At 40.2% G+C, this 72,089-nt stretch overlaps 1 protein-coding gene across 8 annotated transcripts; it reads right to left on the minus strand.

Annotated features, from left to right (window-relative positions):
* Positions 1–4,582: 4,582 nt before the first annotated feature.
* On the minus strand, positions 4,583–53,093 carry MED30 (mediator complex subunit 30). 8 transcript variants are annotated; one of them, XM_066177134.1, is made up of 6 exons: positions 52,939–53,093; positions 52,205–52,410; positions 51,205–51,363; positions 48,045–48,155; positions 18,787–18,846; positions 4,583–4,847 (listed from the first exon to the last, which is right to left on the minus strand). In XM_066177134.1, exons 2-5 carry the CDS (start codon positions 52,376–52,378, stop codon positions 18,820–18,822), a joined length of 471 nt encoding a protein of 156 aa, XP_066033231.1. In that variant the 5' UTR covers positions 52,379–52,410; positions 52,939–53,093; the 3' UTR covers positions 4,583–4,847; positions 18,787–18,819. The 8 variants fall into 8 exon arrangements, with proteins under 8 accessions (XP_066033231.1, XP_066033197.1, XP_066033188.1 ...); XM_066177100.1 differs by lacking the exons at positions 4,583–4,847; positions 18,787–18,846 and adding an exon at positions 33,735–36,983 and having other exon boundaries at positions 52,970–53,093; XM_066177091.1 differs by lacking the exons at positions 4,583–4,847; positions 18,787–18,846 and adding an exon at positions 33,735–36,983 and having other exon boundaries at positions 52,959–53,093.
* Positions 53,094–72,089: the final 18,996 nt, after the last annotated feature.

Here is a 72,089-nt window from a genome sequence, read left to right on the forward strand (position 1 = left end):
CCATCCACACCAGTGTGGCAGGCCTCAGCTGTCATTCTAGTTCTCAGAGATCAAAATCCAAAGCAGTTCAATCCAACTTGTGTCATTCTGTGGCTGTAACAGAGTGCAGTTGGTGGTGCCACTGCAGGTGCTTTTGGTACCTCTTTCTCTGCAACTGACCCTGTGAAAGTGATGGGTCCCTGGAAACTCAGAGCCCCATATAGCAACTTCATGTGGCAGGGTACTCAAAAGCATCGCAAAAGACGGTATACGGCTTTTTGCCATAATTATCTCTTTCATAGCACCCAAACCAGACCATGCCTGTATGCCCACAACACATTTTCCCTGCCCTTTCTGTAACTATAGGTGTCTACTGTCTGTCATTACTGAAAAGTCCAGACACCTCTCAGTCCATTATGTAATGTCACTGATGTGGGGAAACAGAGTGAATGCCATTTCATGAGGAGGGATTAAAGTCCAGCATGAAGAAAACTGAAAAAAGAGAGACTCACACTAATTTCCAACCAAATGTCCAACTTCATTTCTTACTCTGTTGATGATCTTTTGTTGGTGATTAATGAAAGATGCTGAAATGATCAATAGCTGGATAAAATGACAAATGGTCAGACCAAAGGCTTATGCAGTTTGGTACTCTTGTGTGTGTATGGAAGAGTGAAAATGTTTGTATATTGAAGGGTAAGAACAAGATAAACATATGTGATACTGGGAGCAGCTTTCAATCATTTTCAGCTCAGAGGCCTTCTGTACCAGAAATGATTGTTACTTCCTCTCTCATTAATGTGTTGGGTTTTCTGTAAAACCATGCAACGAAATTTCATGCACAAACCCCTTTGGCAAAGAACAATCCCTTATCGGCTGATCTCCTTTACTCACCTCTTTGGCAGCTCCTTCAAAGGCCTATCATAGATTTCTAAGGCAGGATTTATCCTTATAATAGCTGCAACGACTTCCAAAAATGCATCATATGTATTCAGGCGTCCCCTGTTCCTATTTTTACTACAATTCCTAATTTGTCTGTTAGTTGTGTCAGTTTTAGACATCAATATCTTCCTTGATCTCCTGTATAGAAAGGGACATTGCAGTTTTTCAGATCTAAAGGGTGAAGTTAAGGTGTCACAGCAGACTATTCAAGAAATTCAGATTTTTAATTTGCAAAGGTTCATCTTGATACTATTTGAATACCTTGCACTGATGTCTTAAGTGATTGTGATTAGTATCTATCATGTGATGGTTACTCTTCACCCCTGCATTGAAGTGAACTGTGTTCCCTGGAATGTTTTATTTTGGTACAGCTTTATTAGTTTTGGTTTTGTTTAGCTTTGTTGTCTTGGAAAAATGCACATTATTCGGTATTTATTTTAGAGAAGGCAAGGTCAGAGAGGCAAAATAAATATTCTGTATTTGTTTTTGAGAGACAAGGTTAGGTTGAGGGAGCACATTCCACAGTTGCAGGCTGACCAGTTCTACTTCCATAGATAAGCTTTGCCCTAGTTTTAGAAAGGTTCAGTTGCAGCAGAAGAGCAAAGTTACCCAGTGCAGGTCTTATTGAGGGCTTTAAGCAGTATTTAAGATACTTTGGGCTCAAGATGAGAATTATTTGAATGACTGATCACATTGTGAACTCCATTTTTGTTGTGTTTGAAAAGACAACACAAAACCTGAGGGAAAAACCTGATTTGTCATGGTCATCTCTACTAAATGAAGTGCTGTGTGAATCTCTGGTGTACAACCCGAATGCCTTACACCAGATATATCACAGTAATGATAAAGGAGTAAACAGTTGAAGTCAGTCACAGATAGGCATGAAACACATTCCAGCCATCTGCAGAATCCATGTGGAAGTCCTCATGCAACAAGTTAACATTGACAGGGAATGACTACTGCACCAGCAAAGACCAAGAGGACTATCCCAGGGGAGGTAGGTTTGGTTTCCAAACTTCTTAGTCCTGTGACACACCAGATTCTCTCCTCACATGGACTCTACCTGTGGCTTCAAGTTCACAGAACATGGATAGGGCTGAGAAATTAATGCTGAGAAGTTCAGCAGAAGGAGCTTTCTCATTAGTATTAATCTGTGTTCTGGTGTGTCATGGGACGCCCGAACAACTGCATTCCTGGTGTTAAGGAACTGACTTTATGTTCATGCTAGTGCTCTCTGGGATGCTCTGAGCAGCCACCAAAAGGGCTGTTTCAAAATAGCCTGAAGTCTTTTTGTATTGGAGAGGTTGGGACGGATGGTTTCTAACCCTGCTAGTTCAGGTGCCACTGCTGTGGTCATTTAAAATGCTCTCAGGCTGAAGCTGAGCAACAGAAAGCAGTAAAAACCAACGAAGTACTCACTAGGAATTTGGTATGAAGTAGGGCTGGTGCACTCATAGATTTTTTCAGGCATGCATCCAGTATTAAACTCAGACTCTTAATTTCCTTTAGGCTATGATTTCATGTGTCTCAGTTTATTCATAGGTACGCAAAAAGTTTAAAAGTCTCATACAATCCAGAAACTTCCTAATGGCCCAGACAGCCCCATAAAGCAAGTAAGCACTGGTAAAGTAATAGCAACTATAATAGCTGCAGATTACTTCTTAGAGATTTATGCCCTCCGTTCAGAGCACGGAGACAGGCAGAAGTGGCTGGGTCACGCCTGCTGTGGGATGCACCCAGGGGCAGCCCACATCAGGCCCTTTTGCAGCCTACAGAGCTCCACCAAGGTATTGCTCTTTACTCCCACCTGAGCCGGGGGCTGTGCAGTTTAATACGAGGTGTAAGAGATAAACCAGGTTTTAGTTCCTTCCAGTCACTGGAACAGTGCAGCCACTGTTGTGCTACTGACAGGGTCCCCCCAGGCTCCTTGGCCTGGTTACAGCTTGGGTAGCTGCAATCTGCCTACTTTCAGTCTCCCCAGAGCTCCTGTTGGCAGCATTATTCTTTTTCCACTTCTTGTCCTAATTTAGTTGGGTTATCTTGCTGTGCACTGTTAAATGCTACCACAATCCATATCAGAGGTGGCTACATGTCAGGTTTGGGTGAAGCAATCTCTCATTAGGGGAGCCTTGTCTTCCAGGCTTTGCTCCTGTGAATAATCTAGAGGTGTGTAATTAGGCTTCCAGAGGTCCAGTGGTACTACTGGGTAATGCACTCAGAAGAATAATATCACTCAAGTGGCCTACAGTTTTATGCACATCTACACAAAATCCTTTCAGGAAATGTGAAGTCTTTGTTGAAATTTGCTCTTTCAAACCAATTAGAAAATAAACATAACACTGGGGGGAAAAAAGTGACAAAACTGAAGGGATTTATCTTGTTTGCGCTGAAACCATTAAAAGCTTGAGGCTTTCAATATTCCTGTATACTGAACAATGATGTCCACAGCCTTTCAGCTCAATTTGGGTTCAGTGGAAGCCAGAATTAAAAATGCAGCCCACTGGGCTTGTGTGGAAATGAATTAAAGCCAGTAGAACAAAGATTCCGCTGTTTTTAGGAGTTTTGCACAGATCTACTATTTATAAAGATGCTGATAAAAAACCTGGAGAAAATATTTTTTAAACAAAGGCAAAATATTTGTATGTCTCTTTTACTAGTAGACATCCACTTTTCTTCCCTCCCCAAATATCTGGGCTAAGCAGCTCATTAGTGTTCCATGATGAGAGGTGCCCATCTGAGGGCAAGGCAAAGAAGGTGAATTATCCCTGGGGCTACCTTTTGCTCTACTCTGACTGGGGAGCAGGCTTTTATTCATCAATTGACAGGATGGAGTGCAGGCACCCTGTCTAAGTAAATAATGGGAAAGGCATCTAAATTTCCTGCATGTGATGTAAAATATAACGTTGATCTTTCATTCTTGAGCAACAAGGCACAGCAGATGAGAGTTTCATTCAGCAGGAACTTTATACAATACATATGCAGAGATTTAAAAATTGCGCAACCTTTAGGTATGTTGTACATGCATTTGTTTTCAGATGCAGTCAACGTCTACACTGGCAAGGGATTTTTAGGTTTTGATATATGGCTCTGATGGCCACCTTTGTAGGGAGAAATGCATCCTTAAACACTGCACTGTCAAAGTAATATTCACAAATCGTTCAGCGCCCATCCTGGCAGATAGTAAATGTTTTATACCTTACTGAAAAATAATATTTCTTCTTCTCAAGTATTGCTCATGTGTTCCCTTTGGGCAACTCTCAGAATCACCTTATGGGATTAATAAAAACTAATAGTTCCCTTTATGCTTTTAAAGCTTTCGTCACATGGGCTCCCCAAAGCACTTCCACGGCAAAAATCCTAGTCACTTACTTTGAAAAACAAATACGCACTAAGGGGAGTAGAGGGAAAGTAAAACTTCCTTCCTCTGTTCCAGCGTGAAGATATCACCTCTGCTGTGTGCAGGACTGCCACTAGCACGGATGGTCTCTCTGCAGGGGTGACATGGAAGAACAGCCCTGCGCTAGGAAGATGTTTCAAAACACTGTACAAAGAAAATGAATGATGTTCCTGGGGCAGGCTGCTAGGCTAAGAGAAAAGGCTATGAATAAAGGTGTCATATATCCTTCTGATTTTTAATCCACACTATTTTTATTTCCCATAAACAGATCCATCTTTTTATTGTTGTATTTGCAGCTGGATTGAAATTACTTGGTTTAATGATAATTTTTGCTTTAGGAACAGATGTGCCTTACATTGTTTCAGACAAGACTGACACAGAGCAGGATTGTTGGAGGAGCATTCTGCCTAGCCCACAGGCACCTCTGCCTTCTGTATTTTCAGGTTGCAGGTTGTTGATGCTGGCCCAAGCTTCATTTGCCATGGTTATGGTTGTGAGAAGAAGCAGTATGTCATTATCTCCCTGGAAGCTGGACATTATAAAGGGAAGAATGGAAATTAATAATAATAATAATAATAATAATAATAATAATAATAACATGGCTTTCCAGAAACACTCTGACAACAGTCTAACATTCTGCCCTTGAGCTATTCTTCCAAACAAAATTTCCTGTATGTATTCTTCCCTTTCAAATGTCTAATGGAGTGTTAAGCCAGCAAGACAGCTGGGAAGTTCGAGTTTCTGCCTGCACAATGGCAGCAGTGTCTGTGCTGTCAAAATTAACTCTCCATTTTTTCCTGCTCATGCTGAAAAAGGTCTTTCTAACATTTGAAAAATATACTGTGTGCTCAGAGATCTTATGTTCCTTTGCCGGTTTAGTTCCAGCAAAGCTGATTAAAAAATTCAGTTCTAGTGTCATTCAAATAACCAGTGACACCTCAAACACTGGTATCATGAAGGTCTATTTTAAATACATGATTTCATGGTGTGTGGAAGGATAAGAACAGCAGATCACTGCTTGGCTAATGAGGTGATGGGCACTGCATAAAACCTGAAAAGAAGCATCAGCCCAGCTCCAGATATTTCCAGACTAGATTGACACAATACCTGCTGATACTGGCACTTGTCCAGTAAATCCAGCTCTGGATTGCACTTATCCAAGAAATTTCATCATGGTCTGTGGGATTTTGCAGCTGAAAGGGAGAACAGGATCTTGCCCATTTTTATTACACACCTAATTTCTGTTGAGTGGTGGGTTTTATGATTTATTTTTCAGCCAATGCACAGAACTGCATCAAAACATCAGGCATGTGAAGTGGTACTTTTTGACCTGAGCTGCTAGACAAAGAAGGTTTATACAGATCTGTAATATCCATTCTGACCTCTCTGCCTTTGATGGTAATAGCACATGTTCAGCATGAGCTCAGTTTTAAATATATAAGTGACCCCCTTGGGGATCTGTTCTAAAGAAACTTGGGCTTCTCAATTATGGAAAGAAATGTTTTTCTCTTTAAGGGAGAAAGGGAAGCAGATTAGAAGAAGTAGTCTGCTCCTTGGATGTGGAAGGCACATGTAAATACAAGATGCCATTTATCATTATTTGATATATAGCAAAATACAGTAATTTCACTTAGCAGCAGGTTTTAAGAAGATTAAACATGCTAGGAAAATTGTTTTAGAATAACAGTGTAACAGGATATTGTAAATTATTTTGCAGTAGGCTGTCATGCTATGTCACCATAATTCTTCAATATTTAATTAAAACCCACAGCAAATTAATATTCAGGTCCTGTCAAGAAAACTAATTGGATACAGGGACCAGCTGCTGGAGAAGTTGGGATGTCAGCTTCAGCTGGTAATGTGAATGGTTCACACTGGCTTGTGGGACATGTTTAAAACACTCATAATAGGACCATATAATTATAGAAAAAATAAAGTCTTAGCATTTATCTTTAAGGATAAAATACGATCCAAATATTATAAAATATAAACCAAATCCCATTTAGTTTAGAGACTGGAGGGGTTTTTTTTAAAAGCAATTCTCAGATGATGCTCTGTGATAGGAAGTTTTCTGGAAAAGGTGACAGCCACTAGTGTCCATGGTTTTAGGCACCTCTGCTTTTGCATACCGAATAGACCTTCAGTTTCTTCCTCTATCTCTGAGATTAAACTCTTTCAAGGTAAGGATGGATGCTTCAAATCATTATTCCCCTTTTTAGCATTGTAATCCTTGCACTGGTCTGAGCCACCACTCAATCAGGCTACATAATCATGCTGGAGTGACTATGGGAACTGTAGTACCCATTGGAATGGGGCCAGCCACACTGACCAGGTTTAATGCTAAATAATGAAAGCACTGATATTAAATACATCACAATGAATCACACTCCAATTCAAGGTGATATTTTATAGCTCTGCAGTCTCAGAGCTGTGTATGTTTTTTTAAAAATAAGTTTTAAATTACTAGGGCTCTCTACAGCTCATGTGTACATACATGAGTACAGAGTATTGCAAGATGTCTGTATTTCAGTGTTTATCAGAACCTAGAGGACTGTTTGCAAATTGCTCAGGAATAGGGCAAAAAACCCTATGAAAACTGGCATAAATGGGATTTATAAATATTGTGTTAGTATGGGCTATGTGATTCTTCTACTCTTGCAGTACTATACAATACCCACAATACTCATTTCTGGTTAATTGTTGTGATTTCTTTCCATCATTGATTTATATTGAAGTGCTGAACTCCAATACTTTTGTTGCTGTCTAGCAATTAAGATGAAAGCACTGTCCTGTCTGAGAATGTCATTCATTCATGTAATAGAGAGACCTGACACAGTTTTGCTCTTTTACTCAACAGTTGTTTGCAAAACAATAGAAAGGAACTCTATTTCATTGCCTTAAAAATAAAGAGGGGAAAAAAAAAAAAACAAGGAAAGAAAAAAGGCAGTAAAAATTTAGCTTACAAAGAGATGAGAAATGGGGTTTGCAGGGAGCCAATGTCATGCTGTGGGGAAGCTAATGTAGCAAATTCAGAGTAAATGCAAATGTATTACGTTAGGCAAATTAGAGATGGTTGAATTAATCTTGAGTAAGTGACCAACATTGTGCTGTTTTTGTCTGGGTTCTCAACTTGATGCTCATTTCTGGTTATGCTCTTGTTGCTATTTAAGCAGATTCTTCTATGAGTTAATCCTGGGAGTACCTGAACTCACCAGACACCAAGAATTCTCTTAACATAGCGATGGAATGCCAGTCCCAAGTGGGTCAGTGCTGAACCCCAGCAGGAGTCCTTGCCCTGGGACTTGCTCCCAGCTCCTCTGAGACTGTCAAGGACCTCAACCTAAGCCTTGATGGCCTGAATCTGGCCCCAGGGAGCTCTGCATGCCCTTCTGAGCCTTGTGTTCAGGTTTCAAGGTCCTGGTCTCATGGCCCTCACCCAGTGGCTGGGAGACAAAAACACTCATGCAATGGAAGAGTTCCAGGTAGGCAGAAACCATGTGATTTTCCTGGCTGAGAGCTCTTTATCACCCTCATGTAGAGACTGATGCTGGGTGAGTTGAACACCAAGTGGGTGACACACTCAGTCCTACTTATATCCTTTTTTCTGTCTTGGTAGTGCTTGGCCAGGGTCTCTGTGCAGTGGCACAGCTGCTGTGGAGGCAGGCAGAGCAGTTGTCCTTGTACCTTGTGATGCACAATAAGCATCCATGAGACAGACAATAAGTGTCCTCTGAACTTTTATCCCATACTAAATTCATCGGACGAAAACCAACTTCATTCTAGGCTTTGGTACAATATCAGGTAGTAAACACCTCCTCTTGTAAAGCTTGTTCTGCCATAGAGAGCGGTGTTACTCTGCATTGTATTAGTGTATGTCTTCCACGTGCAATTCCTGCTAATTTAATGAATTATTTAGTTGTGCCATGCTCACAGGCTCATGCCAACACAGTAATGGAATTCTGAACCGGCTACGAGTATAGCCAGATGTTCACAATTTTTCTCCCTCTTTCTGCACAGATTTTATGTAAATTTCAGGAAGAACAGCACTGCCATCACCACCTTCTCCATTAATAAATCCTGTAACAGGCCCCATGCCTGTACAACTCAGCCCACAAGGGACAAGCTGCTTGGTGTGATCCCTAACCCTTGGTGAGTTAAGGATGCTCAGTGGTGGGAAGGTAAAGGGCCAGTGGGGCCATTTCTTCACTCACCTGCTCCTGCTGGTGTAAATCACAAGTAACCACCAACAGCACATCTACACTGAAGTGTTGTCAGGAGAGAACCAGGCTTGGCAAACTCAGGAAGAATTAGATAAGCAAAAAGTTAAAGGGTGATCAGAAGGTGATGACAGAAGCACAGTAGGAAATCCAGAGCTGTAGGGTGTGACAATTTTGCAGAAACTTTTTTCCTTTTTTTTGCTTAGGGACTGTTTTTCCAGTGTTGGCATGATTTTAGTGAGTACCTACAGAGAGAAGAGTTGGCCTCACTCTTTCCCTGTTTTCCACTATTCAGTCCCCTCTTCAGAGGATTTACTTGTGATTTCCACTTGCAGAAGTGAGAAGAGATTCAAGCTGTGCTCATGCAATTATACTAAATGGGGGAGAGAGGCCAGCAGAACTGAATTTGGTGGATTTTGGGGCTGGGGCTATTTTTGCACAGCTGTGCTCCCTGCTCAGCCATTCAAACCACTCCATAGTGAGACAAAGCGGATGCAGCCGTTCTGAAGTCCAAGCAATTTCAGTTCAGGGCTGCTTTTCAACTCATAACATTCATGCTGCAAAAGTATTTAAATATGAGCTTTACTTTTATCAACTTCATTGCAGTAGTTAAGCTTCAGCATGTGCTTAAATGTTTTTCTCAAGCAGGTCCTCCGTTTGATAGCATTTTATATATGACATCAAAGTTAATAAGCATCAGACCCACTACACAAGAGTCTGAGAGTTACCCATTTACAGAGATCTAGAAATGTCATTTATAATTCAAGTCTTTCAAGGGAAGGATAATTGTCCGATTTTGCACCGCTGCATGGAAGAAAACAAAAGTGGGGTTTATGTTTGTGTGCACTGTGCTTTTTGGGTTTATGTCATTTTGCTTTATAAAATGCTTCATGTTTTGGGGCATTGAAATCTGCCTGATGCTCTAAAATGCTTCCTATAAAGCAAAGTCTTGCACCTTGGCACAGCTGTGGGATTTTGTGGAACTGTTATGCTTGTTCCAGACTCCATCTGTGGTCTTGCTCACCCCAAGTGCCCAATAATTACATGCTAACTTCACACTCTGACACAGGGATGATGATGGATGATCTCTGGCCAGAGTGATCCCTGCTCTCTGGTCACTTGAGCTGCCTTGCCAATGAGGCTGCATTTCTGTTTACTCAGTTAATAAGGATCAGCATTACAAAATGCATGGCAGGGATTCAGTATACATTACCAGTTAATAGACATAATTGAGTGGAAGGAAAACTAGTTTCTGATGTCACAAAATGTCTCTTGTGATAAAGCATTTAGAATATAATGGTTAACATTTCATTTAGCACTGACGAAGATTTGTGTACTGGTTAATATGTATTGTTTGTGAAATCATAATGACATAATAATTGCTAGCAGATACATTCCAATCATATTGGGTGAAGACTTCCTCTCCATTTTTCTTGTCTTTCCAGTCTTACTAATTCTCCAAACATGCCATCAGACATCTGGTGCCAGGATTTGAGTATCTGTTTTTCTGTCTCCAGAAAAGACAGAAAAGATAGCCAAATCTTTCTTGTTTCGTTTTGTGGTTTGTTTTCTTTTACACAGAAACCTAAACACTGAGATCAGCGGGAGTTGAAGACTGACTAATATTTCAAATTGGGCAACTTAACTATGCTATAGCACATATGTTTGCAGCATATCAATAGACAAGCACCAGGAAAGGACACAGAGCATGTAGAATAATTTTTAGGCTTGGTAGGACCACTAAAACTTTGAGTTTTTCACGGTACAGACTTTTTTGGCACTTGGTGACACTCCTCTTTGGCGCCATTAAGAATCTTGGCTATGAACTGGGAAAACAGCTAGCAAACACTGTTTACCTGGTTGTTGACCACCCATATTCTTATTTGACAAGTATTCATCAATATGTATTTCATTTTGAAAAAATAAGACTCAACTGAGACAGTATTTTACTTCTTCTTTTTCTCCAGTAAGTCTTCATATCAGTTTCATCTAAAAAGATATGTTTAACTCACAGATATATTTGCTTTTCCAGCACAAAAAACCTTGACAATAAAAAGAAAACAGGAATACATTGGGGGACATAAACAGTAGTTTTCTCTCTATATAGAAATAAATAACATCTAAAAATCTTTTTGGCTCCTACTTTAGTAGACTAAAATCCTAAAAGCTTCTTGTATGTGCTGGCTGACTAAAAATAAAGAGCATTTATCACATTATCGTTCATACAAAAACTGCCTGCACAGGCTATGTAGTCCCCAAGCTGTTGGAAGTAGGAAGGATATTTTATGTCAGTACCAGTTTATGTGGTGGAGTTCCTCCCTTCCTTTTTCTCAGAAATAGGATATTAGACAACACAGGCTTTCAGGCTGATGTGTTACAACCAACATTAGCTTCTTAAGCTTGAAAATGCGAGTTGCTAGTCAAAATACTGGCAATTATTTTAGTACCGGTAGTGGTTTTATAAATATTAATCAGAATAAACAAGAAAGAAGATACCAGAAAATAGAGTAGTTAAACTCGAGGCTTTGTAAGAGGCATGGGCTGTACTTTGCCTCATCCTGCGCAGTGGCAGGTTAGTGCTCTCCATGGACTTGTCTTAGAAGCCAAGCACATGTTGCTGAAAGCACCTCTGTAAGTCTTCCGGCTGCTGACTTACATTAATTTGGTTAAGGAGGGACTGCAGGGGCCTCTGGATCCAAAGAAGAAGGTGATTTGTACTGCCATATAGAAAAATTATCAGGAAGTAGTTTTCTGGTGAGGAAGGATCCAGGGTACGGGCTTAGGAACTCTTTGGAAGCCACCCTTTGTACAGCCCAAGCCAAGAGACCCTGTGAGCTGGACTTTCTGAGGTTACATATGATTTCTTGAGGTACGGCTGGAAGATGTGGGGAGTTCTCGAGGTGATGCTGGCAGGGCTTTGCCTCAGATGGACTGGCAATTGTTCCCAGAGGCATACTGAGAAAGCTGACTTCTCCAAAATCACTTGGACGGAAAGGTGACTGGGAACAGGAACAATTTACAGAAAAGGTGTAAGAGATCCACCACACTCTGCTCTTTGTGCTGGTACTGTGTCCTGCTTCAGGGCAAGGTGGCACCATCACAAACCAGAGCAACAACCAGGTGTGTCCAGCATATTAGCAATAGGTCTCAGACCACAGATGACAGTCAGGTAGAAATAACTTGAAAAGCATCTGGAGGGAGATGCCAGGGGTGGTCGGGACTGCAGCACCACCCTGAAGCATCCAGCATGGCTATCTGTAAGTTGTCCAGCCTTTGCTGACACTACCTGCTTACGAGGAACTTGCAGAGATGTAAGAGATGAAAAGAAGGCCACCAACTGTAAAACCTCTGTTCTTCTAATATTCACATGAATTTTAAAGCATTGGATCTCCATTCATTTGAGAAGACTTCCCTGATTCTCTCTGGTAACTTAGTGCATCATCACTTATCTTAATATTTTTAGTCTGAGTGCAGATGGTTAACACCACAAAAAATAGACAGACATACAATCAGTTTTCTCTGCCTAGAATCCACAAAGGCTTTCTCCTCACTTGACATAGGAAAATTATCCTGTAAGGCCAGCCCATGCTGTCACGGTCAGGCTTGCCATACCTTGGGGAACATTAACCTAAATATACTTCTTGAAATATTTGAGAGTGGCTCAGGGGAAATCTGTCTCAGACAAATTTCCAGACAGGGTTAATGCCTTTATTTTCCTTTGTTCCAACTTGGAAGTTTTGTCAAACCTGGAGACTACTAACAGTTGTGGGATGAGGAAGGTGATCAGGGTGCAAAGCTGAAAAGTAAAAAGAAAAAAAGTAGGATAAAAAACCCAAGAAGTAGGAAGGAAGCTACTGGTTGTGAGATCCAACCCATGCTGTGGTTCATTATTATTACTTGCAACAGCAAATGTTGATGAAGTGCTGCAGAGTGCCAGTAATTAGTAGGCATGGCTCTCCAACTGCTGCAGCATGTGGTCAATGAGTTCCTGCCTCCAAGAGATGTACTGCACTGTAAGAAGAGAGATTTATGTTACTGATAAACATAAAGAGAGACTGAAATACAGCCTATACGCCACATTAGGAATGAGATTTCTCCTACATCTACACATCCGCAGAAATTAGGCTGGAGAGCTCGTGGAAGGTGAGGCTCAGCAACTAGGGTGCAAGTCAGAATATAAATCTTTCTGTTTTCTTCTCTTCAGACTCCCACCAATCTGTTCAGCAGTATCTGGGAAAAAGAAATCAAACCCACGCAACATGGAATGCTGTTGGGTGGCTTAGTGACAATCAGTTATGCATATCCAACAGCATTGGCATTATGGCTGATGCCTTCCACAGTTTCCATGTCTGTGTTGTATAAAATTCTCTTAATTATAATTCTAGTCAAACTCTTTCTGCCACTTGTAGGCTATACATATTTTACAAGCCTGGTAAATAGGGTATGAGTAAAGAAACCCATAAAGTTCAAGAAAGAGGACAGAACACTGTGCTCACTAATGGCAATTAACAGGAGTTGATATGGTGCCAGGTTAAGTGGGAGCAGTGATGGGGCTACAATCACCACTTGGAGGCTTGCATTGTGTGCCACTTGGTGTGGTGTGTAGGGACAGGGGCCTAAATTCCCCTTTGGTCTTGGGTAGATCCTAATCCTCCTTCAGTGCTGAATGTGGCTTTGCACTGCAGACCTATCCTTTGGCAAGTTGTTTTTCCAGTATAGCATACAGCTCAGCCTCAGGTTTCCAGCCTCTGAACTGCTGAATGAAGTCCTTTAGAACTTCATGAGGATGAAGAACATCTTGGGTGGCAAAGTCTAAGTTCTTCTAGTCATATACTGCTATGTCAAACACTTTCTTGGCAATCTTTCATTAAGCTAGATCTTAACATGAGTTTGTCATTTACTCCCACTTGTGCTAAAATGCAGATCTAGGAATTAGCTCCTCTGTTCACTAGGTAGCTTCTTTCAACTTCTGTTCTAATTTTAGAAGATTAACTTACAACTGTGAGCTTTCAGGCTGTCAATATTCTCTACATTTAAACAGTTCTGCCTTGCTCACACTTGCCCCTGATACTTTTATAGATAATGACCATATTCTCTCCCAGCCTTCACTTTGATAAGCTAAGAAAGTCAAACTTTTCTAGTGTCCCCTCAAAAAATAAATGTTAAAATTCCAGAACATCATATGAGGCCTGCTCTACCCCATTCCAGGTTGAATTCTTCTTTGTTACCACATGGGAGGAGAACTGAGTATGGGACTCCAGGTGCAGTCTTAATAAAGTCTTTCTCTGCTTAAGGCACTAAATGTGCCTTGCGCATGCAGGAGCTACCTTGCTTGTACACTCTTTGGGGAGGATGTGGGAGTACATGAATGTAATTGTCCTCCAGCTTCCAAATCCATAAATGGTTCCACATTCGCCTCTAGTTCTGCTCTTAGGAGGGGCACCTCTTTTTTCTCCTATAGAAAGAACCAGAATCTGCATTAAGAACAGACGGACAAATATTTTAATAAAATACATTCTGCTGGTTTTTTGACACTGGGAAGGAGCAGCTTATAGATCAGAGAGCTTTTTACATATTTGTCTAGGTTTGGCTTCCTATGAGCCCATGCTTCTCCAAGCACGCGCTGCACATGTGTGCATCTATGGATGTGTATGTGTTACTAATAAGTTTTCAACTCCTTGACTAATTTCAAACATATTTGACAATCTCAGTGGTACTGTATCCCTACAGATTTAATGAAAATCAGCAGCCAAGTGGAGGAAAGGGCTGTGCTGTCATCTCCACTGAAGGAAAGGTTGCAGACAAGCTTCACCTAACCCTTTCTTAGGTGCTAGGAAACTCTGTCAGGTTCCCAGACACAGGAAACAGTAATTTGGAGCTCACAGGTTGTAATATATTATATAGTCTAAACAGGACACGAATCCATTGGAAACCAGCTTGCGTTAGTTCTGCTGCTCTTAGCTATTTGCTGTATTTGTGTATTTTCCCTTGCTTAAGGAATTGGATATCTCTGAAAATGCATATCCACCCTTGCTTTTTTATGGTCTTGTAATACATATGGAAATTGTGTATCTGCAGACATATATTTGAATGCATCTAATGAATGAATTTGTCTTTCATTCACACCCACTCCCCTCCTGTAGCTCTACTTCTGTGTATATTCCAGCTGTTTAGATGACCCTTATTTATTTCTCAATCTATAGATTTTATTGACAATCATACATTGCCACCATCCATATTTTCTCTCTGCTCACCCCCAGATGTTGGACCTATAGATAGAATTGCTGTGGCTGTTTACAGGCTGAAGAAACAATAACATGAATTGAAGGTAATAAAATTTCTGTGGAAGGGGGTACAGCTATGATACCCCAGAGGTTCTGCCTAGAACCCAGATTTGGCCCCAACTCAAGCGATAGATCAATAGTTATGCTGTTAGCAATATATAGCTGTTAACAAAGCATTGGTCCAAGTTACTTAGTCCAATAGTTCACTAACTGCAACACTGCATGTGGTGCTAGGAAACTCTTCCAAGGGCTTTTAAAGAGAAAATAACAGTCCTTCTTGGGTGCTCTGTGTTTTCACAATAAACAACCATAAATAAGATGCTGCTAGTAGACTCCATTTTCTCTGATTACACAGCTACCTGCCTTTCTGTCTATCAGCCACACAGCAAATATCTCTCTTTCCATGAAGTATCTTACATTGTGCAAAATCAATATACTGTCAGGCTACTTTGCTACCTGACTGGCGACACCAGCATGGCATCTCCCCTGGGGAGCCTAACTCTGTATGGGAGAAAAAATTCATCCTGTCCTAGGGCTGCATTTAGAAGGGGTCTGAGAAGTCAGGTGCCGTGGGGGGACTTTGGCATTTTTTTGGCTCCAGCTTTTTTTGGCTTCATTTAGTGTTCTGGATCTCTGCACCTGGCCTCTTTGGTTTACAACCCCCGGGGGCCTCCAACATCCCATGCCTCAGCAAACTTGGCCAGACCACAGCCACAGCAGCAGCACAGTGAGCTTCTGCCAGCTCCCAGCTCAGCATTATCAGTGTTAAAATATTTACTGCATGTGCAATTCTCAACAGCTCTTAACTCTGGCAAATGAAAACCAATTTTAACCGGAACACTCCAAAACACTTCTCTGCAACGAGGGCTATCTATCTGTCTGACAAATTCAGGATTGCTTCCCCCAGCTCTTTTGGCATTAGAGCTGTTAAAAAAAAAAAAAAAAAAAAAGAGTTGCAACAATTTTCTGCTTTATAGATGTTGAAAAAAAATCATTCTCTTTGTATTAAAAACTGGTGATATCTTCATGCCAGCAAATCAAATGAGATTTCAATTGCAGGAGCAAATAGAAAAATTTCTGCCTGATCAATAGACATTCAAAGTGTTATCAGGAATTAGCCAGAGGGAGCTGGAATGGAAATGCCTACTGATGTTAGCCGCTATATGCAATGTCCTGTCTCAGGGCAGTCTGAGCCCCTCAGGGCTGTGAATTGATCTAGATTTTAGGGCACAGAACCATAAATTCCTGTGGTTTGCCAAGTCACTTGTGTGTGACGCCAGGCATGTGACTGAACCCTACTCCTTCCTACCGAGCACCCAGGCACTCACTCAAACCACCGCTGGGACATCTGATGGGCTCTTTGAGGGCCCTAGTCAGCCTAACATCTGTAAAATTCAGCTTTGGTTTTGCTACCCACTTAGTTTAGCTTCATTGCTGCATTTGCAGGTTCAATGCGAGTATGACCAAGCTGTGAAAACAGCAACCAAACAAAATGATACCCTAAGGTCTGATCAGCAGCTCTCTGGGATTTACTTCTTTCAGGCTATCATCCTCAATTTTAAATTGGAGCAGGGAGCACAGCATGGTCATTTTATTGATTGGATTAGAGAAAAATTGAGCTGGCTGATCTGTATGATGACATTATTGAGTTGTGTTTGCAGCTATGACAGAAACAAAGAGTTTTTATTGGATTACTGGAGCACAGGGAGGAAAGGGGAGAGAAAAGGTAATGTAGAGGTGAGCAGGTATTACGCTTGGTGCCGTTTTGCTCAGTCTCTCCAGCAAGGGCTCTCTTCTTCTTTGCTACCCTGTCTACCCAGCTCATTGCTTGGCTGGCTGCTGCTGTCTTTCCAAACACAACCAACAGCATATCCAAAGAGACAGGAATTAGCTGCAGTCCCTCATTAGTGGATGCTCTCATTACACTTGCTCATCACCCAGATAAGAATATTTCTGACTTTAAAAAAAAAAAACAAACCAACAAAAGCCATTTGGAGATGAATATCCTCTTTAAGGGATATTTTTGTGCAAGCCAGGTGTTTAAAAACTGTGGTGTTGCATGACACCTACTGACAAGCAAGGCATACCACAGTTCAATGTGTAGGCAGCCAAGTTGTTTAGTTTATTTTTACTGGTAATTTATTTTTTCATTTGTTAAAAGTGTATGATTGGAAAGGAAGAAACTGATATTTTGTACCATGTGAATATGTGACAGTGAGTGACCGACATATATACGTGTGTGTGTGTATATAAATGTACCCTACCCTATATTTTATGTACCTCTTTTGCATGTTTAGTTTATAGACTGGTGTTAAAACTACCATGCTCAACAGCTTTGTTGATTCATTTTATTGGTGGCTGAGGAAGAATGTCAGTGCAAATGTTGTATTCAGCACAAGAGAGCAACCTACAGGTTATGTTTTTGAAATGATCATATATTTTATTTATATGGTGCCTGTCAGTCATAGAAGCCTCCTGTGAAATATTACTGAAATGAAACACAGCTAAGACTCCATATTAAAATGACACAGTCTGATTCTCCACTGCCTTGCATGCTGTGCCCTTAAACTGCTGAAATCAAACCATGTGGAGAAGAAAACTATACAGGTATGAAGTGGCCTTACAAAATAAGAACATTTTTCAATTGCTTTGCTTTGGTATGTTTTGTCCAACTAAATGATCAAGAAGAATTCAGAGCCATGACTGTGCTGAGTTCCTATTGAGGTTTTATTCCCAGACCAAAACATTCATTATCTTGGCAGCTCTCCTGTGGCATAGATAAGAGGTCTGAGGGACAGATGACCAGGTGTTAGATCAGAGCCCCACAAAAGGCCACCAGCCTCCTCGCCTTGCCACAGCCTGAGCCAGGATTTCACCCACAGCTGTTTAAACAGGAAGAGTTCCTGCATCACAGACCAACCCAATTCAGCACTGATAAGTTGACTGAAGACACAGAAGGAAATGGATCTTGTGAGGCTCATCAGCACAATTCAAACCTTAAATGAAACCAACAAGCAAACAAATGAGCTGTAATTTTATCAGGTAGAAATAGAAATCAGAGGAGCTATAAGTTTGCAGCAGCTGAAACTCCACTCTTTAAATAAGTTGCACAAAGCCACTGCTGCAACTGGAGTGTTTGTCACCTCAGAAGGCAGCAAGTGGGCCCCATGCCCAAGGAAAAGATATTGAAAATGTACATTTTTGGAGACATCATTTCCATGCTGAGAAATTGCCCATGTGCTAGACTTGTATGGATTTCAATGGGGAAGCTCACCATCAAACTACATGGCATCCAGCCCACGCAGAGCTTTGAAGAAGATACTAGAGATAATGTCAAAATTGCCATGAAAATGGGACCAATGGCTAACAATAAAGCCAAAATTGGTCCCATAATTTGTTTAAAATGCTGTCAAAATAAGTCTAGGGCTGAAAGAATCTCAACAAGCATCATTATCAGTGCACTTTTCTTCTAAGAATCAAATACAATGGGAAAAATTTGTCTTTGTGGATAACCCAGCGCTTCAAGGTAAAAGGACTGCAAAAAATTGCTCCATTAGGATTTGGAAGTTGACACATCAGGCTACAAAATTCCATACAAACCACACAGCTCTCATTTAAAAAGCAAAAAATCATACACAGTGATGGCATATTCATCCAAGCTCCCCAAACAGCTCTGTTTTCCCCAGTGCTCGACACATCTATGTATGTCCCTACACCTGTCTGACTTTCACAGAAATAGGTGCACTGAATACATTTGCTTCCTCAGCCTTGCTGAAAAACAGGCCCTCACTGCTGCCCAGGAAGACCCTAAATCAGAAGTTCTTGGAAATAGGCACACCAGCTTCCTGCTGGAGGATGAGACCTCGTACCTACCTAAGATGAGAGAACAGGCCCAGGATGCCCAGAGCAGTTAGCAGGCTGTAGTAACTGGGAGTGCACCCACTGCTTCAGTGGGTACCCAACCTACCTTTAAAGACACTGAAGCGATGTGATCAGTCCCTTACTTGAAGGATGCCAGTGATGGAACCTGTGAGGAGCATTAGCATAAAACTTAACAAGAAAGATGAAAAGGCTGGTAAAACTTTGGCATTGGTGAGGTCTAATTGAACATGGCATAATCCTGTCAGATATTTCTTTTCAGTCCCTGGAAGAGGTCAGAAAAAAACCACCAAAAAGACTACTGCAAAGAAGAGTTCTGCATTGGCAAGGCATCCTGCCCTGCTGTGCTTCATCCTTACACTGGTAAGGTCAGTTTCCTCAGGAGATGTTTACCTACTTTATTTTAAGTTAAAAAAAAAAGGTTTTAAAGCTTAGGGAAGAGTTAACAGCTTAAATATTAATTTTTAAAATTTAATGGTTATGTTTTTAAACATAGTAAACTGATTCTTTAAAGTTATTTGATTGCCCATAGGGGAATATGGTAGTGTTATGTTTACACCAGAGACACTGAGAACACAGCTCCCTTGTAATTTACTCAGCAGGACTCCACAGACTTCAAACAGGTCATAGAGGAAACAAAGGAGAGCAGAAGTTAACCCTGCAGATGTCTGTCTTGCTGGACTCGATTAGTTTATCTGCTGGTGCCCAGCTGGCACATGGTTTGGATTAGGAGGAGCACTCCTCTGGCCAGAGACAGTTGCAGCAGTGGCAAGGGATGTGTTAGCTGGAGACACTTGTCTTAGGACACAGGCCTAAACAGTATTTCAGTATGCGGTGGTGGCTCTCCCCCCCCCGCCCCCCGAGGTAGTTTCACATATACATGGAGCTTGTATGTGACAGTTAATTTAACTAACATGTTTATTTACAGGCTCTCTGTCTTTTTGTGTTTGGAAAAGATGACTCATCTGCTACTTGATCCTGCCAATGTTTATTCCGCTGGTGGGCTCACTCTTTAGTGAGCAATGAGAGTGATCCCACTCATATCAGGCCTATTAGTGAACATTCCTTCACGGGATCAGGTCACAGGCTGGCTGTAAATAAAAATATCCACCTCCTCACCCCCAGCTTGGGTAGAATTTTAAGGATGCTCATGTCACCATGGCCTGTTACAAGGTCTCAAAAGTGCCACATCAGCTATGCCCAGTTTTTCTAGGGATAACATTTTAAAGGACACAACATGCAAGCTCTATATGACCACTCTTATTTTGGGTTCCACGCCTGGGAGAACTAAAAAGTAGGTGTTTTGGTTGTTGCAGTGTCTCACTTGTAATCACAGGAGTCTGGCTCTTAATTGCCAATTACATGAACATCTCTGAAAACTTGCTGCCCTTGAGATCCACCTGGGCCTTGGCTTTTTGATTACACAGATATCAAGCATCAAAGGACCAAAATAGATATTTCGTACTTGCAGATAACATCATGGGGTTTGTTGAAAAAGAGCTGATAAAGATTTAGTAAACAGCAATGTTGTGCACTTTGGTGCTTTCTAAACTTGAACTTGGCATCATGCATCTACCAAGGTATCCTTGCAAATGTTTGCTTCCCAGTGCAGCCAGATTTGGAATGAGTTTTGGTGTCTAAAAAGATATCTAAGTCCACCCTGAGACCCTAAGTCCACCCAAGATCCCCCAGCTCAGGCACTAGGCAACCTCCATTCTCCACGTCAGACTACTTGTGAGCCAAGGGGTGGCCCAGCCAACGTCCCTGGAAGGACTGGCAAAGTCCAAGGACCAGCCATACTCCTAGTAGCTGGAGCACCAATCACCTGAGCACCATGGAGGAGAGGACAGAAAAGGATGCAGATCACCAAAACAAGCAAGAACTGAGAATAAGTTTCTAAGTTGTGCTGAGTGCAGCAGAGCAATGTCTCTCTTATTTCACAGGTTCGTAGTTTTGTAGATTCACAGTAGTTTGGGTTGGAAAGGAGATTAAATATCATCAAGAGCCAACCTCCCTTCCATGGGCATGGACAACTCACACTAGATTAGGTCACATGGACAGTCTTTTTTGCTCCTTTCCAGAGGCAGGTTTGGAAGGAGGTTCCTCAGTTGTAGATGGTGCTGGTCTCCAGCCCTCAGTCCACTCAGGCAGTCCCAGCTCTTGCCTCACTTTACCCACTGTATCTCCCACCCTCCAGTTTTTAATCACAGGCACTCTACTTGCCCCAGAGAAGCCAGCTTTAACTGTGTGGCCCTTGCACACAAAGCTACATGTTTTCCTTTCTTTCCTTACACCAGGATAGTACAGCACACAATATAATGGGATAATGTGCTAAAATGAGATGCCAGGGCTGTCTCTTCAGAGTGCTAGGCTGCCAAACATTACACCCACTGGATGTTAAATGAAGGCGATGACTAAGTGTTCACACAGTGGCTTGCTTTTGCTGAAGAGTTTGGCAGACTGACGTAAATTGAAAGCCTGCTGCGGGCAGATTTCCTCCTACTATTTTTGATTTTATGCAAATAAGAATTGCAGGACGCCAGGCAATTTCTACCTGTGACTGACATATTTAGTGTTGACAGTCCCACACTGTTTTTATATCTAGAAGTGTGGATTTAATGATACATGTAGGGCAGTTGCAGTTTGCAATATCTCATCACAGACCCATCTCCAGTTCCTCTCCCTGCCCTGTTCCCAGCAGGCTGAATCCAGCCCCATGGCAAGGCTTCCTTGGACACATGAACGTCTATAAAGTGTTGCAGTCTGCTGCCAAACTGCTAAAGAAAACACAACAGTGCAATATTTTCTGCTAACAAGCCTTTGTCCTGTTTTTCACTCCCTGATTCTGCCGGATAAAAGCTTCCTGTTAAAGGATTAAGGGGTAGCTTAGTCAAACACAAATCCTCCATCTTCCAACTGATCTAGGCAAGGAAGCATCTACTACTCAAAAGCATTTAAGCTAAACTGAAAAAGTCTAGGAGGGAGGCTCAGGTGCAGGGCTTCTGGGAGAGGAACAGAGACATCTGCTTTTGGGATGATGGGGGGACAGTAGGAAGCAGCTGCACAGGGGAGCAGCAAGCCCCACAAGAGTGGAAACCAAAACGTGTTGCAAGAGTCTGAAGCACCAGGTGCAAATGCAGCTTCGCTTTCTCAGCTCTGGATTGCACCCGTGTGCCACAAAAGCTGCTGGGTAGGGACGGCCATAACGCCCTGGGTATGAAGATCCCAGACACCTGAAAGCAGCATTGCTGCCTCCCAAGGCCAGGGGCCATGCCTGGAGACAGGGGCTGGCTGCAGATACCTTTGAAAAAGCTCACTAAGCTCACTTCTGGATAAATAGTCTGTGAGCTCTTTTATGCTTGTCCCTCCCAGAAATTTTCCTATTTTTATTTTAGTGTACTATCCAGCCACCATGAAATGTCGTGGTTTCACAGCATGTTTTCCCCACAGCATCTAGTCATAAATAAAATCTCAAGGAGGAAAGGAGACTAGGGAGTCAGGATGGTGACTGTCACTAGAATAAGTGACAGAGATTATGTTTTAATTTCCACCACTCTCTCATTCAGACCAAGACCTTCCACTGCAGCAACTGCCCGTTTGGTAGCATGCACCCTCTCCTTGCAGGGATTCTGAAGCAGATGCCTGTCTTTCCCTACCATGTTTTAAACAAGGCTTAGGCTGTGCCTGCCTGCCGACAGGCATTTGCAATAAGCTATACACACAACTTGGCCAGTGGCACGGTGTGGACTGCAGCCCAAAATTCAGGGGTTGTCCTGGAGGCAACTGAAATTCATACATCTAGCATACAGCTTCAGTCTCTACCAGGAGAGGACTTAATACATAATTATTTTTGGTGGTTTTTCTCCTAAAGTGTTTGAACTGATGTGAGACCGTTTCCCACAGTGACGTTTTAGCTTGAGGAGGAGAAAGGAAGCTTCAAGATATTCTGGGATAGTGATAACTAATGGATGGTGGACAGATCCAAATTTGGGGAGTCTTGTCCGTAATGCCTGTGGAAAAGTGTCTGTGAATGAACTATCCTTAGACAGTTATTTAGTAGTGCACATATGTCTGTGGGAACCTAACTTGAAAGGGACCTGAGGGCCATAGTTCCTAGCAGTATGAGGCATCCTGGGTACCTCAACTCTTACTCCATAATTCACACAGGCTCCTGAGACATCTCATCCCTACAGGAGCAGAAAAGCACATGCCAAATCAGGCTGAAGGTGTCAGGCTGAAGGAACATATCAATGTGCCTCAGAAATTGCCTCAGCTCTAACCTTGTGGCTGCACAATGTCCGATGATGCTGTATTCACATCGATATGTTCACAAGACCACCTCTTTCCTTGAGCATTCAAGCTCCACTGAGAGAGAACAAGTGGAACAAAAATGAGAGAACTCAGGAGTTGAGATTAAGATAGTTTCATAGGTGAGGGAAAGAGAAAAAAAACCAAGTGGGATTACTCACCCTGTCCCACAACAGACCAGCTGAACAGTGACCACTTTGGAAGACAAAACTCCATTGGTCACTTCCTCTACCCATTTTTATTCCTGAGCACATCAATCACTATACAGTATGGAATATCCCTTTGGCCAGCTTGGGTCAGCTGTGGCTCCCAGCTCCAATGGAAAACTGAGTCTGACAAGTACCAGCTGGTTCTAAGCACTGCAGTTCAGATACTGGACACAGGATTTCAGTGCTAACACTCAGTGTGCAAAAGAGACACACAAAACAGCTAATGGTCAAACTCCCTACACCTGGAGGAGGCTAAAATGACTTTTTTATGGTTACATATTTCATAGGAGAGTTCTTTTCTGTATGTTTGAGTTATGAAACTTAAAACAGTGAGTCAGGGCTACAATACTGGGACCAAAGACCTCAGTAAGTGTTTTGTGTTTACAGTCCAACTTCTATTTACTTTTTTCCCATCAGCAGCTGGCATCAAAGTGGGAAAAAGAAGTGGGTGGCCTGTCCCAGGGCTGGTACTAATAATTGCAATTAGGAAGCTTCATAAGAATACACCCAACATTCAAACAGAGCATCCAGTGTTTTGTAACTTTGCTACACTACTTAAGGGTGAGTGTTAATTTAACTAAAAAAGGTTGAACTGTTTTTATCACAAATATCCAGTTTGTTTAGGACTCTGTGGATTTCCAAGAGCTCATTAACGAAAAAAACCTGCACTGAATCCACCATGTTCATTATTTCTTCTGATCTACCAAGTTAAAGTTTCTTTGAGAAAACAGAACATCATTTGAGCCCATTGCATGCACCCCACCAGTGAGAAAACAGCTGCATCCTACCAGTATGTCTCTGCCTATCTGTGCAGACTGTCTCTCTATTGACATTCAAAGCATTGACAGGAATCAGCCCACCTTGCCTCAGCTATGCCCACTAGCTCATAAACTTCATTGTTTTGTATCTCTCCTAAAGCCTGCTGCTTATTTTCCATGCTCCTGGCATCCACATACAGACAGTGCATTAATATTCTTCATTTTCTCTTGTTGAGCTACTCCAGCTCCAGTCTTATCTGTAGGCTGGAAGTACATGTCAGATTATTTGAGTAAGGTGAAAATTTCTCCTCTTTTCTTCACACTGAATTTCATAGCTATCCAATAAAGTTGCAAGGTTTTGAAACTGGGGGTTTGGTACCCTGTTCTGGCAAAGCAACATTAACCACAAATTGCTTGCATCTAAAAATAATGCATGATAATTTTGCTCTCTCTCAGAAACTGGAACACTGCATTCTGTAAAGGGAGATGAATGAATATGTGAAAACATTTGCAGAACAGTTGCTTGTCTATAACAAGTCAATATGAAATCAAGAGAGAATTTATCTCTTCATAAACACTTATGGAGCTATGTTTCAAACATCATTCAGCATGAACGTTCTGGAGGCTCAAGAATGAAGTACTTGATCTTTCTAGAGCTTTCTATTCAGAAGGAGATTAACACAATTGAATGCTCATCTTCTGGACAGCACGCACAAATTGTAACTCCTGCATAATTTCTTTGTGGAGTGAGGAAACCGTGATCATTTTTCATTTTGCTCTCAATTTCCTGAGAAACAACTGGGCATAGCAACACTTAGCAATTTCCTACAAAGAGTCCTACACGTTAATTAGTTCTCCTAAGAGTCATCTCTCCCAGTCTGAAACAAGAGCCAGACATTTGCCAAATTACATAATTTCACCATGAGCGACTTCTCTAAGTCTCACCCGTGTCAGCCATGTGACAAAAATTGTGGTCATGCCCTGATCATTTCTCTTCAAGACTACTAGAGCCTCCTCTTCATTTTCACCTTTTTCCTTTGCAACCTATTTCAAATGTCTCAGTAAATCATCTGCCTCAACAGCGGCACCTCTGAATTCTTCCATCATCTTCCTTTGGCCTCCTGCATTAAATTTCAGCTACTTGTGCTTCCCTTCAAGGATCCCCAGAACACTGCCCTGACTTATAGCAACAACTTCAATATTTCCTGACCTCATTTCCACTCAGCCAGCACATCACACCGTGGTGATGCCTTTATCGTCTCCTCCATGCTCCAGACCATTCTCGAAAACTGAATTCTTCTTTTATACATTTTAGAAAGGAATGCATGTCTGTTTTCATACATCCTTTCTCAAAGCACATCTTCCTCTGTGGATATGTGCTCCTCCAGCCCTTCCTACTCCATTATGATAGACAGACAAGGCCAAATATTGCCAAAACTATCACACTCCGGCCACTAATGAGCACTAGGCTTGTGTTTACAATTCACTGGTTAAAAGCCCCTCATGGCAGCAGCATTTTTCAAGCCCTGTACAGTATCCACCTACTTCTAGACATCAATAACTGTTAAAACTAAGAGGCCTGGAATAAAGTTCTAGTTTTCTACTTGTTCTACAGATGGAGTCCTGTTTCATTTTTAAAATCAAAGTCCCTTCAAGGTACAAAAAGAGTCAAAGTGAAGATCAGGGTTTCCTGAAAACTCCTGGCAAATTTATCTGGCAATTTTGCAAGGATCTGGTGAGAAGGTGTTGCAACTATATCTCACACTTAAGTCAATAACTGCAAATTCACTGGCATCACAGACGCAGTGTTGGATTTATGCAAATACTCTCTCTTTTCCCTTTGGCCTTAGCTACTGTAGCTAAAGGGAGAACTTGGTTGTTCTCTTTCTAAAATTTTGTGTTGACTCTGCTTGGATGCCAAGTACCCTCCAAAGCCACTCACTCTATCACTCCTCTCCTCAGCTGGACAGGGAAGAGAAAATGTAACAAAAGGCTCATGGGTTGAGATAAGGATGGGGAGAGATCACTCACCAGTTCTTGTAATGAGCAAAACAGACTCAACTTGGGAAAATCAGTTTATTACCAGTAAAAATCAGAGTAAAATAATGATAAAAAAATCTTGAATCACTTTCTCCCCACTCCGCCCTTCTTCCCAGGCTCTACTTACCTAAGTTCTCCCAGTCTTCCCCCCAGCAGTACAGGGGACAAGGAATGGGGGCTGTGGTCAGTTCATCACACCTTGTCTCAGCTACTACTTCCTCCTCATTGGGAGGACTCCTCACATTCCTGCCCTGCTTCAGCATGGGCCCCTTCCATAGTGTCCAGTCAGGAACAGACTGCTCCAATGGGAGTCCCTTGCAGGATCACAAGTCCTGCCAGGAAACCTGCTCCAGTCTGGGCTTCTCTCTCCAGGAATCCACAGGTCCCTGCCAGGAGCCTGACCCAGAACAGGCTTCCCACAGAGTCATAGTTTGCTTTGGGCACCCACCTGGTCCAGGCATTGGGTCCTGCAGGGGCTGGAGGTGGATCTCTGGAACCCAATGGACCTCCATGGGCTCAGGGGCACGGCTGCCTCACCATGTTCTACTCCACAGGTTGCAGCGAAATCTCTGCTATAGCACCTGGAGCACCTCCTGCCCCTCCTTCCTCACTGACCTTGGGGACTACGCACTGGATCTCTCACATTTTCTTGTTCCTCCAAGCAGATTTTTCTCCTTCCTGAATACATTATCCCAAAGGTGTTACCTCAGGCTGATGATCTCAGCCTTGGTCAGCAGCAGGTCCATCTGGAGCCAGCAGGAGTTGGCTCCGTCAGACATGAGGGAAGCTTCCAGCAGCTTCTCACAGAAGCCACCCCAGTCGCCACCCACTACTGAAACTCCGCCACAAAACCTCAACACAGCAGTATTTTCTACTTTTATTTTTTCTAGATCAGCTATTTGATTTGCACTCAGAAGTTGTATCTTCCAACAAATACAAATTACGTACATAGTCTGTGTCATCTCTGTTTTCATGAAATACGTGTTTGCTTTCTCTCTCTGCAGTGAGGCTCCTATGTATGCAAAAAAGGAGACTTGCATATGGGAGAACACCTTCCAGACACCAAGCTGGCTCCTCTGCTGCACTCCTCTTCACCTCAGTCTGAGCCTGATGTGCTCTCAAAGATCGAAGACCTGAGTTTGGGTCTTTCGAGGAAGTGCTTTAAATGCCAGTGGGATGGGTGTTGCATCTCATTGTGTAGTCTCTTGTGCCTCACTTACAAAATGCCTACTAGCACCATTTCCCAAGAGTGAGAGGGATGAAAGGGTCAGTACAGGACTTTTGCCAACACTTAGATCCTATCTAGGGATCACAGCAGCTCAGTTACCTCAAGGCTTAGCAAGCTTGTGAGTTCCTGTAAGCAAAACCTAGGCTTCAGTGTTACAGTAACATAGATATCTACAGGTTGAAATGGGATTTGAACACAAGATTTGCAGCAAGTATTAGTGTCACTAATGGACACCACACTCGAAGCAGACAGACAACTTTTGAGTACTCAAGTTTCAAGCATCCAACAATTTAAAAACGAAGTAATTGAACACATAAATGGCCAGAATTAGCCAGGTTTCATTACTTGCTGTGTTATGTACTGATGCAACACATCACAGTTATTGTATTTTTCAAATTGGTCCCTTCACAGTTGTTCCAGAGATGTAGGCTAATGAAGCAACGTTCTGTTATGGACTCAAGAGGCAGAAACTTCTCTGCAGATATTTAAGAAAGACCCCTGCTTGAAAAATTAATGTTGATAGAATAAGATGAAGCTCGGAATAGGCTCTCTAGTCAAGCAATTCTTCCTGTTACAGCTATCCTTTACAAATAACATATATGTTCCTAAAGCTGTGCTTTCTGGAAATTTTGAGGAAATTTATGGGCCTTAAAAGTCAATGTTCTTAGACATCATTAGACACAGAAGAGAGGCAAAATACAGAACAGAATACTCTCTCAATTAAATGCTTAAAATGTTCCAGTAACAAACTCCCCCACATTAAACTAGATGACAGCTAACTGAGGCATTTCTGATGTGCTCAGCTGCTTTGGTGCTACACAAGCCGAGATCGTCTCTAAAATGTACAAGACCCAGCCTACAAAGGCCACTTTGTGCACTGTTTCTCTGCAACAATTTTTATAGCAATTACTTGGAAATTATATTCTACTGCATTTGCCATTAGCTTCAGTGGAACCAGACTTTCATCCATTCCATATCATTTCCTATTTCTGGTATGATCCAGTTCAAAGAGTAGCTGCAATCTGTCATCTGTTGGTGGATACTGAATGTATGTTGGGGGGAGGCAGGGGAATTAAAAAAACCCCAACCTGCCAAGTCTTTCAGCCTTCAACCTTTGGTGCAGTACAAGGTTTACAAGATGATTTAAAATCTGCATGTGTAGGAAATAAGGAAGATGGGCTGACTCTACACAGAAGATGGGTTTGGGACAGACGCAGATTGATGGCTTTGTGACAATGACACTAAAGTTAATAGCTGATACAGGCAGACAACAGAGTCTATTTTAAATTTCAAATTGAACTCTGTGTCGCTCACAGCATCATACTGACCATTCATTGCTAGACCTAATTTTTTCTGGTAATGACTACAAGAAGCAGAATAGATAATGATGTGCACTGCAGAACACTTGGGAAATGGCATTAACTTATTTCCTTCCCCCCCCCCCCGCCTCCCCCGCCGGCCTTGTTTTAAAAACAACTATTTAATTATTACTAGGGGTGGTTATCCTTGAACACTTCTGAAGGGTAAAAATTAGTCACTCCTTTGGGAACATCTCTGTCGCCTTTCCTTTCCTCTTTGGAGACAGAAGGGGTGTAAATTGTGCTTGCAACAGACTGGGAAGGCTGACACTGCTAAAATATAAGACCTTGACAAAAACCCTGGAGATGATGTATCACCAGTCTCCTGGGCAGTTACACTCCACATGCACATTTGCACACTGCAGATAATTCGTACCTCTCAAAAGCCTGAACCCAAACTTCAAATGCAAATTGTCTTGGAGCTGGAAATGGAAACCTGCATGCACTGAAACAGTTATTCACATATTTAAATAAAAAGCTGACAATTAAAAACCAAACCCTTCAGTCCTGGGGGAAGCACTGCTTTGCTGTCTGTTTCAGTCATTGCCCCTGAAGTGCAGGTTAGATAAACAGGAGGAATTAGAGGTACCCATTGGTTTTGTACATCTCCACCCGTACAGAGATCTTTATTGGCATACCAGTATACGGTTGATCACCAGAGACTTGACTTTATTACATGTCAGTGAAAGGCCTTTAAAAAAGCACACAAACCATAATAAATACAAGGGGCCTCTGAAATTTTATATGCATGGCACAGGGAAGCAACTGACTTTGGAAATAAGTATTTGTGCCTCATACCTGAACGCAGACAGCACATGTGTGAGGTGAGTGTTGCTGGCCTCATGCTACAAGTCTGGGCTCTGCCACTGAAACCACTTTTCTTGGTAGGTACTGTGTTAACATGTGGCAAAGTGGTAGTAGTACACTCCATAATTTGCTTGAAATATGTATTTCAGAGTATCAGCAGGCTGAAATTTCCACTTGTTTTCCTTACTCCTGTCTGTGACACGTTTGCACATCTGAAGGATTTACTGTTTCTCTGCCTAATTTTTTGTTCAACAGGAAAAGTAGCTGAATTGTTCGCATCAAGTTCAAAAGCTCTAATATGAAAGCCACATACTTTTTGCTTGAATTAATTCCAACTCCACTCTGGCTTTGTAAAACTAATTTAAATTATAGCTGTCTCTGCAACTTCTGCTATAATAAATAAACAACTTCATGCTAAAATAAATAGAACTAATTGTATGTGGCTTTACTACCATGAATCTGCTTATTACTTTCCAAATGGTATGGTGGCGCACGTAATTTTGATAAAATCTAACCTACCAAATGATTTTGATGAGAAATTGGGACTGTGGCAATCATAAATACATATGTAAAAACCCTTTTTCTTTCCTGTGAGGAAGAGCAATGCCTATGTTCTATTTCCATTCCTCACTTCTGTCTTCTGTGAGTGCTGGAGGGTATTTTAGATGCGGTTGCTCAGACTATTCAAGATCTCTAAAAAAAGTTCTTGTCCCTAGAAAGTAATTGAAAACTCCCACATCAAACAAAAATATATGTAATGTGTCTAAATGCTATAAAAGTAACATGTGGTTTACATAACAATTCTATAATGCTACTTCATATCTGAGGCAAAATACGATCAGATATTTTACATGCTTAGATCACCCCTCTGTGTCTGTGCTCCCTTGGTGCAGACTGTGACACCAGCTCACACTGCAAGGCACGCAAGCACTACAACTGGTTTTGTTATAAGATGGGGAAGGGTGGATAAATAGCAACACATGTCCCATTAGTAAAAGGCTTTCTAAGTTTTATTGGGTCAACAGACAGTAATCAGGTATCAGCTACTTCACTAAGAAATGCATCAAAACTAGGAGTGGGAGGCTTGGGATGTGAGGTGGGAAAGCAAGGAGTCAGAAACAAGGTTCATTTCTTTGTTCCAATTTGATTCCTCTCATAGAAATTCCATGAGGGCATGTTAACCTAAAAAGGAATTTCAGCAGCAAATCATCACAAAGAAGATGCGAAAGTCTCTTTAATACTTGCAGGTGGCATCCAGTCCAGGTGCTCTCAGGAGCTGACAATCATCTGATAAACATGCTTTACAACTGCACAGTCTGAAGGTGGAAAAACCAGTCAGGTCAGCTCAGCCCAGCTCTTGCTCTGCCAATCCAAGACAGGATTCTTTTTTTCCCTTTCTCAACACATTTGTTTAGCCTTTTTGTGCTGTTTAGTTTTAAAATTTCCAGGTAACCCAAGAGGTATCTTCAAAACTGCTAGAGAAATTAGTATTTCATATCTTGATGCTGAGAGTTTTCCCTCTACACTGTTGTTTGGTGAAATGAGTTCTTGTTTACCTTATTTCACAGTTCTATAGTACAGCCCCTCCAAATCACTCTAATTACCTCCCCTTTGCATCTACGGAAGGATTTCTATATTTTAGCCTTGTCTTTGCTTTCACAAGTTATTCTAATGATTATTCATAAGGGACCACATCAGTATTCTTCTCTTCTACTGTGTTAGTATCATGCTGACCCCAAAACTAATTCAGTATTTCATGCAGAATTACAGTATCAGAATCATTGGTTTCAGAGCAAGAGCTCTCACACTCTCTACTATGCAATATTTGGACAAATATTTGCACCCCAAAACTGCAGTGGCTTTTTTCTCTCCTGTATCCAAATGTATCTCTTTAATGCAGGTTTAAAATGTGCTTTCCTAAATCCCTTTTTACTGCATTTATTTTATGGCCTGGGTGTACTCACCCAAGTTTTGGTTGTTGCTGTTGTATTTCTTTATATTTTCCCTTTATTGTTTGAAAGTCTTCCCACCCCCAACAATGTATTTCAGTAACAGACTGTCTTCATGAAATTCCTCCCCCTCTCTGGGACTGTAAATACCACTAAACCCTCTATATGGCTATAAAAACAACTGCGTTATTATCCATTGCTACTCATACAACTTTAAAATCACAAATCTTCCTTCCTATTTAGGCAAATCTGAATTAATTTTTCAAGCAAGATTTCATGATAAGCACAGAGAGGCATAGGAGAAAATTTTAGCACAGACATGTATGTAATTCATTCCATTCATCCACTCGATTTCAACTCCATTCTGGAACATTACTCTGCAGCTTTGTAGTAGGTGCAGTCAAGCTGAAAGTGAGAGCTCAAGGGGCCAAAGAAGGGCCTAAGCACATCAGGTCTCTTACAGGATTTAGGCAGAAAAATCAGTTTCTACAACTTCAGCAGTGATTAATAGGTATCATCAGCTGCTGGGAACAGGTGCAGAAGCAGAACTCCAAGCAACCAGACAGCTTGCAAGTTGAACACAGAGGCATTCAGTGAGCTGTGATGCTCCCAGAGTTAAGCAGACACATGGAAACTTACCTCTGCTTAATTACCTCAAACACACTGATGGTCTTTACTGGGCCTAGTCTGGTGAGAAGTGTAGAAAACACAGATTCTGCTTCTGACTAAATTCAATCAATACAAATACTGCTGCAAGTGATTCTTCATAGTGTTATTTGTTCTGTAGTGTTGTAACGGATGCCAGAATGTGTTCCTTATGCAATCGGAGAAAAAAAAAAAAAAATCCTTAAGATTTACACAGAAGTTAGACTTAACAAAAGTTTCACGATATTGTATTTACATTCCACTTATCCATGACATTTTATTAAATAAGAACTGGCATTGGTATGTATTTTCTGTCACTTTAATTAATATCCTGCAATATGTATCAGTCAGCTTGTTCTTTTTACATAAGGAATGACCTTCCAAGTCAGGAAAACCCCCTTCCCTTTTAAAGCCTTGATGCTCTACCACATCAGTCTTCATTACTATAACATAAGGGGAATGAGAAAACTACTCACTTCCTTCCCCAAATATTTTTGCACTGATGTATTTCTAAGTTCCTTTATAATCCCCCTAATCCCCCATTTCCTCTGCTAGCATGAAGCAATTAAACTAATCCATCCTCTATCAACCCCAGCTGACTCATAGTGTCTTTGGGTGTCATTGCACTTCTTTTTTTTTTAAGTTTTTTTTCAACTTCAGGTCTTCAAACCTACATCTAGTGCTTACTGTTTTCCACAGCAGTAGACAGCTACCCTTCAGCTGAAGTGTTTTTGCCTTGTGCAACCATCCTGCACACTGGTGAAATCCTGGTTCCTATGACCAGAATCCTTATTCTCCTCCCTCTAAATACATTCTTCAGTGATTAATTTGAGTAGAATTTGTGCACAAGTTCCAGCTTCTCAAGCAGTAAGAAGTACTACAATCAGAGCAGAGTTTTTCTTCGTGGGACAGGAATGGTTATGGATTTGCTGCCTTGCTGCCTGTAAGGAAGACAAGAGGAAAGCTATGCTCCTTGCATCTTTCCTGAGCAACACATAAATCTACTCTGAACTTTTGTCTTTTTATGTAAGAAAAACCTTGGAGCTTTGGATACTGCCTAGCAGGCATCTTCTGTGCTGTGACACTGAACCTACATTCAATATCCATTATTTTGTCCACAAAGGTGTTGGATTAATGGTTGTATTATGAGAGTGTGTGATAACTTGGACTATTCCCACAAATATGCTTTAAAGTTTCTGCATCACAGGTCTACTCTCCCAAGTCCAGTCTGGGCAAAACAAAGCCCCAAGAAATCCAAACCCCTCAAATATTTTTATATTCCAAAAATAAAATGATCCTATTTCTGGTATTTGTTTCTGAAGTGTCAGCATGTTTATCCAGCTTCTGCCTTATCAAAAATATAAAAATAGCCATAGAATCATAGAATAATTTAAGTTGGAAAAGACTTTTATGATAATTGAGTCCAACCATTAGTAAGCAGCTACGCTTATTACCAGTCACACAAAAAAGATGCTCAAAGTGAAGAGGGGGCACTTCCAGAGCCAGTCAGAGCTCTGTGTGTTCAGAAGGGACAGCACGGCCAGCACTGTTGCAGGCAGAAATTCTGAGAGCCACCAGCCTGGTGAGGAAAGTAGGGGAACACCAGAAGCATAAAGATAATTTCAATGATATATATAATGCTATAAACAGTCAATGATACATAAACCAAGCACTGAAACATCTGTGTTTGTATTGCTTTACTGGTATTTGTAAATACTTCATCTGGTGCCACTTCATTAACCAGCAGTTAAAGTTCAGTTAGCATTAATAAAATACTAAATTTCAGCACATGTTGATGTCCAGTAATTCATTCAAGTGTTTCACAGCTGAGGAATTGCCACTTTTCTTAAGACTGTCATCTTCTTGGCCAAATCCTACACTTATTCATGGATTTGATAGCATCTGAATTCTGTTTACTATCCTTACTTTCATCTGTGTAAGTCAAAGTGTATGGTTTTGGTCCAACACCTTGCACAGTCCTGCTTTGACAGTATTTACTGTGATAATTTACAATTCTGTCTATTTCTGCACTTTGCAATTTAGCTACTGCCCATCTATTCTGGTAGTGGTTTGAAGTGTTTCTCCTCTCTCCCAGATGAAAAACTGTAGTACAGACCTTGGCTACTGCTAGCAGCTGCACAGAGAAAGCTGAATATTTTATCACCCAGACATCTACTTGCAATAGCTGCACTCTTAATTCACATTTTGGGTTACTTCTGTACTGTTTGTAATAAAAAAGTCACCAAACTTTAAACACATTTGGTAAGAACACCTAGATGCTATACAAGCAGTACAGTGAATCTTCGTTTTCCATAATTGTTCTAAAAACAGAACAAAAATATGAAGAACTGAGAATTTTACACTCATAATTAAGATGATGGTGCCATTTCAAAATCCACTTCAAATACTTCTTCTAGGCTGCCTGCATGCTTTTGCATGCACTAAACAGAAAGCTGCCACTACAGCTTGCAAATAGAAAAATGCATTTGCATTTTAAACCAACAACAAAGTAAAATCTCTACTTGCAGTCATCTCTTTTTCAAAAGCTTTGCATATGGAATAGTTATGACTCTCACAGCTGCAGAAAAAACTATTATTTCTGACCAGCAAACCTGCCATAGTGGAGTATCTAAACAGGAAACAAATAATTCTGCTGCGACCTTTGCCACAGAGTAAGATATCCACTCTTGCATTTGCGACACGGGAGAAAAGAGACAGATCTTATTTGTAAGGTGTTTTGACATCTGCTCACATCTAGTATTGTCATACATACAGACCACTTTCAACACTGAGTAAATGAATCAAAATCAACATTTTCTAACACTTTGTTTTTAACTATAAGACTGGTATATTCATTCATCTGATAATATTTACAACCTTTAAAAAGAGAAACAAAACACAACTATATTGTACCCATCTTCAGGGAAAAGCCACATATTGTTAACCAGTTGTAATTGGACCTGTTACCAGTGATTTTTACCTCAAGTAGACAAATGTGTTGAAATTACTAAAAACAGAATTAAAGAGACTGATAGAACAATGAAACACCTGTGAGGGTGGTGAAACACTGGAACAGGTTGCCCAGCGAAGCTGCAGATTTCCTATCCACGGCAGTGTTCAAGGTGTGGCTGGAGGGGGCTCAGAGCAACCCTGTCCGTGGCAGAGGTGCTGGAACAAGATGATCTTCAGGGTCCCTTCCAACACAAACCATTCTATGACTATGAAAATCAGTGTAACATTACAAAATCCATGATTCTCAAACCAGTAAGCATTCGGTATCAAACCATCAGGCTACAAAAAGAGTAAGAGTTAAAAGTGATGCACAAGAAACAAATCTTGAGGATAATTAGTTTTCAACCTGACAAATACTAAGAGTAAAGTGCCCTATGGACTTATACTGCAACTGTTGTTTTATGTATTTTTTCATCTGGAGAGACACTGGCAGTTTCTGTGAGTAAAAAAAATTTCAAGACTCTTTTCAGGGCAAACAAAAATTGTGAGGAGTAACAAAGTTAGAACAAAGATGAAGGTTTATGATTAACTCAAAATAATGAACTGCACATATACTCCAAAGTTTACTAGGACTGACAGTCATAGGGAAAAGATTAATGAGGTCTTTATTCAGTGAATTCTGGTAAACAAAACCAAAGTATTCCAACCATACATAGTGCTACAGAAATACACCACTGGTCACAGTTGTTCAGAGCCAGCATGGCTTCATGAAGGGGAAGTCCTGCTTGTTTAACCTGATTTCCTTCTACAACAGGGTAACCCACCTAGTGGATCTAGGAAAGCCAGCAGATATAATCTTTTCAGACTTCAGCAAAGCTTTTGGATACTGTCTCTCAGAGAAGCCTTCTGGACAAAATGTCCAGCACACAGCTGGGTAACTGAGTTACATGATAGGCAAGCAGCTGGCTGATGGGTTGGGCACAAAGTGTTACAGTGAATAGGGCACATCAGACTGGTGACTGTCACTAGTGGGGTTCCGCAGGGCTCCATCCTTGGCCCTGTGCTCTTCAACGCAGGACTGGAAGGAATACTATACTAAGTAAGTTTGTTGATGACATTGATCTGGGAGGAGCTGTTGACTCCCTTGGGGTCAGAAAGGCTCTGCAGAGAGACCTCCACGAATTGAAGGACTGGGTAATCTCCAACTTTGTGAAGTTCAGCAAGGGCAAGTGCTGGATTCTGCACGTGGGATGGGGCAGCCCTGGCTGTGTATAGACTGGGGAATGAGAGGCTGAAGAACAGTGCCACAAAAAGGGACCTGGGGGTCCTGGTCAGTGGCAAGCTGAACATGAGCCAGCAGTGCCCAGGCAGCCAGGAGGGCCAACCCTGTCCTGGGGGGCATCAGGCACAGCATTGCCAGCCAGGCAAGGAAGGGGACTGTCCTGCTCTGCTCTGCACTGCAGATAATACATAAAATACTGCAGATCGAATTGCAGTATCTGATTGCTGAGTTCAGCCCCCTAGCTTACTGAAGCAACTTTCCTGTGTTGCAATTTTTCCTCTCCATAAAGGCTATTTGCACTGTAGAATGGCATATAAACATATGTTTTAATAGTTTTTTATTGTATTATAAAGAAAATCCAGAAACACTTTATTTATAAAATCCCCAATCTGCATAGCAATCCAAACTACTACTGTAAATTACTGAGGCTGTACAGCAGAATCACACAGGTAAAACTTACAGGATGAATCTTCTATAAAAATGAACCCAACACCATTTACATTACTAGAAAATGACCCAACATTTTAATCTTGAAGACTTTTCAAACATTATTGCAACATAATTGTGGAAAAACATGTTACTTCTTAAATGGAAGTGTAGTATATCCAAAAACATTTGTATCTTCTTCAGTTACAAAGTTTGATTTTCCTTGTTCAGTTCCTCATTGCCAACATGGCATTTATGTCCCAAATAAGATTTCGTAACTGATCCATGATCTGCTTCAGCTGCTGATTTTTCTGTTTCAGTTTCTGTGGGAAGAGTTTATTAGAAGTTTTTTTGTGATCAGTTCAAATAGCACACTCAAAAATGCAACAAAAGTTACAGTGCTATGAAATGCTATATGAATATTTTTCTCAGTTGTCAGTGAGCACTATTAGTGAGATAACACATCCCCTTTAAAGCACATTCTAAAAATACAAGAAAGCCTCAAAAGTTAAGGACCATTGCTAGAGGGGGAATGCTGTTCCATTTCACAGCAGCCTTTTATCAGAACACCTGACACCTTCAAAAGCTGGAGGCTTGTGGGGATAAGTCCTCACTTTGAAAAGGCTAAAAGAGAGCATCCTAAGATGGAAGAAAGAATTCGGGGAGCAGGTAAATTTATGTGAATATATGTTTTATAAATTCGGTTTAGAGGAAAAAGAGGCATTAACAGTACAAGTTTGAACAAAGCACAGGGTATAGGTGAAACAAATCAAGCTTTTGCAGCCCTTCTGTGATGTAGGTCACCTGTGATGCATTAAGAGTCCTGTCTTGAAAAAGACTTTCCCAAGCATGCCAAATTCTTTAAAATTATATATTTGTTTTTGCAAACTGCAGAAGTATTTGGAGGAACAGAACAGCAAACTAGCTTTTATTTGGTTACATAGCCAAAACTTTAAAATTTTTTATCTACAGAAGAAAGATCAGGGTATCAAGACATCACACAATTTCCCTAACCTTTCATGTTTCACAATAATACCCATATTTATTGTCTCATTTATTCATTTTCCTGCTCAAATCAAAGATGTAGAGAAGTTAGGTTGCTGTTAACAGTACACAGTCTGTCCTTCATTTCATTCTGATTTGGTAAGATGTCAGCCTTCCAACATTACAGATCAAACTACTAATTCATTAGGGAAGTCTGGAGTTCCAAGTAAAGTGAAAGCACAGGAAAGACTTGCTTCCATCAAAACAGAACAGAATGTTTCAGGTTTGATGCAACTTTGCTATTTGCACTACACAAAAGGCAATACATTAAAAGCATGACTCAAATCAGTAATACAACCGAAGTTACTTGAACAGAGAGAAAATGAAGCAATATCCTGAAAATTAGTTTCCTGAATTTTGATGCAGTCAACACAATAATATTTTTAAATTGCCAGCTGGTCAGCTGGGAAAGAAGTCCAGAGAAAAAAAAAGGAAGCCAGTTCATTTCAGACCTGTAAAAACAGTCTGAAGTAATATGGTAATTAGGCTTAGATTACATGGGGAACATAGTAAGGGAAATACTCCTGAATACAGACTTTTGTGGGACACTGAAAGAGACAACACTCAGACCTAGACTCCCAAGAATGATACAAAAACATATGTAGGATAGTTCATGTGCACTAACATGGAATTCCTAACCAAGCATTTGACAGGCTAAAAAGTGGTTTAAGGGTAAATCTGTGCATTTATCTAATGCTTCTTTCTTTCCCATCCGCTGATCCAAGACTTCTCAACATACAGCAGAGATTCAGCTCCTACCTTAAGACAAGAGAGAAAGCTAAGAAACATGTAGTTACCACAGCACTGAAATGACAGAATTGCAAGGGTCTTCCTACCAAAGGTCATAAATGCAAGATCTTGATGCTTGAGAAAGCACAAGAGGAAGAAATAAACAAGCATGTTCATACCTATGGTATATTTAAACATAATTCTTGTTGCCAACATAATGTTGCCATCCTCAACACTCTGCCCCAGAGAAATCAGTGATCGTTACATCAAAATTACTAGTTCAATGCAAGCTGCAACTCCCTCATACTGAGACCAAGACATTTCAAGGTATTTCAAAATCTTCATCAATGGAAATGAAGGCTGAACAGTTGGTGATGGCAATTAAAGTCACAGACAGAAATAAGAACCATTGACCTCTGAGCAGACTGTTTTCTCTCTCCATCCATGTCTAACTGTACTGTGAAATACTGTTACTCCCATGAACTTTGTGTAAGTTATGCCTGAAAGACTCACTCTCTAATACTGTTTTCCTTTCTTGTGAAAGTATTATTACACTATAAATTGTTTGATCTTTATTTGATGCTAGACAGGGGAACCTTCAGACTGGATTTCATTTGTTTTCAAAGCACCTGTAAGGACAAGAAATATAAATTTGTTTATTTATCTGAAGATAATTTTAGATCCTCATCTTTAGTGAAGAGCTAATTTCTTAGCTCATCTACTTTTTCTGGAGCCAGAGAAAAACATCTAAGAAGAAGCACCATCCCTGGGTTGCTAGGCTGTTGAAAGAATAAAGAGAGGAGAAAAAATCCACTTCAGAGAGCATAGTCTCCTAATTGAAATGCATACACTGATCTTTGTTACTGATCTTTGACAGGCAGTGGTCCACACCACAAAGTACTACATAATTAATATGTTCTGCACCACTGGAAGTGCTGGCCTCTGCTTAAGACTTTGCTGAGCCAGTAAGAACATCTCAACTCAAGTCTAACCTTGAAAAGATAGGTGAAATGGCCTTCTTGGGAAATGGGCAAAATCTTTAAGCAGGTTCTGCAGCAGTGACAGATTTTCATTTGAACAGATTGCTTGCAAGTTGTCTCCCACTCTTTCCTCCTTCTGTTGAAACGACTTAGTTGAACTCTAGACTGCTTCTCAAGATTAACAAGATGTTGTATGAAACAAGAAAAAGTACTTCATCCTACATACATGCTACAGCTTCTGACTTTATCTGTTTTAAGACAGCACAAGGAAATTCTATGAGGCAGTTTATAATGAGTTTAAGAGACCTAAATTCAAATTACATCTGTCAGGCCTGTTTCGGTTAGTCCCTCTCTGTCAGAAAAGTGATCCGACTGAAAACCTACCCAAAGGGGTCGTCTTTTGTGATATTAATTTTCAATGGGTCCCAATCTGACTTGCAAGTATTATTGCCATCATGATGGAGTTGGCAAGGACTGTGCCTTCCAGTAACCAACGAGTCTTTAGTTGGCTTAGGTCAGGTAGGTAATTTATGAAAACATTTACTGAAGCACAAAACCCACATAAATGAATCAAAGTGGGAGAACCCTAATGTACACCCAGAAAATGAAAAGGAAGAAAAGCTGCCATAAGGAACCCACCATGTTTCATACAGATTTGAATTCAGTAGGACACAGTAATTTTAACTTTGATTAAAATACATTTTTTACCAGAAGCCATTCTTGCTTCACTTGCATTTCATCAGAAATTAGTGCTGCTAGACCAATTCACAACTTACAATCAGAGATGTATCAGAACCTTCCTTTGCACAGTGCTCTTGTCTCTCTCCTCATTATAAGTTCATGTATCCTTCCAATTTTAAAACTAAAACATCACTGTGAGTCATTATGCTGCACTCAATCCATTTGCTAGAAATCCCTTCTTCAGGCAAAGAAAATAATGTAAACCTGTGGAAGAGTAAGATCATATTCCAAGTGGTGCTTAGAAAAAATATCAACAGTAGTTTTCTAAGTTGTACAGGCTCTTCTTCTGCTTAAGGAAAAAAAGCAAGCAAAGATCTGTTTCCATCTTGAAAATCTTATATTGAAGACCATTCTCCTGAATGCTGTGCCAGCTATGGTTTTTACCTGCTCTATTCAAGATCTACAACAGTACAGGCCAGAAGGATGTCTCAGTGTAACATTAAATATTAATAACCATAGTACCTTTACTTACATAAATCTTGACAAAATTTTAAAAAATTATGTTTACTTTGTTGATTAAGACTCTACTACAGAGAACTTGCATCATGTTCTTTCCGAGGAGTATAGAATCATGGAACAGTTTGGGTTGGAAGGGACCTTCAAAGGTCATCTAGTGCAACCCTGCAATGAGCAGGGACATCTTCAACTAAATCAGGTTGCTCAGAGCCCAGTCCAGCATGACTGTGAATGTTCCCAGGGATGGGGCATATACCACCTCTCAGGACAAGTGTTTTATCACTCAGCCTAAAAAATGTCTTCCTTATATTTCATCTAAATTGGGCTTCTTTTAGTTTAAAGCCATTGCCCCTTGCCTGATCACAACAGGCCCTGCTAAAAAGTTTGTTCCTATCTTTCTTATAAGCCCCCTTTGAGTACTGAAAGGCTGTTGTAAGATCTCCCTGGTGTCTTCTCTCCTTCAGACTGAACAGCCTCAACTCTCAGCCTTTCCTCACAGGAGAAGTGTTCCACCCTGCTGATAATTTTTGCAGCCCTCCTCTGAACCCTTCCAACAGGTCCATGTCTTTCCTGTGCTGAGGAGCCCAGAGGTGGTCATAATACTCATGTTACTCCTTCAGACCACTGAACTGCTGTGGGAAGTGATTCTTGAAAGCCTCAAGGTGACAGTGGCCTCTGTGTTTCCAGGTAAGTCAAGCCCAAGAAATTTCTACAGAAACATGTTTGTAATAGGAAGGTAACATTTACACTGTTCTTTTTTAAAATGAATCCTTCATAATGAAATCTCTGAAGTATGAAGGTGGAAAAACCTGCTCTTTTCTTTTTTCCTTTGGTAGTCAAGAGACTATTACAACCTTATATGCATATACCATATGTTATATGCACATAGCTGGAAAAAAATATGATGGAAAAAGTGTCCTCAACACTTTGCTCAAACTCTCTTAAAGCTGCCAAGTGGTGTCTTAACTTACAGCTGCTCAACTGATACCAAGACTCATTTTCCATCACAATAAATTAATTTATCAATCTATTTATAGTTTTTTTTCCAAAGAGATAAAAAATATTCCCCACTAATACAGTAACTGCTGTGCAACTTAACATTAACACACTCACTGTCCAGTATCTACAGCTTTTCCTGATGTCATCCACAGGCATGACTGTTCTACACTTAGCAGAAATGAGAGACTGAGTTTTCTGCCTTGCACCTTGCACCTCACCTGACAAAGAAAGGAAAACTGTTCCTTCTGCATGTGTAACCTGTGCTCCTGAAACAAACAGAAGCATCAGTGACAGCCTGTGCCCTGCTGCAAGCTCCATACTTTTCACCTACTGACACAGACAGGATTGTATTTATCCACTGATCTGTTCTTGTGAGAAGAATAAGCACCTTCATTCAAATAGATGGATGCTTGCTTCATCCCAATTATTTATCATTCAACAATGAGGTCCAAGGTCTTATTTACTGAGTACCATCTAAGCTCTGTAGCTTGTAATGGAATTATTCATTCCCCAAGGTGCTTCTCCACCACACTTCTCAGTGTTACATCTCCATTCTTAATACGAAAATCCCACAGATCTATGATCCTCAGTCACAGATGGCAAACTCAGTCACACGAACACTACAGATAAAACTGCAGTGCTGCCAACTTTGTCCAAAGACATTTAAGACTCATGTTCATCTCTCAACTTTGTATTTTAACAGCTTCCCACATATTCAAAGCTACCATGAGCCATAAGGGGAAGAAAGAACAACTACCACAGATAATTTGTGACAAAGAAAAAAATTCATCTCCCAAGAGCTGCTTTAGTTAGTTACTCACTACACACAATAAATCCTTCCTTCTCGTTCCCAAATTCCCTGCTTACTCTATAGTCTAATGCCAGTTACACAATACACAAACCAGGATTTTTATAATCTTATTTACTACAATACTGATTCAATCTAAATAGTGCCTAGTCTGCCACAAAAGCAGAATAGCTCAAAGGACTCTTCCAGAATAGAAAGTGGGAAGGGGGGGAAGAGGAACCACATGTGATAATGCAGTAAAGGTTGCATAATACACATCTATATGAGGACAAAAGGGGACAATTGGGATTTTACAGGCAGCTTTATGTTCACCTTTTCCTAACTTTTTTTAACTTTGTAAGCGTGACATGGTTTTGATACAGGATGCAATGTGAAAAATTTTGTGTGCAACACTTTATACAAAACTGAAAAGGAAATAATTAATTATCTGGAATAAAAATTCATCTCAAGGCTGAGAAAGTTGATTTATGACAAAACAAGACCACTCTACCTAACTTTCTATTGGAGAGGGGGATATGCTCCTGATGAAAACAGAAACAATTCAACTCATTTGCAAGAAAGACAAGGAGGGGATCCAGAAAACTACAGGCTAGTCAGCCTAACTCCTGACTCCAGAAAGACTGTGCAGCAAATCCTTCTGTAAGTCATATCCAGACACATAAAGATAAGGTGACTGGGAACAGTCATACTGGATTTCCTAAAGATGCCTTGTGCTGCCCAACATGATAGCCTTCTATTGAGAAATGACAGGCTATATGGCAAGGGGAGAGCAGGAGATTTTCTTCACTTTCATAAAGCAAAACCATTCATTAGTCAGGCTTTTGACACCAATCCAAATTTGCCTCTGAGCAAATTGGAGAGATGTGGTTTGGACAGGTGAATTACTGGGTTGATGGAAAACTGGCTGGACTATGGAATTATAAGTGCTGGGATCATCAGTATTAAGACGTGCTAGTTGGTCACACTTGAAGTTTCTCAGGATTGATACTAAGGTGAATATTCTTAACATCCTCATTAATGACTAATCCACACTTAATGACCTAACCACCACATCAAACTTATCAAATTGGTGGATAATGCCAAACTGGGGGAAGTGAAAAATATACTCAGTGGTGGGATGTTGGATTCAGAGGGACCCCAACAGGTGGGAAAGGCAGGCCAACACCTGTCTCAGGAACTTCAATTAAAGCAACATCCTACATCTGCACACAGAATAAACTCATACAACAGCACAGGCAAAGGGCTGACTGAATAGAAACGGGATTTGCAGAAAAGGATCAGAGGTCCTTTTTGATACTTTCTAACAAGTTTAACCTGAGTCATCAGCAGATCTTTTTTGCAACATGGAAGGCAAACTGCACTCTGCCCTATATTAGCAGGAGTGTACATCTCAAGTCAGGCGAGTACCTCTGATACTGTCCTCTGTTTGGTTCTGCAGAATACCTGTCCAATTTGGGGATCAAGACAAAGCTCTATCATACTGGATAATGCCTAGTGGAAGGCCACCAAGATGAAAGTTGTGTTTGTACAGTCTCGGGCAGAGAAGGCCATAGGGCACAGTGCTGTCTTCAGTCACCTAATGAAGCTCACAGAGAAGACAAAGTTGGACCTTTCTTGAGTATACACAGCAAAAGGATCAGGGGCAGTGAATATACAAGTTATGACAAAGAAAATTCCAATGTAACATTAGGAAAATTTTCACAGTAGAAGTCAACCCTTAAGAAGGGCCCAGAAAAGACAGAATTTCAATCCTTACAGATATTTGAAATGCTGGAGCATGGACATGAGCTGGAGCAGTTGGATCTAACTTTGCTGGATGATCCTGTCTTGGGCTGGGGGCTGAACCAGATAATCTCCAGACCTCCCACGGAGCCTAAATTCCTCTGATTCTACCATTGCAGAGAGTCAGTTTAGTAACTCAAAAAATCATGGCATTGTCTCCACGGCAGATTAATCTGCCCAGAAGGTGTCCAAGTAACAAATTCCTCCCCTCTTGCCAAAGCGTTCCTTGGTGCACACTCATATTTTGGGTGAAAAAGGACTCTACACGTATAAAACAAATTAAAATACAAGCAAATAGTGTGAAAGGTAGTTTAAAAGGAATTCAGGTTTTCTGCATAGTCCTAAAACAGCATCAGCTGCAAGGCGCAATGTTTGTGCTATCAAAAAGAGCCTGGAGCTAAACTTGTTACAGCTTAACTTAAAAGTCTGTCATGTAGATTATCTTTTTCTCTCTCAGTCAGATCACTGTTAAACACTTAACAAACATTAGTTAAGAATATCAAATATGATCGTTTTCTAAAGAGCCACCTGGAATATCCAAATGCTATTTTGCTTTGTTTTCACACAAATGTACTTACACTACTAATTTTGTGATGGTTTTCCCAAGTGTTTCATTCAAACCAGACCTGCAGCATGAATGAAACCTAAGCTGTACTTGCTCCATTTCTAAAAGCGAGCAGTAAAGAAAACCGTTGATAGGGCAGCAAAACAGATTAAATAATTCTCAATTTTTGACATGATATTTCTGTTTCAAGTCCTCTCAAATGTACTACAAGACCACAGACTGAACGTGAGCCTGACATCTTGAAAATAATACTGATGATTCTACACTTAAAAGGTAAAAAACTTCATGGACAGAACATTAAACACTCAAAAAACATGAACAGAAGACAGGAAATCTTGGTAACATCTTCCACTTGCTGCAAATAGATTAATTTCAATGAAAACTGGATCAAGACGTGTACTAGAAGACCAATTCAAATACTGAACTAATTCTGGAACAGTAATTTATTCCAAAAGAAAGTCAATCACCTCAACAATTTACAAGCCCAGAAAGCATACACAGATAAAAAAGAATAAGCTATATTTTTGGGAACTGCAGGAGAGAATTGTTTAAGACAAAAGGTAGAGGTAGTCAGTGCTCAAGGAATGGTTTGTTTTGTACTAATGGTACAAGCTTCTTATTGTGAGCAAAACTCCCTTGTGTTATAAAGCTTAATAGGTTTTATTTAAATCTACAGTTGCTAATTATTTCTGAATTGGTAGGACAGAAATTCATTGCCTTGTAAACTAATCTATATTTTAAATTAACAGACAAGTACTTACATAGCCAAGGTCAGCACATTCAACTTTCAGACCTAAGAGGTAACTCTAATACAGCAGAACAACTAAATAAGACCAAAAGGTGTCACAGTAAACCAACAGGAAAAGCTCCTGCAGTTTTTAGGAACTCTGATACATCAACAGGTTCTCCTGGCCCCTGAACAGGATGGCTGAGTATAGGAACCACCTGATGCTCCACTCCTCTTCCACTGAGGATGCTCCCTTCCCAGAGACCTACAGTAGCAAAGCAAAGCTGCTATTTTTCAAGTCAGTGGTTCATAGAATGAGGGCATTTTTGTGTGAGAATATATGATCCACAAGGTTTATAGGAGCTACTGTTAGTTTTGGCAGCGCTCCACACTGTGGGGCAGTTAGTGTCTTTGACATACATCCAGGGCCACTAAAGAAATCACACTGGCTGGGATATCATAGCAAGAAGAGCAAAATTAAGAGATCCATGGCAGGTCTAAGAACTAATTCAAATATCGCAATAGTGTCAAAGTCTTGGGTTACTGCAATAGTGATTTTTTGGGACCTATAACATACAAGACTGAAAAAAATAATGCCTATCACAGCAAAAAGGATTAAGTGAGAAAAGGACAAGGAGCTGAAGGTAGAAAAGATTTGGTCGAGAATATAAAAAGCTTCTTTAATTATCATGTTGGTTTCCCTGTGACAGTATTTTCATCAACATTTTGTATTACTGAAATTTTCCTAGAATTAATTCATCAAATTGAGCTGGAGATGGACATTACACACTAGAGAGGACTGAAGAGCTGTCAGGTATGCAGGTAAGAACCAGAGCAAGCCCTCCTTGAACCCCGCAGCCGGTGTTAGAAATTAGACCTATTATCTGATTCTAGTGATTTTTCTTTGCAAAAAAAAAAAAAAGAGAATATATATTTCTAGTCAAAAAAGCATTTCCTAGTCTGTAATGTATTAAAATGTGAACAGTGAAAATGGTAGTAGATGTGCTTTTACAACTGGAGGGAGACAAAAGAAAAAAACAGTGAACTTTTTAAGAACAAGAAGTTTAACTTTCTTTTGCTGCAGTTACTAAATATTTGTCCACAAGAACACTAGAGAAAGTTCAACTATCTTGCGAAGATTTACTGTGGAAAATCTGGAAATTAGGTCTAGGCATTTAAGTATAAATACAGGATTTCAGCCTACATTTACGTGAAGATTTCAATGCATTCTTAATTACCAGTTTGCTACCAATGGTCCTGTAACACCATCAACCTTTTTAAGGTTCAGAACTCTTCATAAAAATTTATGAAATTATTTTCACAAGATCACACCAAGGAGGTTTAAAACCATATTAACATAAAAGTACAACAACAAGGGCAAAACCATGTCATAGAACTATTAAAACCACCACAAATATGGACAGTTAAGCTTGTTAATACTTAAAGATTGCAAATAAATGTGCATAAATTCACGGTACAACATTACACACAATATAATATATACAACACTGCTACATCAGCAATGAAGAGAAAGATTACAACAGGAGAGCTGACAACTGCATTTCTCTAAATTCATGTAGTCCTCATTTTCTCCTGTACAATACACATGCATTTTTCTAAATAAATGGCTTATGAAAAATTCAATACATTGTGATTGTGGAAGACAAATTAGAACATAGGAAATATTTTAAAAGCCGAAAATCCATCAATTATTCATTCCATAAATAAAAATTTTATTCATTTATTTCTTTTGTTCTGTTATTTTTGTAGATTATAACTCCTTTTTACTGAGCACTTGCAGATATTACAGCTATAGAAATATTTATTTAACCCTATCTTTGTACTTTACAGATTGAAGAAACAATGTTCAAAATTGTGCTCTGGTAAAACTGTGTATTTTTAATCTCCATATTTACTACAGCATAATTATTTTTAGATTTGAATCCCTCTTCAGTAATTGTACCCTGTTGCACAATGCCACTCAAACTGAAAACTTAACATTTTAACTCATTTAACATTTACAATTCATAATACATTTTTTTTCTGAATGTGCCAAGATTAAATAAATGTTCCCCTTTACAAAAGGAACAGTCTTCCTCAAACTGTCAAAATACAGAAGGTAGCCCTGAAAATTCTTTACCAACTCACATAATTGTAATAGTACTTACACATCTGGTGTTCAATATCAATTATTTTAGCACCTAAGTTAAGTTCTGAAGATAACTAAGTTCAACGGGCACCTTAGTTCAGTTTGTACTGTTAATACCTAGTGGGTTACACACAAACGTAACACACTGTATTCATAAGAATATATGTCTGCTTTAAAAGAGACACAAGTTAAAACTGCTAGGAGACCTAAACTCTACTGCCAGAGTAGTTGTTTAACTAAAAGGTCAATACTGAAATATTTGTAAATAAATATTATCTATGTCCAGTTTTGACGGTAGTCATCACACATCACACATTCTGTATTTACAGCAATCTATAAATTTAGGCTTTGTAATGTGAGAATTACATTTCTCAGTTTATGCAAATTAACTTCAACTTTGTTACCTTATTTACTTCCATGATCTCCCTTCTCTCTTCACTAGCAAAACGAAGCTGACTTGCAGCACCACGATCATCATGCTTGGAGCCATCTTCTTCAACATATGGAATAAGCTGCTGTGAAAACAAGAAACATCAGCTTTAGAGAAAAAAAAAAGAAAAAAGAAAAAAAAAGAAAAAAAAAAGAAAATAAAAAAAGAAATCCAGAAAATGTCTACAATACTACCATTTTCTCTAGGTTCTAATTGCCCAGGAGAAAGTAGAGAGAAGCCTGTTTGCCACCTCAAACCTAAAGGCCTTGCAATGACCTCAGTTGGTTCTCCAGGAAAACAATGTACTTCAAAAAGACACCATCCTGCACATTACCAAACCTAGAGCAAAGAAATTTCATAACTGCAGGCAGAAGCCAGTCTTTCCATTATAAGATGTTTATCATAGATAATCCTTGTCATTTTGAATTCTGCAGATTGGGATTTTAAATTTTACTTCCACACTAAGAAATAAAACCACAAACATGAAGTCATCATTATGATAAATATTTTAATGATATACTGAACATAAATATGACTGGCTTTACATCAGTAAAGCTACTTGGTTAATATCCTAGTTATGACTTGCTATTTTAATGAGCCTCTGTTTGGCTACTCTTAAGACCAGGCCCACAGTTACCTAAAATTAGTTTTTCTGTAAGTATTTCTCACCGTGATCTCTTCAGTCAAACAGAATCATCATTTGGTTTAGGCTGCAGAAGACCATACTGCACAGTCTTTTTTGTAAGCTTTGACAATGCCAAAATTCCTTGATGCAGAATTTCTAAATGAATACTACTAAATGTTTCCTTCCTAAAAAAATAAGTCAAAAAGAAACATCCTAGATACAAAACAAATACTTGCTTCTGTGTCAGAACACTCCCAAGGTGCTAACATTTTCTTAGAAGATAATACATCCACCAAGTCCATAGTCTGACATTGTTTCTTCTGTCCTGAACTCTGCAAAATTACATACACACTACAGACAAATGGAAGACTAATACTGATAAAAGTGAGCAAGATGACATAAGTTTAAAAGCCTGAGAGCAAGTTGCTCATCAAGTGCATATTAACTTCTTACTTAGGTTGGGGTGTAATACTACAAAGCATTCAATGCCTTCAGCACTGATGGAAAACTTACGTTGATTTAACCCACTAAAAATGCAATTTTCTTCTAAAGAAAATTTTTGCTGTCATTCTTATTAAGCTTGGCAAAATGGACAAAAGCTACCATACTAAAGTCTGCTGTGAAAAAGTACCAAATGTTGACCACTTACTACATTTGCAGACCATAAAGAACAAGTAGTGGGGCTGCTACATGCTCTTGGAAAAAACTCTCTCTAATGGAAAAATAAAGTAACACTCAAAGGAGAACATTTCCTTCAAAAACCTCCCTATCTTTCAGAAAAGGTGATAGAAAAAAAAATCCAAAAAAGAAACCTACAAAGAAAAGCAGAACTATACCTAATATACAAAAGAAGCAGGAAATTTAGTCTTTGTAGGCAGGTCTGCTTCACTTGCTATGTTGTTTAACAGAAAGTTAATAATACCTATTACACACTAGTACACATTAACAAAAAGTATTAAAACATTTCTATCAATAATAATGGAATAAGCAATACTAGTAGGTATGGATTTCTCTTGACTGTGCAAAAAAAATAAGTGTTTTGTTGATATTCTGTAGAGACATGGTTAGAATACTGGCCATTAAATAATACAATTGAGACCATTATTGAACTACTGGAAGAAGAATTTAAGAAAAACTGACCCAGTGGGAACGGTGTGCCACTGTCATTCACTCTAACCAATAAAAACACGAGGAGGCAAGCACTACTAAGTTCAGAGAAGAAAAGACTAGAAGATCAAAAAAAAAATACCCCAACTATCAAGAAAAACCTCTGCTGTGAATGTTATCAGTGAAACCTTACATTTAAAAAGCCTGAAATGACTTCTTATTTTCTCTATGGAGATTCCTTTCCATCCTGATAATGGGAAAAAAATGTAAAAAGTTATAGAAAAAAACCCAACCCAACCCCACATCATTCCATTGATTTGGGAAAAAAAAAAGACACATGTAAAGCTTTTAAAGAGGACACAAGTATTTGGTTATTGCTCACAAGTCAACACACGGTGAAAACAGGTTTTATTTTCTTAAATAGGAAAATTATTCCCTTGCTTGCTGTCAGGTTTCCAGACACATTTCTCTGAAACCCTTGTCAAAAGTCAGCAACTGTTAACTGAAATAGTAGTCTAGAATTGACTGTACTTAATGGACTTCTTCATTTCTTTACTTCTATTCAGTTAAGAGACTCACACTTCAAATATAATGCCTACATGACTAAAATTCAATGGACAATCAAAAGTCTGTTAATGAAGTTGCCTCAGAATCCAGAGGTCAGTAATTAAAGAATTTCAAAGTTCTGGTTAATATAGAGAAGGAGCAACTCAAATTGTAACAAAACCCAGAGTTTAAGAGTATTACTAGAAATTAAAAACAACCTATGAGGAAGATGACATTTAAGACTTTATGAATAACAGCAGTATTACTAGGAAAAACTTTGGCTAATCCTCCTCCCTGGAAGTTTTATGCTGTAACTTTTCTATCACCACTGCACATTTAGATTTGGTTCATATCGGCCAGCAGGTTAGGAATAGCTGAGTGAGGGAACTAAGGAGGCACAAACCACTGGCCAGAGAAAGTAAATAATACTTATTACTCAGGAGCCAGGCTGACAGGTGAGAGCTTGAAGCAGGCTTTTCCCCACTTTTTTCCCATTTTTTGTAAAAAATCTGCCCTGATCCTCTTTTCTTTCCTAGGGGAAACAAATTGGCAAAGCTACCAAGAACCTAGAGGAAAAAAAGTTAAAGTTTTAAATTAAGTTTGCTTTCACAGAATCAATTAGGCTGGAAAAGACCTCTGAGACCAACTCCAACTTACAACAGAACACCTTGTCAACTAGACACTATGTCTCACAATCTTTCAACAAGCTCTAAGTAATAAACAGAATTCAGTCCACTGAATAATTCCAGTATCATTAAAAGTCGTTATGAGTCTACTGCAACTGAGGAAGATGGATGATTTGCTATCCAGAGTAATTATTCTGATTTGCAATTTATACATAAATAAAGATACTTACTTCTATGGGAACAGGATCGAGCCCAGCACAGTTTTCATTGCATTTGTCATAGACTAATCTCAGTTTTCTGAAGAGTATTGATAGCTGACGGAGATGTTCCTGAAGCTTTGCCAGTCTGTCTTGATATGTTGCAGTATGATAAGTAACACCATTTGGTAACTTAGAGAACCAAAACATTAAAAATATTACAGCAAAGTTTCTGTCACATGAAATAAAGATATCAGACAGGTTTTTGTGTATTTTAAAAAAAGACAATCACACTTTTCCCATAGCAATCACTGAAATTTTTATTTTCTTTACTAGCAAAATTATGTATTTTACGTGCTCAATCACTGCTGTCAAACACCCTCATGTATTCTATACTTTGGTTACTGTCAATCCCTCTGACTCTTCAGTGAGTGTTTTCACAATGCTTAAAAATGACGCTGCTGTGACTGGGGTTGAGATTTTGTGTCTCAACCTCAGGCCACTCAATTAAGTGACATAAGAGTCATGAAAATAAAGAAGGAGTGGGAGTGATTATTTATCTTGTACTCACCACAGAGAAAACACAAGAGAAGTTTGTATGTTTTCTCAGTAAGTAGACACAAATAAGGACTATGTTGTTTTTCCTAACAAAAAAAGGTTTTAGGGGGGAAAGTATTACAGAAAAAGATCAATGAAAATTCCTCTAAATTTACTGCTCATATGTTAACATGAACAGAGAAACATAACTGACATGTGAAGAGGCTTCATTATACATAAAAGAAAACAGTTACTTAGCGTAGAGGTTTTTATTGTGGGGCCAATGACAATTCAGCATTTCTGAATTTCACTTAATGTACAGGACTAAGCAAATATATTAATAGTAGTATTCACTTCATCAACCAATCCTTCTTTTCAGAGCAGTTTGAACGAGTTTTCTAAACGTCCTAAGACATCTCCTGAGTCTATATATACTGGCAGTCGGTGATAAAAACACGGCAACTTGAGTGTATAAAAATAAATACTTGTTTCTCACCTGCATGTTCCTCAGTAACTGGAAGATTTCCATGGTTCGAAACACGATGTCCTGCACGGTCTCCTGGCCGATGCGGCAGAGGGAAGCCGTGTTCACCTCCCGGGCAGCCTGAGCCTGCGTCCCGGAGAAAGCGCCCGGCGGCATCCCCGCCCCGGCCAGAGGGGGTGTCGACATCTCCTGGCGATGGCCGGACACACTAGGGCTAGCTGCACGGGGAAGTGATGATGGAATGATTAAACACTTGTTTGACCCTATCCTAGCAAACTTCTGCAGGCTGGCTATCCCGCTCCTTTTCCCCGCACGCGGCTCTGTCCAACAGATGAGGTCAGCTCAGCGCAGCGCCCCTTGGTCCGCACGCCGCTCCCTGACCCACGGCAGCTTTGGCGGCAGTGGAACTGGGGGTATCCTTCACTCACCTCCCTCCCCTCAGAGCGGTCACCGGGCGCGCCCCTGCCCCGATCCGCCCCAAGGCAAACACGACACAGTTTCTGCCCAGCTCCAGCAGGCAGAATCGCAGTCCCGGACTCCGGGACCGGCACCTGCCCGACCACTCCTCCCTCCGCTGACCCACCCACTGCCGCGGCGAAGCGGTGCCCCGGCCCCGCAGCCTCCCCCGACCCCGCGCTCCGGCCCGGGCCCGGCCCCGGCCCCGCTCCGCGCAGCAGCCGCCCCGGACGCGCCGGCCCCGCGGAGCCCACGGGCCCGGCCGCATTCACGGGACCCGCCGCACTCACTGTGTCCCCGCCGCACTCACGGGGCACTCACGGGGCACTCGGGGGCACTCACGGGGCACTCACGGGGCACTCACGGGGCACTCACGGGGCACTCGGGGGGCACTCGCGGGGCCCCCGGACACGCGCGGGCGGAAGCACTTCCTGGCGCCCGGCGCCGTCACAGCCGGCGGGGCGGGAGCGGCGGGCGGGGCCGAGGCTCTGTCGCGCCGGCTTGGGGCCGCCTTTGTACCGCCGCTCTCCGTTGAGCGTTTCGTTCGGGGGCCAGGATGTTTTCCTGGCTTGCTGTATGCAGGGCAGGTTTGCGGGCAGGTCAGCCAGCATGCGGGCTCTTGAGGTTGAAAAGTTTGGTCGGAATCCGCGGGCATATTCACACATTCCCACCACCCCTCTGTCAGATCATAGAACCATTGAACAGTTTGGGTTGGAAGTGACCTTGATTCCAACCCCCCTGCCACGGGCAGGGACACCTTCCACTAGAGCAGGTTGCTCGGAGCTCCATCCAGCCTGGCCTTGAACACTGACAGGCACGGGGCTGCCCCAACTTCTCGGGGCATCCTGTTCCGGTGTACCACCACCCTCACATTAAAGGATTTCTTCGAAACACTTAAACCTACTGTTTTTTTCAGTCTGAAGCCATTCACTTTCTTACCACTAAAGTTTAAGATGAAGAGTCCCTCTCCACCCTCCCTGTAGGCCCCTTCACAAACTGGAAGGTTGCTAGGAGGTCTTCTCTCCTCTAGGCTGAACAGCCCCAACTCTCTCAGCCTGTCTTTGTACGAGAGATGCTCTAGTCCCAGTCACGCTGATAAATGGCTGAATATCTGTTTCGTGAGATAAGTGTGTATTGTCAGTATACACCTTAAATCCTGTGCTAATTTTATAGCTTTATAGGTTTATTGCTATTCCTTCCTGCATGGATATATATTATTGCAACTATAGAAAAGTGTTAGCGCTTGATCTTCCTTGGTCACAAGGTCACAGTCGCAGTATTTGCATGGATATAGAACAGCTCTGAGTGCTTGTACCACACTAATACAATTGAGGCATTTTTGAAGTACGGACAAGGCCTCCTATGTGAGGGAGAGGGAGCACCCTCAAAAAGAAACCAGGCAGGTTCTGTGAGGCCTGACAGATATGAGCTGTTTCTACAGTAGCCAATGCTTGATGTCTGCCTTACAAAAAAAAAAGTCTTTATGTGCAAAGATCAGTAAGTACCAAAGTTTCTCTGTCTTTTCCAATTGACATCACATCTAGGACTCTAGTTGAGTGATTGTGGCAGTAAGTATCTAAATAGGCAGAAGAGGACATTTATATACCTTCAACTTCTAATGAATTCTTAGTACAGTAAAGGGAGTTGTGTTGTATTAAAACTGATGTTACAAACGATCTTTTATATGAAATGTTTTGCATTTGTAATGCTGTAAAAATAAATCAGAAGTTTGATGTGTGGTACACACAGCCTTCGTTAAAGAAAGAAGAAAGCAGTCAAGGGACATTCAGGAACAGAACCATATAAACTTACTGTCATAGGCATTTTCTTCATAAAACATTTTTTTGCCTCACAGACAGACTACTGAAGGGAAAGAGCACCCCCTGTTCTAAACTGGAGCTTTTTGCTGCCTGGCTAAGTTCTCCCTAGCAGTCTGCTTTACTCAAGGTACAATGGAAATACTATATTTTAGCAAAGATCTTAGCATAAAGGATACAAAAGTGGTTTCTCAAGCACAGAGGAAAACAAGTTTTATACAAATAAGAGGAAGATATTTTCAGAAAGCAAAAGAACATCCCATGGTGTCTAGCTAGACAATTGCTTGGAAAGAACAGCCTTTGGAGAACTCCAAAAGGCTTGTTTAAAAGCCTTTTGAAGTTCTCCAGAGAATGTTTGCTTCTCATTTGACTGTACACTAAGAAAATAATACAAGAACTGTTCAAGTGTTGAGCAAAAAGGATAATGTTTTCTTATTCTGATTGCAAGCTCAAGAGCTCTGTTCACAATGCTTAACTTGCTGCCTCAAATCCAATGGCATGAGAGTAATGAGGGATTCAGACCACCTACTGTTCAGGGCTGCCAGACAGACTCCATGTACAGTCATATCCTGCAGTATAAGGCTGCCGTATACAGTAGGCAATTGAAATACAAAGCCAAGTCTGCATGTGGAGAGTGCTGGAAAATGTTGCTAGGCCTAATATTCTTCATTGTCAGTCTGTGCAACCGTCTGAATCTGGGATTTCATTCCCAGACAAAGGAATCTTGTCTTAGATAAGAATGTTTTCCCGGTCAAAAGAGATAAAAATGAATTTGCTTTTAAAAGCAATCTATTAAGCAACCACTCTCTGACTTCAATTTGGGCCAAGTGCTTTCATCTGGAAGGTGTCCAAATCAGAGATCATCTTTCATATGCATTTCAGTTTCTGTGGGGTCAGGTCAAGCCAGTGTCTTAGGATTCTGCTGCCTTTGTTGCTGGGTTGTAGAGAAGCTACCAAAAACCTAACAGTCTGTGTCTGCATGTGATATTCTATTCCAATCAACTTTAACCTAAATTTCAAATTAGGACTCTTTAAAGAGTAACTACTTCAGTGGTTATAATTTTCACCATAGTAATGGCTTACTAATTTTTTTGTAATTTGCATTGTTCTCACTCATATACCCTAAGCAACTCCAAAGATGGTTTTGCTGTGCTCTATAAGGAGAGTAAAAATCCTCAGAAGTGAGGGAAGATGATAATTGTTGCTTTTGTTCAAATAATTTTCTCTAAATCGGTTGATACACTTGCAAGGCAGTATGAATCATTCTGTTTAAAAATAAACAGAACTGGTGAAATTCCTGGATTATCATCTGTTTTCCTCTAATAAAGAGGAGTTTACTCCCTCACAGGTCTCCTCACACTATTCCTTAAGCAGTAGTGCTTTGTTACTGCTCTGAGGGTGACAGGTGGGCTTAGGGGAAATGTGTTAACCACGGAAGGACTGTCATTCTCCACCCTGTCTCATTTAGTGTTTATGTGTTCATTCAAGGAGAAATAATGGAACTTTGTGGAACCTTTGCCAACAATAAACAGACACAGCACCGTTTTACTGTTACCAAGATGTGGTAGATAACAGCATGGCACATAACTTTTTTAGTATGTGGCCAACACTTAAGGTAGGTGGAGTTTAATTCAGCAGAGAATATATTCATAGACCAGAGGAAACAGTTAATGGCTGTGATTAGGTGAGGAGGACTGGGTGCTTGGGGAGTTTTTTGTGTGACAGGGAGAGTTTTGCAATGGTGTTTTCCACATCCAGGCAGGTATTATCATGAACTATGAAAGAATCCATTTAGAGGGAAACAGAACCATCTGTGGTAGTGCTATATAAGATGGGATAAATTAGACAGAATCAGAGCCCGAAGCATCGGAGCAGAGAGCAATACTCTGTGCCCTTGCTCAGTAGGGGGTGAACACAGCTGTTTTCTGGACCAAGGGGAAGCTGGAGTAGAGCAATGAAGACCTCTCTGCCTTTACAGGATTCTCTTGCACAGCCTCTTGGTGCTGTAGGTGATAAAAGGACAGCAAAGAGATCAAGATGGAAGGGGCTCAGCCTCACTGCTTGCCTCTTGTTTCTGTCGTCTGTGTACCCATAAGCAAACTTGTCTCTATGTTGTATGTGTTAATGGCACAGTCTGCTGGGGCACAGAGAGGCACAGTCGTGCCTACTGGGTTTCAAACAGGTAGTAACAAACTTCAGTGGTTTGCCACAGCCCGACATTGGAATGTTCACAGAGTGGTCAGAAAAAGTGATCAGGAAGCTACCGATTTCAAAATGGCTTTATGTGATGGGGTGGCTGCCAGGTGCCCACCACAACATTCCACCATCACACTTCCTCACTCTCCCCTCTCCCTCCTCAGCAGTACAGGGGGACAAAATAAGATGAAACCTCATGAGTTGAGATCTGCATGTGGAAGCACAGTCCTCCTGCAGTCTGATCCAAATGACAGTGTTGGGACTCACATTGCCTCCATAACCAGGGTCAGTGTGTGGGTTACTATAATTACTATGGGTTTACTATTTCCCATTGTATAAAAACAAGAATTAACAGAATATAGGGAAGTCAGATGCAGTCTGACATGATAAAGCTTTTTGTTTCTCACTATCCAGTGGGTCCCACACATCATTTCTTGTTCTTGACCGGCATTTTATATCATCAATTCTCTACTTCTCTGAAGTTTCCTTCTTGACATTCAGCTCAGGAATGTTGCCCTTGGCCCATTTCATATTCCTTTAAACACCAAAGAACTAGTTTTGTAGTCAGTTGTTTCTGGCATGAAGATTGTTATCCTTCCACATGTTTTATGTGATGGGCTGTTATGCCCGGCAGCTGGTACTCTCCCTGTAAGTGTGACAGAAGAAAAAGGAGTAGTAGGACTTATTCCAGGGTATCACAATGCAGAAATATCATCCTGATAATTTTTCTGCTTTTGCTGTTGCTCAGTTGCTTGTCTCCAAAGAGACATCTGGAAGTCTCAGTATAATCCTGACATTGTGACTTCAGACCCAAGCCCAGAAGCAGATGTATCATGTCTCCCTTGGTCTCTCACTACCCAACACCTCTCCTGCAGCCTTCAATTGTATTGGTACTCCAAATGCTGACACTGAAAATTATTTAAACAGAACAGTACCAAGTTTCCCTCCTTGCCCCAAAATAGCTGTGGGCAATCTGTGTCTTCTCATACTGGGCTTTCAGACATTTCCCCTGGTTCTATTTTTCCTGAGGAAATAATGCCATATGGGACTAGCTGTTTGGAAGAAGAGGCATTCCAAATCGAAGTTTATATGAACTCTATGTCTTCATCAGCCAAATGTGCATTTCTGATGCCTGTGGATAAATTTTCAGCATGTTTGTTTGATGACTTCTCTTGGGGCTTGCTGTAAAATGGCTTGGAAATGGAACATTTGCAAAGAAGCGGATACTGGCAAAAGAAGGCATTACAATGAGACGTAAAATATGTGCACTGTCATTTATACAGGCAACTAACTTCTGGAAAACTTGACCTCTGGCCAGTAGAGGACAGAAACATATCCAAAGAGACCATTGAAGCAGTGACTGGTACCCAGTGGGATAGAGATGGAAGGACTAATTATATTTTCACAGCTGTTACACCAATGCTGAAAGTATGTTGGTGAAAAATGACTTTTTGGTGGACTTCACAGTAGTTAATACAGGAGAAAAGCTAGTCTGCCCTGTGGTTTGACTGCTTATGTGCTATTAGCATTATAATCAAGAGTGCAAGGGTGGTTTTTCCCTTCAGGCATCGTTTGCAGTATGCAGTTTCCCATTGTTGCTCCACAGTTGGAGGCATAGTTCTCATTAAGGTGTTGACAGATGATATTCCTGTGACTCACTGCATAGTAGGGCAGACAGAGAGGTCCTGTGCTTGTTTCCTTCCTAAAGCATGTCCCAGTGTGTGAGGGGATCCTTGCTATGCTCTGCGGTACATGGCTTTTTGTCTTAGACCCTGAAAGGTACAGCAGCCCTGGGTTTCTCTCTTCATCTGCCTCTACTGATGTTTTATTTCTCTCTCTGACTGTAAACTTTTAGCGGTAGGTGAAAACTTTCTCTGTGATTTTACAGAAACAAATCCACCTCACCCACTGTCATTTGGGGGAGCACTAAGCACCCATCAGCTGATTGCAAAGAACATTTGTATTCTTGAAGTCTTATAAAGCTCATTTTTGTTTCTTGTGGCACAAGATGTTTTCTTTCACCTTAACTTCCTTCTTACGAGCAAAATTGTGATTTATTCAGTGTCAATCAAGGTAGATTCTCTAGCCTCATTTCTTATTCACAGGTTCCACAACCCTTTCTGCATGTGAATCAGATATTGCATGTAAACATGGATGGCATGTAAAATAGGTATTAACAAGATCAGCCGTTCTGGTGCTACAAATCTGGTCCTGGGAATTTTTGCATTCTGGTCAGTAGCTCCCCTACATGTGAGACCATTCATGGACTCATTCTGTGTCCTTCACTACCTCATTGGACATTCATGTACATAATCTATTTGTCCCAAGATATATTTTGCTCTTCTTGTTTTCTTAGTAGATTTAGAATGATTTAAACAAACACAGGCACACATTATATGATTGTGTGAGATGCGTTATGGTAGCACCAGAAGACTTTAGGGAGGAGTATAACCTCATTCTACTATGTGAGTACAGAAGAAAACAGTCCTTGTCCTCGATGGTTTATGAATCAGAGATTGTATATTCACAGCAAAGAAGTAGATAGATTAAAAAGGTACCTAATAGTTCCTGGATAAGGAAGTTGGAGCGTCCCAATTTACCATGAGAGTCATCAACAGTGTAGACGGCAATGCAGAAAAAATTATAAAGGCATGAAAGATGTATAGTGCAGGTCGTGTCCGCAAAAGCCATCATCACTTGATGTGAGTCAAATGCCACTTGTGTCTTCCCAGTGATATAAGACTATGTGAAATAGGGAATGGAATAATAGATAGGAAAAAAGCATAGCTGGAGGCAGATGTTTGAACACAAATCATCCTTCTAGGCTGATGCATTACTGCGGAGTTCCTGGATTGACTCACTGACATTATTTATGCAAAACTTCTGGCCACATTCCCTCTGTGCCATATTACAAGCAATATATTACAGAATGGAGGATGTCTTCTATTTCCCCAGAGTTTTCCATCCTGTTCCTCTATAACCTTCCAGATGTATATCACAGTTACTAGAAACAGTATATTTCTCATTATAATCTGAATCTATATACAACATCTGGACATTTTTGCTGACCACATTCCCATCTAGTGCAGGCTTGGATGATGGCAAAACTCATCATCTTACTGGATCTGTACTAATTGCACATTAGCTTTTAGACTTTTTTCCTTGAACATCGTGTATCCTAATTTTATTATGGCATGTTGGAAAGTTTTTTGTAGCTTGTAGGGTATGGTATGTTGTGAAGCAGATGTTCAATAGACTCTATGGCTGCAACTGTACTAATAATTAAATCCTCATCAGGCTGTTCTCTGGGTGCAAGGCCAGTTGGTGTTGAACGGTCTATATGAATAATATTTGACTCTATTGAACTTTGGAAAAATGAAGCAACACATGCACTGCCTATTGGAAAGGATTGCTGTCTCCTGGTACCTCCCAGATGGTTGGTGGTAGAGTGCTACTGATCAGGGTAGCCTAGTTTTCTTTTTTGCAATGCAGTCTTACCAGTGTGTACACCATAACAAATGCATTTTTAAATTTTCTTTAAAGAGCAGTAACTTTGAAATGCAAAATGGGATAGAGGAAAAGTAAGCTACTAAAGAAGAAACTCCACAATCTTCTAATCCATGTGATTTTTAAAAGGATAATGGAATTTGGTGAACTTGTTTGTTTTTTTAATTGTTATAGGGACTTTTTTAAACATGAAATCTGACATGAACAAATGCTTTCTCCATGAACTTTGTGAAGTGAGTGAGAAGTCTGGTGTTATTTCAGTTTCACAAGTTTGCCAGTATCTGGAACAAGGCCTTTCCTGGAGTGAAGATGATAATTAGCAATCTGAGATCTAAGTATGTTCTGAGGTTACAACTCAAAAAGGCTTATTAGCAGAGTGAACATACTGTCAAATGCCATGTGTCAGCATGAGGATCTCCAAACATGGAAATGCTTGGAGAATTTGGAGAATTCCTGCTTTGGATGGCTTACTTCCAGTCAGCTGTAAGCAGAGGCTCGACCATCGCTAGTAGCAATACTTTTGCTGAAAATAATGTTAGCAAGAGGAAGAAAGGAGTGTCAACCCCACAGACCTCATGTATCAGTCTCTGCTGCTGTATCAGGCTGTTACAGATGAGAAGTACAGTGATGTTCCTTGAAAGGAGCTGCCTGACTTGCAGGTAATGGTGCTTTGACAGGCACAGCAGAGGAGCTGCCTCAAACCTAAGAAAACTCTCATGGCTGCATCTGTCCTTACATATACGTGGAAAGAAAGACTGCAGGCAGACAAACTGTAAGGGTAGAGAGGCAGAATACATTAAAATTACATGGTGCTGTAGTAAAGGATTCTGAGAAAATCCAACTGTTTTAAACCAATGCAATGAATTGTCAAAGAAAAGGAGAAACAGAAAAGCACAACTGCCCTCTCATGTAAAGCCTTACTGCTGAATCCTTCAAATGAGTCTTCAGCTCCTCTGCAGAACTCCCTGAAATCTTGCTGCATTAGCAGGTGGCATGACATGGTTTTTATTTGCACTTGGAGTGCTGACAAATCACCTTGGCTTCATCACTGTATACTGTGACTGTTGCAGCAGGGTGCTACCCTCCTGTGCCTCCTTCATCAAACTGCAAACAACCATTATGGGGCTCTTCAGCTGCAGTTACCTGCTTCCTGTAATATGGGGAGGTTTGATCTGGATTTTAAAAGACCCCATTAAAAAAACCAAAACATTTAAACAATTATAAGGCCCTAATTGTAGGCCGTTAAAAAAAAAAAAAAGGAATTCTGCCAAAAGTCAGTTAAGATGTTTTAATCAGGTATTTTCAATATTTAGAGAGAACTGCACATGTGGTGATAGAATTTGTTAAAATGCCGTATTTTCCTCATTCCTAGCTCCTTCCACCTGATTACTCGAGTAAAATGGTTAAGATTATTTTTGTGTGTTTTTCAATGATTTTTTTTTTTTTTTGCACTTCTGGAATGTGCTAGAGGGAGGTTCCTTTTTGAAGGTGCTCATCTTCTAATATATAATATGAGGAGTCGCTACAGATGTTTTTATTTAACTGAATAGAAGTTTTTCATTAAATCAATGTTATTGACAGAAAATTTCTGGCCAGCACTATCTGACATATGACATGACATATCACATAGCTCTGTGACAATAGTAAGAGAAAAAACCTGAAGTGAAACAGACCAGGAAGTAGTAACCTGAAAATGAGAACGACTAGTTAATTAGTTTGTTTGTTCAAGCAAAGAAATGACAACAAAACAAGATAACCAAACCCCCAAGCTTAGTATTTATTGTTCAACTAAAAATCTGAAAAATCTTCCATTTTAATGCTATAAGAGAATGAATGGGAAGAGTATTGCAGCTTTGCAGCTTTGGGGGTAAGAAATGGGACTTTTAAATAACGTTATTTTAACCAATACTTGCCCTTTAGAAGATGTCTTTTTAGAAAACACTAGCAAATATCATCCATGTGTTATCAACTGAAGAGGGACTCAGTATGCTCTCTTAGTGTGAGGCTGGTAACAGAAATAACAATCCATGCATCACTGTAAAACAGAAAATATGAAAATAATGTTACTGTAGACTTTGTAGACTTCTTTTCCTATTTTTAATTTCTAGAGGTATTATTCTTAGCTCTCATTGTTTGAGCTGAGGATCTTCAGACCCAAATGTCTTTATTTTTCATGTACAGGTCCCAAATTACTGTATAGAAAGAAGGATTACATAATGCAGAAAGAATTATTTTTTTTAATTCAGAAAAATCTATGAAATCTTTTTTGTAGCCCTTAGAGAATGAAAGCCTGGGTCTACAAAGAATACTTACAGATAAAATCTGTACTCTGATGCTACTTCTGAAGCTGAGGTTAAGGAATTTTTAATTTTATATAGAAAGGTTGTAGTTTACCAACATGTGTTCCACACACTATAGGACCGTCCTTCCCTTAGATCTGTAAATATATATCTTTCAGGTATTGTTTTTTCTTCTGTTAGCCTGTGCATATCTTCCTACTGGAGATGCAACACTGCCATCCTTTCTTCTTAATTTTAATATTTAATGATAAAAATGTATTTAGGCATGCTGCTTCCATTAGTATCAGAAGTGGCAGAGCAAACATACATATTGAGGGCGTGGGAAGAGGTCCTTCAGCATCTGGTATCTGCTGAGTAATAGCTGCAGGCATGAGAATTAAAAGCTTAAATTCAAGCATGAAAAGAAGAAAACTACAGTGCAAAGGTCAATTCAGTGTTCCATCATTTGTCATTTGAGTCGAACTGGTTTTTCAAATCCATATCCTCTGATAGCATGAAATGTGAAGTTTTCTAGGTGACTTATCTTTTGTCTGTATGGCACTATATGACAGCAGTGGCAGCATCTAGTGATTCATGTCTTCAGGGAAGTGGGTAACAGGAGGGAAAAAATGAATATTGGGTTGATGGCAATTGTCATGGTTCCACTGACGTCAAAGAGACAGCTATCAAGTGGCAGGAGTTGAGAAAATTTACATGAGTTGAGCATCTGTGCCATCCTGTATTTTATTAACTGACAATCCTGACTGAAAACTAATGAGGGAGAAATTTAAAAGGATTTGATTCACACAGACTCAAAATGTGAACTGCAGAATTTAAGGCTTAGTGTGGAAGATTTTGGAATGTGGGATTGATGAACTTGGTCTAGTTCCAGTAAATACAGGGCCATTTCTAAGAGGCATATCTTGGCTGGAATAACTATTTGAAACCCAGATCGTGAGCACATTCTTCCTATATTATCCAGCTAACACAAAGTTAGTGGGAGAGTCATTCTTTACAAGACACGTAGCCACTGGTGGGATCCTAATACAGTATGGCAGAGAAAAGTATTTCTCTGATTTTACATTCTTTTATTTTAAAATACTTTTGTTTATGGTTAAAATTGTTCAGAATTAATTAACCTTATTGTTCAGCCTTCCATGACCACTAGAGTTTAAAAGTTGTAATATTTCAGCTAAATTAATTAACACCAATCAAGGTAATACATTTCAGATGTTAATCACATCAAATCCTCAGGCTAAATGGGAAAAAAAAACCCATTAGGGACAGAACTGCCACCACTGAAGTAAAGGAAAAGGCTGCCTTAAATCATTAATGGCCTAAACATCAGGTCTGAAATAATAACACTTCTCAGACTCATAATCCCACATGGACCAACAATCTTTCATCCTTATGGAGTAAATATAATAGGAATCAGTAGTTTGCTATGCCTTGGTTTTTAGCCTTAGAATTTAAATATGAAGAAGTTGTGTTTCATATGTACAGATCTTATGGAAAGAGCGTATTTTAGTTCATGCAATTTGCCATCATTTTCACCATTTGTTTAATCTGCATATCCCTAACTCTGGGCTTCTCAATGTTGCAGTAAATTACAACAGGAAGAACATGGGAGCTTTAAGGGCAAAGCAGGAATCCAGACTAAGGGCAGTGCTGGCAGCTATTGTACTGAAAATGCTGAAATAATGGTGCATGCAATCAGAAAATTAACATGTTAAACCAGTTTAGAGAACATAATTGATCATTTTTCACCATGTGTTTACAAAATTGTTTATATTGACTAATAGATGATACTGTTGCATCGTTCAGCTGCACATCTGTAGTGGGTTTTTTGAGGGAACACCAGGCTTGGTTTCTGTCAACATTCTAATGTTTTTGCAATTCCTTAATATGGACATAAGTAGTGGAAACACATATGCAGTCCCCACAACTGCAAGATTGGATCTGAATCTCCCAGCTTTGCCCTTTCCCCATTGTTAGGGCCGTATTAATGTCAGCAGAAAACATATGGTCTGACAGAACAGAGAGAACAGAGACAGGTTCTTACTGGGATGCCTTTAGCAGATCTTTCTCCTGACCTCAGCTTCCTGTCGTGTTCAACAGGAGCAGTTATTAGTGTCTCTTCTCTTTGTTAGTGTCCAGTCTCTCTATGTAATCTGCTTAAAAATGTTCAGTGACCATTTCCATGCTAACGATTTATTCTACCTTTATAGAATCCCCCATCTCAGCTGGTTTTGTTGGCTCTGATCCAGGCAAGTGCTTAAGCATCTACTTAGCTTTGAGTTTATTTGCATTCCAAACTCAGACTAGCATCACACTTTGGAGAGCTGTAAAAATAGTAACTGATTTTATTACTGGAATTGCCATGCTTTGTGCTGCAAGTTTGATACAAAATTTTGATTAGTATTGATCTACTAAATAAGGTACATTATAAAGTCATTCAGGACAGAAGTGATCTCTGAAAAAACTGAAGAAAGAAACAACATAAATAAATTTTAAATTAGTTATATTTTAAAATGTCATATTTTAATAATATATACAGTACACAATTCTACATTTAGAAGAAGATATTTATAAAAGCATATGAACCATATAAGCTAACATTTCATATTCTTTTATAGCATGTTAAATGTGTATATATATGTATCTGTATCTGTTTGTAACAGTATCCATATAAATGTATATATCTGCCCGGTTATTTGTGCGTTGTAAACCACTGTATTAAAAACATAGATGAAATAAATTATGCTTTCTGACACCTCATGTATTTCAATTGCTTGACTGAAATTCTGAGAATTGTCCATCTGTCTTCACACTAGGAGAATGATAACAGCTCTTGTCTTGTCTGGTGGTTATTTAGTAAATGCCGGAAGGATAATTGGTCTATAGGAATTGTGCTACTGCTGGTAATGCCCATGCCATGATGTGTGTACCGTGAGAAGGTGCCAGTGCATATTGGTTGTGTTTATGATGGAGAGAACACTTTCAGAATGACTTTAAGTGTTCCTTAGCTAAAGAAGAAAGGAAGAGTAGAAAATAGCTTCAGACGAAATGTTCCTTAGGCACAGACAGAATCCTTATTTGACCATATAAGGATAGACCTAAATTTGAGCACAGCCTTCATATGAGCCAGGAACAGATTGTCTTCCTGATGAAAAATGAGTGCATTGCTTCAGCAGCCTCTCCTTGTATGTTGTTCCTGATGCCATAAACTTTGTTACAGTGATAATTGATTTTTTCTGGATTCCTAAGTCTTCTCAACACTGGACCAAGAATGGAGATCGGCTCAGGCCAAACTGCCCGAGGCTGGTGATCCTTGTCACATTAACAGGTTGAAAGATCTGAACTAGACTACCCTCCCTTCTTAGCCTCTGATTTAAAGGGTGCATCAGAGGCTAGTGGGAAATTCTAAGCTATGGTGGATAAATCCAAAGCATTTTGGATCTGTTCTTGGGAACTAAATCTTGCATAACTTAATAATGTGTTACGTGGGCATTTCTGAGTTTTGGATATTAACAATCAGATACCTGGTGTGGATATGAATTTTATTTTTAACCTAAATTTTCATAATCATTGGAATTAAAAACCTAATTACTAGTGTCTTTGAACATTCAGAGCTTTGTGGATTTCTTCTGCTCAAGATCTTAATGTCAAGATGAGGAAAGATGAGGTTAGAAGGTGAGAGTGGTGAGAGTGACAGCTGAGCATAGCAGGCCAAACAATTCTGTATTTGGAATGCTGAATCCATGTTGTGATACTAACAAATTTAGCAAATATGAAAGATCTGCAGAATAGAAGCTGAATATAGCCAAATGAAAAGAACAGTGAATATCATTCTCAAGTAACCTTCCTTTTAACCTTCCAGGCTAAAAGAAGAAAGCTGGATGGATCTGGCCAACTGCTGGCAGAGATTTCCACCTGGCTTTTGGAGGGTGGATGTGTTTGGCCTGATGTTTAACAGGATCTAGAGTGGTGCTGCAAACTTTCCTGCAGTGGAAGGATGCATAGTCCTTCTTTTATCTAACTAGGCACTCTTTGAACACAGAGCTTAGACTGAAGAGTGGAGTCAGGGAGGGCAAGCCCCATTCCCTGTGCCAGAGGCAAACCTCCTGGAGATGGCTGTGTCATAGTATTGAAAGCAAGTATCCAGAATCCTGTGTCTTGTGTGCAGTGCTGTTCTTTCTGTTTAAAGATGGATGTTTGATGACAAAGATGGATCAAAGTGGAAGATTTCTGCTGAGGAAAAACTGGGGTCATCAGTTAGGTCTGGAGCTTAATCCTGAGAAATCATATCCGTTTCAAAGTTTGAAATTAATATGAAGGCTGTATGGAAAGTGAAGAAGAGAAAATGTGGCTGTGAGGCAGAGAAAGTGTGATTCGTTAGCAGACAAGCAGGTTTTAATTGCAGTAGAGAGCTGAATGTGACAAAACAGACAGTCCACCTCATCTTCCAAAGATGTCCTGCTGTGCCGTATGACAATGACAGATAAGGGAGCGTAATTTGAAAAAATATAAACTGAGAAGTGATTGCTTTGTAGGTCTGAGTGATGAAGCCACCCAGAAAGTGAGACTTCATCCAAAGAGGATTAGTAATTTAAACATAAGACTTGGTGTCCTTCAAAGGATTGCAAAGGTGAAAGGCTGTCATACCAAAGGAAAAATGGCACTTTGTAACTTAGTCTCTGTTCTCAGAATGAACTGCAGGCAGGACAAAGGAGAGCAAAGATGTCAAAAAATAAAAATGTCAATAAAAGAGTAATGAAAGGAAAAGAACTGTAAAAGCATTTTAAGTTCATGTGTGATAAAATAGAACCTATTTAGAGAAATGTCTACAGCAACCTTCTTTCATCTGGAAAACCAAAAAATCCTGCATGAGCTGAGGTTAATGGGATTCATACCTGAGTAAGATTTGATTTTCATACAGGAGCAGTTTCTTTGATATAATTTCATTTGTTTTCTGATACTGTCAGCTTTGCCATGTCCTTACTTTTGATTTTGTTTTCTGTGGAACAGTTTTTTTCACGTGGGGGTTTCCTTTATACCAGTGTCATCACCAGTACCTTGTCCAGCCTGTGTTTCCCTTTCCCTGTCTTGTATCATGAAATGCTTTGTCTCAAGAATGTCTTATGGGGTCTAAGGTTGTGATTTGATCCACTGATAGTACACCCAGCCTCAATTCTCTTTCAGGATACATACTAGCTTTTTGTATACCAGTGGTTGGAAGTCCTCAAGTCCAGTAATTCTAAAAGCCAGCTCTGAGACTCTGGTGAGTTTTGACATTTGGAACAGGATCCCTGAGTGTAGTTCATACTGTGCTAAACAAAGGACACAGTTTGTGTTTTTTTAACATGTTTTCATTATTTAGATGATACACCTGGCCAAAGTCCGCACACCCCTTGCACGTCCTGCCCCTTCCCTCTGCTGCCAGTGCATTTCAGTCCTGGTCATGTAAGGGATTCAGTTTCCATTCCCATGCTCCCTGCATTGACAGATCATTTCAGATGAAAGAGACAAAGCAAAGGCAACAGGAATTCAGACAAGCAACTTGGAACAGCAGGAGATACATGTTGCCAAATGCCCAATCTATCACTATCAGCATCACTGAACCCAACATCTTTCTGCACTTTTGAATCATCATGGGCTTTATAAACCACCCCCCTCCTGGTTTCTAAATGTCTTTGTTGTTCTGTATCATTTTTCTTTATAGTGGGTATTATTTTCTTGGGTTTTTCTTTGCTTCCACACATATTTTTATGCAAGTCAGAAAAGATGTTTTGTCACCTGCAGCTAAGCTGCCAACTGAAACTGGCTGGCATATGCACATTAGGCCAGGAATCTACAAGCTTCACTGGCTGCTAATAAAGTGGCAGATTGATGTTAATGTTAAGATTGTCTGACTTTTAAGTTCCTGTATATAGAGTCAGCCTTGTTAGCCTTACTAATTATTTATATAGTACTAAAGATATACATCACACTTAACTAACAAATTAGCAGATTAGGGCCCTCCACTGAACACTTACAGTGAATCGTTTGCTATGATGTATAAAAAATTAGTGGACACATGCAGGTGTAGTGGCAAATAACACTGAAGAGGAACTGAATCACACAAGGTTTCATGGAAGCAGCAAAGACACAATACTGTTGGCTTTAAGAACAACCTTTATGGTGACTGTGGGTAGTCTTTGGACTGCAGCCCCAGAGACCTGGATTTAGCAGCTGAGTCCTCAACAGATCTTCTGCTCAAGCCTTAACAGTGCATAGTGTGTATTGCTGTTGTGCTGCAAAACAGGGTCTTAATGATGTGCTTGGCTTTTTTTTTGGCATCTTGACCTCAACAGACCTGAGGCAGCTTACATCAGCTGAGGATCTGTCCCAAAAATAGAAACCCACAAACTACCTACCTCAGCTGAGTTCTGAAGAGACATCTGCAAACATTTGTGCTGTTCTATCTGATGTCACTAGGGTTGATTTTTAAATTATCTAGAAGAAGAAGATGAAATACACCTTGCATACCATTTCCAGAGCAGGTACATCAGACACTAAATCACTGTTAACATACTTTGTTTCTTTCAGTCTTAATGTGCATTTTCTGCTGCTATTATACAAGACATATAAACTATTTCAAATCCTTATTTTTCTCTTTACTTGTTGATGAAACCGTGAGCTGGTTCTAATGCTGATCTCTAAGGTATGCAGGCATTCTTTTCAGCAGGCAAAGGATTTGTTTATGACAACCTGATATTCTTATCCCATTGTTCCACTTTCTGCCTTATCTGTTGATGCTTCTTTCTTCACATTAGACATTTGTTGCTGGTGGGCTGTGTTATCAAGTGCACTAGGACATCTTAGCTAAGGGCTGCATCTCTCATGAGCAGCATGTCAGAGGGATCTTCAAAGAAGTCTTAACAAAGGATGCATTTGAAGCAAGAGAAGTCTGGCTATTTTAACTATTCTTCCTTTTGATCTCCAAAAGTAGATTATGAATGTGACTGCTCTCTATTTTCCTGTCGGGTCCCTTGACTCTTTTCCTAAAAGGTTATGTCAGTTACTTTCTACTCCAAAGGGAGTCTTTCCTGTACTAAATGCATTTCTGAAAATGTCAGCCAAACCTCCTCCACCTTCTATTCTTGTTTGTTTTTAATATTCTCAGTTTTCTATAGCCTGAATCTCAGAGCACCATCAATTTTCAGATCTTTCAAACTTTTCAGAGAAGTTTGGTGCTACTGGATGTCTTGTTTGTCCTTATCACTGTGCTGGCTGACAACAAAAGTGATTCACCTTTTGCATTTGTGAATGTGGCTTATCGCTTTATTACTGCTGTTACTCCTCCTCCTCCTCCTCTGCAACTTCTCCTGCCCGTGTGCAACAAACAGGTATGAAAATCTGTTTGTCAGGCCTTAGTTTTCTTACTGACTATTTGCTTAAATTTTCATACTTTTATTTAAAAGCAATAACAACCTATTACTTTGTTTCAAGAAGAACTGAAATGTAACTTACTCTTTAAGACTAAAAAGCAAAATAATTTTCCTTTCAGTTTTAGTGGATTTTTGTCTATTAATTTCCTGATGTTATTGAATTAGGATAAGTAGAGCTGCACAGGAATTGATTTACCAGGTATTTTATTTTTTCATTCAGAATCAGCATAAAAATAGCAAATTAAAAAAGTTTCCAATAATAAAAATATTTTATTCTGGTCCACTAACACATAATCTTTTCAATGAAATCAGAAATTTAATGTCAGTTTTGACAACCTTAATTGTCCAGAATTTGTTTAAATATCAATGTGATTTGAAAAGTAGAAGTAATGTATTTATTGCCCCAAATGAGAAATGTCTAATTTTTACATTGTACCCAAGCTTCTTTTTTTCTTAATTCCACTATCTGATCTAATAAAGTTTGTTATATCTCCTTGAAAACTGATTCTGTGATGGATATGGATAACTTTTACTTATTTAAAAGTCTTAACTGGTGTGCTGTTGTCGTGGCTTATGCCCAGATAGAAATTAAACACCATGCGTTCAACTCCCTCCCCTCACCTCCCCAACCCTGGTGAAATGGAGAGGAGAGTTGAAGTAAAACTTGTATGTTAAGACCAGATTAATAATTGAAAATTGAGTAGAATTCAATAATAATGTTAAATAATGATAAGGAAATACTGAAGTGAAGCACAATGCAATTGATCACCACCCACTGGCCAATGCCTGACCCCCCTTCCCCAGCCCAGATCAACTACTCTTCTGGGTAAGTCCCCCCAGTTTATATCCCAGGCATGATGTTCTGTGCTGTGGAATATCCCTCCAGTCAGTTCGGACCACCTGTCCTGCCTGTGCTCCCTCCCAGTTTCTCTTGCATACCTCCTCACTGGCAGAGCATGAGACAAGGGGAAAAAAGAGTCCTTGACTTGGCATAAACATGATGTAGGAAAACCCAAATCATCAGTGCATTATCAACACCATTCTCATTCCAAATGCAAAACACAGCACTGTAACAGCTTCTGGGAAGACATTAACTCTACCCTAGCTGAAACCAGGACAATATCCACCCTTTACTCCACACCATTTATGTCCTGCCAACTTTCACATTCCTCAATATCCCATCACCTCTCCTATTTATCTGTTTTGATAGATACACAAACACTATTCTCTTTGTCTATGGAAGACCTCTGTCAAATGTTCATAAAATGCTGACACACACACACACAAAATTTTGTTGAATTAATTTAGCCCATGATTTTTGGCCTTTATCCTTGGTAACTGTCTTTCAAGCAGGTAAGATGATGTAAGGTGTTGGGTTGTGGCATGCTGCACATTTGACTCAGTTGTGATTTCAGTGCAGCTGTGCTTGTTTAGTTTTATCAAATGTCATTCTTCATTGGTGTGGGTACAATGGTCAGAGGCAAGTCAGGCTGGGATCCTCAGAATGCTTGTGTTTAAGATCAATGCCAAGAGGTCCTCAATGAGGCGATGCACACGTAGCCACCACTGAAGTGGTAATACACAGTGTTGGATAATGATTAACATAATGCAATTTAATTAATTTTTGATTTTCACCCAAAATTGAATTCTCTTGAGGCACACACCAGACTTCGTCATCCTTCTCTATTACCCACCAAGTGCACCCAAGTTTGTGAGCAAAAGCAATCCCATGGATTGGTTCGCCTTTGCCTGAGCCAGGAATAATCCAGACTCTTTTTCCCAGTATATTTTTAATGTACACCAAGGAACTTTATCTTCTTCTACAGTACATAAAAATTTATAAACTTGCTATAGTTTTATGTGTGTGATCACTGGATTGACTAGTGTTAAGAAAGGTGAGAAAGTGAGATGGTTTTCTTAAAAGATGCTAGAGTGTTAGTGAAGGAGGGTGTACCAGAATGTTGGGACTTCATAATTAAGACAAAAATGGCTGTAGGCATACTGGCAAATGTTCTTGCTTCTCTGAAATCTAACTACCGATGTGGATTTCTTGTCAAGTCCTTTTATTAACCATTTTCAAGGTGGCTGGTTACTATATCAGATGAGAAAAATCTCTTGGTGGCTCTAATCTGCCATTTGACTGTAGTCAAGTACTTCCCTGGGACTGCTCAATTCTTCCTGCTTCAGACATCAGAGACAACATATCAGCAAA

This window comes from Chamaea fasciata, unplaced genomic scaffold (assembly GCF_029207755.1).
Source record: "Chamaea fasciata isolate MVZ Bird 193981 ecotype frontalis unplaced genomic scaffold, bChaFas1.0.hap1 SCAF_1, whole genome shotgun sequence".
Taxonomy (NCBI): Eukaryota; Metazoa; Chordata; class Aves; order Passeriformes; family Sylviidae; genus Chamaea; species Chamaea fasciata.

Bases quoted from the DNA above. Each gene is read 5' to 3' on its own strand.
- MED30 (XM_066177100.1), bottom strand. From the start codon at position 52,378: ATGTCGACACCCCCTCTGGCCGGGGCGGGGATGCCGCCGGGCGCTTTC. The intron at 48,156-51,204 runs GTAAGTATCTTT...TTGTTTTCACAG, and splicing joins TCGATCCTGTTCCCATAGAA to CAGCTTATTCCATATGTTGA. The intron at 36,984-48,044 runs GTAACAAAGTTG...CTCTTCCCACAG, and splicing joins AGATCATGGAAGTAAATAAG to AAACTGAAACAGAAAAATCA.